Here is a 72,089-nt window from a genome sequence, read left to right as displayed (position 1 = left end):
GTCATGGAAAAGCTGAAGAGGTAACTATAATTTCCTCCGGCTCCGAGCCTTTGCCAAGACAGAAAATTCGAAGAGTAACCCGGAAAGTAAGATTTTCACATCCTTTAGCTTATCACGATCCTCAATTTCTTTTGAAGCGACAGATTCATAAGACCCGGAGGCAGACCCGGACCAGCAAAGATGCGGAACTCTCCTCCGGCTTACCCAATGCACCAAGAAAGCGTCGGAACGAGGTCACCTCCGATTTACATCCCTTTTATCCTTTGGCGGGTCTCACTCGTCAACCACTCAATTCTTCTGACTCAAATTATCAGGAAACTTCACCTTCCTCCGGCGAGTCAATGCAGTCCAATTTGCCGGCTTTTAAAACCGCTCCAGAGTAATGATAACCTGCTTAACCTGTATTCATTTCAATTTGTTGTATTTGTACTGACCTTTTGATCTTATGCAGCAGACAAGCAAAGCCCAGCAAAAGGGCGAAGAAGAACAAGCCGGCCGAAGAGCCGATCTTAAATGAGCCAGAACTTGGAACGGTCGCACCTGAAGCCTCCACTCATGAGCCGCCACCTGAGCCAGCCCATGATATACCAACGCCCACTGCTGACTCGCTTGTCGAGCAAGCCGTCAATGGTTCTGGAAACCCGGAATTCCCTAGCCCGGCCAAGACGGATGACCCTCAAGATCTTGATGTCGAAATCACCAAGACCGGCTTTGTTGAGCCGGGAAGGCCAACCGTGCTAGCCAAGTGCTCTGCCAAGGAGGAACTTCTAGAACGCCGCAGAGCTAAGCTTGATGTCGCTGGTTATACTCACATGAGTATCGGAGAAATCTTTTCTGGCTATATGAGCCAAGTGCACAGCAGCCGTGACATAGAAATTGACATGGTGAAGCAGATGCACCAGAAGTTTGAGGTACATTCCTTTCTCTGTACTTATTTATCCTTACTATGCCAGCCCCCAAGTCTATCGCTTATGATGAAATATGTTGTAGACTTAGAAACAAACTGATAATATTAGTAATATGTCTGGACAAGATATATAAGAAATCCGGCTTACGCTGTAGCTCCTAAGGGCCGGCTTAAGTAGCATGTTTGAACCGGTCCTTATCATGCTTGAATCAAATAAAATACTCTGTAACAGCAATATGCATTAGCCCCCAAGTGCCAAGTATCTTTGCTTGCAAAGTGCTTGGGACTTACTAACATGAACTGCCATTTTAAGCAAAATTCTTTAGTATACATTAGCCCCCAAGTGCCAAGTGTTATTCCTTGCAAAAGACTTGGGACTTAATATTGCCTCATGAAAATCCTGATTTTGACTCGGTATTTGTACAGGCCACCACTAGTCAACTTGAATCAGAAGTGTCTGATTTGAAGAACCGCCTGGAAGCACAAGAGACTGAAACCCAAAGAGCCAACTCCAAATTTGAATTCAGTGTTTCTGAACAAGAAAAACTGAAAAAAAGGCTTTGAAGTGGAGAAGAAGGCCTGGGCTGACGAAAAAATCGCTTTGACCAATCGGGCTGAGAAAACAGAGGCGGCTCTTGCAGAAGTGACCGCCGAATTATCCGGCTTAAAACGCCATATATCTCAGATGGTCTCGGCAGTCTTTGGTAAGTCGCCTTGCAAGTGTTAAATATTTGAATCTTTCTAATAAGCATAATATTGTCATGAACTCACCTGACATTGTAATGCAGGCCCCAGGAGTTCCAATCTGAACCAAAGCATGCTGATAAAGCTGAAGGCGGTTTATACGCTGGTGGAACAACTCTACACCGGGTCTCAGCGTGCCTTAGCCGCAGTGGCCCTGTCAAACGAAGTCCCCACAATCCTGGCGGATGTACTGAAACGGCTTGCTGTGCTGCCCCATCGGTTTAATGAATTAAGGCGATCTTCTGCGAGAGCCGGAGCCGTAGCTGCATTAAGCTGGGCCAAGGCGTGGCTACCGGAGCTAGACCCGGCCGACATCGCCATTGGATATCCAAGCTTGAAGGAGGATGGCACATCATTCGAACAGAAGGACTTCGCCGCTTGTGTGAAGGAAATACGCCCTGTGGCCACTCTGATTGGTAATGACACGGATCTTACCAAGTACCAACCGGGTTATGAAGCAGAAAATCAGAGAATTCCAATGCCACATTATGAAGTGACCAGCCTGATCCCTCCAATTCGTAAGCATACCTTCGCCCCTAAAGTTGACCCGGTCGGATTAATTGATGATGAAGCTGAATTTGGAGCTTTGAGTGGCATTGACTGGTCATCATCAACCTTCCAGGACAGGGAACAAGATGGAGGAGCGGAAAGGGATGATCCTGAAGCTGCAGGCCAACAAAACAATTGATCCGTCGGGCGGCTCATATGTGTGTTTTGCTGAAAAAATAAAGTTAATCATTTGGACCCGGGGAGTCATGTAATAGGGTAGAAATAACTTGATTTTGCCGTGCCATCATGCACATGTTTGGTGCTCAACACTATTAAGACGCCATGTTATATTCACTCGTGTTCTACTTATCATCTGTTTTCCTTATGCTTAAGAAAGTTTTTGAACTGCACTGCATATAGAAATAAATCACAAGGCCCTTTGCGGTTTACCGCAAGGTGGGTCATATATCTTACAAAAAACCCGGGATATGAAAAAGAGTCATAGATAAACTTGTGATGAATTATAACTTTGAAACACCACTATCATATCATACCTGTGATCCTTTGATTTGTATTGTCGGTTTATGTGACCCAAACAGTAAGGGTGGTAACCCAATCCTGTAGAAACCGCACTTCCACACATATGATGATTTTTATACGCTGGCGACTTATTAGCCAAGGTTAAGCCGGGTTAAATAGAAGCCACTCATTAGACGCTTCAAATATGATAAAAAGGTCTCAAGACAAACCCAAAGAATTGTTTGCAAAAAACTTTAGACAAAATAGATAGTATTTTGAGGCTTCTGATTCGAATACGATCAGTAGACCGTTCCAAAGGGGTTAAGCTAGGATTCGAATATGATCATGTAGCCCCCAGTGGCTTTGGCGTTGCGCCGATCAAGAGGGTACCGACAGCTATGTTCTCTTTGGTTCGAATACGACCTATGTTTGAACAGGAAGCCCCCAAATGACCTTGAGAGTTTTTAACGATGTTGATTCGAATATGATCAACGTCGGACCCAAAAGGGGTTGAGCTATGATTCGGATACGATCAAGAAGCCCCCTAGTGAGTTTGGCAGTGTGCCGATCAAAAGGGTATTGACAGTTATGTTCTCTTTGGTTCGAATACGACCTATGTTTGAATAGGAAGCCCCCTAGGGATCATGAGGTTTAACGGCTAGATTCGAATACGATCATGAGCCGAACCGAGAGGGTTAAGCTAAATTCGAATACGGTCAGCCCCCAATTGGTCATTTTATAATTAGAATGACAAAAACATATAATTACTGAGGATGAAAAGGACAGAGGTCCTGCTTTATTACTTATCATAATATATACATCGTCAAAATATGTACATCATGAGAGCCGGTGGCTCAAGTGTAGTAAGGCCGAAGATGAGCAATGTTCCACGGCCGGTGGGTCTCCTCCTCTGACTTACGTGAGTCTTTGTGCTCTCGAACATCGATAAGGTAGTATGACCCGTTGTTCAGATTCTTGCTGACCACAAAGGGTCCTTCCCAAGGTGGGGATAGCTTGTGCACATCAGACTGATCCTGGATGAGCCGGAGCACCAAGTCACCTTCTTGAAAGGTTCTGGACTTAACCCGGCGGTTGTGATAACGGCACAGGTCCTGTTGGTAAATCGCGGAGCGGGCTGCTGCTAAGTCGCGCTTCTCATCTAACAGGTCAAGTGCATCCTGACGGGCTTGTTCATTATTAGCTTCAACGTAAGCCGCCACGCAGGGCGAGTCATGACGGATGTCACTAGGTAGAACCGCCTCTGCACCATAAACCATGAAGAAAGGCGTGTAACCTGTAGACTTGTTGGGGGTAGTATTGATGCTCCATATCACAGAAGGTAACTCTTCTACCCAACAACCCGGCGTCCGCTGCAAAGGAACCATAAGCCGGGGCCTAATGCCTTTCAAGATTTCCTGATTGGCTCTTTCAGCCTGCCCATTGGATTGGGGGTGAGCTACTGATGAAACATCAAGCCGGATATGCTCACGTTGACAGAACTCCTCCATGGCACCCTTGGACAGATTAGTACCATTATCAGTTATAATACTGTGTGGAAAACCAAAGCCAAAGATCACCTTTTTCATGAATTGAACCGCTGTGGCTGCATCACACTTACTGACTGGCTCTGCCTCAACCCACTTTGTGAATTTGTCAACCGCCACCAAGAGGTGGGTCTTTTTATCTTTGGACCTTTTGAAAGGCCCAACCATGTCAAGTCCCCAGACTACAAACGGACAAGTAATTGGAATCATCCTCAATTCTTGAGCCGGTACATGAGCCCGTCATGAGAATTTCTGACAACCGTCACATTTACTGACCAGATCTTCTGCGTCAGCATGAGCTACCAGCCAATAAAATCCATGACGACAAGCCTTGGCCACAAGGGATTTTGAACCGGCATGATGGCCACAATCTCCTTCATGAATCTCATGAAGAATTTCTTGACCCTCCTCAGGAGAGACACAACATTGAAATGCCCCAGTGACACTGCGATGATGTAACTCCCCATTGGCAATCGTCATTTACTTAGACCGCCGGGTTATCTGCCTAGCCAAGGTTTCGTCCTCAGGCAACTCTCCCCGGGTCATGTAAGCCAAATATGGCACTGTCCATTCTGGGATGACGTGAAGAGCCGCCACCAATTGTGCTTCCGGGTCAGGAACAGCCAAGTCTTCCTCTGTAGGCAATTTGACAGAAGGGTTATGCAGAACATCCAAAAAAGTGTTAGGTGGCACCGGCTTACGCTGAGATCCCAACCGGCTTAAAGCATCGGCCGCCTCATTTTTCCTGCGATCAATGTGCTCCACCTGGTAACCTTTGAAGTGTCCAGCAATGGCATCAACTTCACGGCGATAAGCCGCCATGAGAGGATCCTTGGAATCCCACTTGCCTGATACTTGTTGAGCCACCAAATCTGAATCGCCAAAGCACCTTACCCGGCTTAAGTTCATCTCCTTAGCCATCTGAAGACCATGGAGCAAGGCCTCATACTCAGCTGCATTGTTAGTACAGGGAAACATCAACCGGAGTACATAACAAAATTTGTCACCTCGAGGGGAAGCTAAGACAACTCCAGCCCCCGAGCCTTCCAATTGCCTGGACCCATCAAAATGAATAGTCCAATATGTGTTGTCCGGCTTTTCTTCAGGCATCTGCAGCTCCGTCCAGTCGTTGATGAAGTCCACCAGTGCTTGAGACTTAATAGCCGTGCGTGGCACATACTTTAAACCATGAGGCCCAAGTTCAATGGCCCACTTGGTGACTCGTCCTGTGGCTTCTCTATTTTGAATGATATCTCCCAAAGGAGCAGAACTGACCACAGTGATGGGGTGACCCTGGAAGTATTACTTAAGCTTCCGACTTGCCATGAACACCCCATAAAAAAGTTTCTACCAATGTGGATATCTTTGCTTGGACTCAATAAGCACCTCACTGATATAATAAATCGGCCGTTGAACCGGATGTTCCTTGCCAGCCTCCTTGCGCTCCACCACAATGGCCACACTGACGGCACGTGTGTTAGCAGCCACATACAGCAATAAGGGCTCCTTATCAATAGGAGCAGCAAGGACCGGCGGCTCAGATAACTGTCTCTTCAAATCTTCAAAGGCAGCGTTAGCAGCATCACTCCAGACAAAGTCGTCCGTCTTCTTCATCATCTGATACAGCGGTATGGCCTTCTCACCTAACCGGCTTATGAACGGCTTAAGCAGCAATACGACCCGCCAGACGCTGAACATCATTGATACACGCCGGTTTAGCCAAAGAGGTAATTGCCTTGATTTTCTCCGGGTTAGCCTCAATGCCTCTGTTAGAGACCAGAAAAACCCAATAGCTTGCCAGCTGGCACTCCAAAAACGCACTTGGCCGGGTTAAGCATCATCTTGTAGACCCGGAGATTATCAAAGGTTTCCTTCAGATCATCTATCAAAGTCTCCTTCTCTCTGGACTTCACCACAATGTCATCCACATAAGCATGAACATTGCGCCCAATCTGACTGTGGAGACAGTTCTGCACACATCGCTGATAAGTCGCCTGGGCACTTTTAAGTCCAAAGGGCATAGACACATAACATAAGGCTCCAAACGAAGTGATGAAAGCCGTCTTCTCCTGGTCCTTAACTGCCATTTTGATCTGATGATATCCAGAATAAGCATCCAAAAAGCTCAAACGCTCACAACCCGCCGTAGCATCAATGATTTGATCAATACGAGGAAGAGCAAAAGGATCAGCCGGACAAGCCTTGTTTAAGTCCGTGTAATCCACACACATACGCCAGGTGCCGTTCTTTTTGAGTACAAGCACCGGGTTAGCCAACCACTCTGGGTGAAAAACTTCAACAATAAACCCGGCCGCCAAAAGCCGGGCCACCTCCTCACCAATAGCTTTACGCCTCTCCTCATTAAACCGCCGAAGAAACTGCTTGACAGGTTTAAATTTTGGATCAATATTAAGAGTGTGCTCAGCGAGTTCTCTCGGTACACCCGGCATGTCAGAAGGTTTCCATGCAAAGATGTCCCGGTTCTCACGGATGAACTCGATGAGTGCGCTTTCCTATTTGGGATCCAGATTGGCACTGATACTGAACTGCTTAGATGAGTCGCCTGGAACAAAATCAACAAGCTTGGTGTCATCGGCCGACTTAAATTTCATCACCGGCTCGTGTTCCGTGGTTGGCTTCTTCAAAGACGTCATGTCTGCCGGGTCAACATTGTCCTTGTAGAACTTCAACTCCTTTGTTGCACAAACAGACGCAGCATAAGCAGCATCGCCTTCCTCACATTCCAAGGCTATCTTCCGACTCCCATGCACTGTGATGGTGCCCTTGTGACCCGGCATCTTGAGCTGTAGGTAAACATAACACGGCCGTGCCATGAACTTTGCATAAGCCGGCCGTCCAAACAGTGCGTGATATGGGCTCTGGATTTTGACCACCTCAAAAGTTAACTTCTCAGCCCTGGAATCATGCTCATCCCCAAAGGCTACTTCCAGCTCAATCTTAACCACTGGGTACGCCGACTTACCGGGCACTACTCCATGAAAAACAGTGTTGGACATCTTGAGATTTTTATCAGTCAATCCCATGCGACGAAAGGTCTCATAATAGAGGATGTTGATGCTGCTGCCTCCATCCATGAGCACCTTTGTGAACTTGTACCCACCAACTTGAGGCGCCACCACTAAGGCCAAGTGTCAACCCGGGGAGGGTGATCCTCTCTACTCCACAAAATAGGTTGCTCAGACCGTCTCAGATAACGAGGGACCGCCGGTTCAACAGCGTTCACCGCCCTCTTATGAAGTTTCTGGTCCCTTTTGCATAAACTAGTGGTAAACACATGATACTGCCCACTATTCAGCTGCTTTGGGTTACTCTGGTACCCGGATTGTTGCTGCTGCTGACCTCCTTGGCCAGAGTGCTAGTTATAACCACCTTGGTTACCTTGAGGGCCCTGGAAGTTGGAATTTGAACAGCCACCCGGGCCATGAAAGTCGCCGCCACCTGAACCGCCGCCTGGTCCATGACTACCATAAAACATGTCAGAATTCTTGAAAGCCCTCATGATCGTACAGTCCTTCCATAGGTGCGTGGCCGGCTTCTCCCTGGTGCCGTGTCTTGGACAGGGCTCATTTAGCAACTGCTCAAGGGTGGGTCCTGACCCGCCAGACCGAGGAGGTGGCCTCCCCTTACGTCGTTGATTGTTGCCCTGCGCATTAGCCACAAACTCCAAGCTACCGTCAGCCTTACGTTTATTATTACCTCCTTGATACGCCGGGTTATGCTGAGGACCCTTAGCGTTGCCGTTCTTCTTCCCCTTCCCTGCCTTCTCTTCATCAGACGCGGGATCCTTGGTACTGTCAGAGTCGGCGTATTTGACTAGAGCCTCCATCAGCTGGCCCATGTCATTACAATCGCGTTTGAGCCGCCCCAGCTTCTGCTTCAGAGGTTCAAAATGGCAATTTTTCTCCAACATTAAGACTGCAGAGCCGGCATCCATCTTATCAGATGTATGTATTATTTCCTTCACCCGGCGCACCCAATTGGGTCGTGGACTCACCTTCCTCTTGTTTGCAATTAGTCAAGTCCACAATCGACATGGGCTGCTTGCATGTGTCCTTGAAGTTCTGAATAAACCGGGCCTTTAACTCGGCCCGGGAACCAATGGAATTAGGTGGCAGTCCCTTTAACCAAGTGCGGGCCGTTCCATCCAGCATCATAGTGAAGTACTTGGCCATTGCCGCGTCACTGACCTCCAGCAATTCCATGGCCATCTCATAACTTTCAATCCACGCTCCGGGCTGTAAGTCAGCCGTGTAGTTAGGTACCTTTCGCGGCCCCCTAAAATCCTTGGGCAGACGCTCATTACGCAGTGCTGGTACTAAGCAAGGGACACCTCCCGTTCTCGTGGTCGCGCCTGCCTCAATAGAAGTCGTCGGATAAACTGGAAAAGACTGGTAAGCCTCCCGCTGAGCCGCCTGCTCAATCGCCTGCTGAGCCGCCCGCTCAGCCTCTTGGCGTATCTTGTCTTGATCAACCAAGTTAGGGGCTCCATCACGTGCCGGGTCACGCCCACACGGCTGGTCACGGCGCTGGGCGTTGCTTGAAACCGCTGCCGAGTCCATATGCCTGCTATAACTCGGGCTCCGGCTTGGGCGAGGAGTCGAATGAATCATGTCTCGACTATAAGAATATGCCTCCTGCTGTGCGAGAGCCGTCTGAAGAAGTTCTCTGACCCTTCGTGTTTCGATTGTCGTCGGAGAGTCGCCCTCCACCGGGAGAGCCGCCAATCGTGTCGCCGCAGCGATCATGTTTTCCAATGGGTTAGAATAATGACCCGGTGGTGTTGGCACATACTGAGGTGGAGCAATGTTCACTCGAGGAGGTTCCATCACCCGTGGTTGAACCGGCGTTCCAGCTCCGGGCGTCGCAGCCGGGTTTACCTCCGGCGGATTACCGGGGCCTGCACCGGGTGTGCGGAAGAGGTTTCTAGGATCATAAATCGAAGGCAGAGGGGATTGGGACTTCTGGTGCCTTCTCCTCATGACCTCATTTGATGCATTTAAATCCATCATAAGCTGGAACGCTTCTGATTGAAGCTGCTGAGCTCGAGCATCCAAAGTCGCCCGTTCTGTGGCCAGTCTGGTGTCCTCAGCTGCTAGGTTTTCCTTGGCTTGTGCTATTTCTTCACGTAACTGCGCCACTTCTGCGTCATGTTCAGCCTGATCCGCCGGATTAACCGCGGCGGTTAACAGGGTTGTCAGCCTATTCGTGAGATCTATCAGCACCTGAGCCGGCGGGCGCACAGGGCCTCATGCCCCGGCTGCCGTTGATCCGGTGGTTATTGTCGCCGCAGCTGTAGAGTTTTGACCGGGTTGAGTGCCAGCCATGAAGATCCCTACTCTGCTCGGCGGCTCAAAGGGGTTCGGAATACTACTGCCATCGGAACAGCCCCCAAGCCCGCCGTCTTGCAATTGATACAACGAATCCGTCTCACCCATGGACGACTCACCCTCAGAATAGATGGCTGTCTCACCGTCAGACATGCATCCTTCAGGAAGTTCCCCTCCATGGATGCATCCCATGAAGGCACGCTTCATGGCGGGCGGAGCCCGGGCGGGTCTCGCACGCTGCGCCATCTCGATGATGTCGGTGCAGATGTCTAGCTCAGGGCTCGGCTCGCCGATCTGGCCGATGAAGACGTGAATTCCGCCGAAGGGGACCCGGTACCCGTACTCAATTGAGCTGGCGTCGGGGCCCCAGCCTGCGTCGTCGATATAGAGCTTTCCGCGACGACTCTTGGTCATCCGTCCCACAGCGTATCCCTTGAGCCCTTCAAAGCTGCCCTTCAAGAACTCAAATCCACCGTGCGCTGGCCCCACGGTGGGTGCCAACTGTCGTGGAATTATCACAGCAGATGTCCTAGCGAAAGGACTTAATTGTGGAGCCATCGCAACTAGGGAGCAAGAAGGGGTTAATCGGGACAAAATACACGGGGTTTATACTGGTTCGGTCCCTTACGGTGAAGGTAAAAGCCTACGATCCAGTTTTGAGTGGGATTTCTTATGTCTCGATAACCAGGGAGCGAATCCGCTTGACCTAGCTCTCAATTTGATGTTACTTGCCCTGAACCGCCGCCGGGTCGTCCCTTTATATACAGAGGTTGACGCCCAGCGGCTCATAGAGTCCCGGCCGGCTCATAAACAGTGTCCGGCTCGGTTTCTCTCTATTCCTGCCTTATAGTACAAGTTACACATATATGGCGGTTTATCTCTACGGGCCTTAAGTCGCCCTTTGGGCCTTGGGCCCTTAACTAATCCGTCATCTCCAGGAGTGGTCTTGGGCTTCATGAATCATCTTAAGTATGACGCGGCGCCTCCTGGCGGGTCATACTAATAATTATATCCCCAACAATTATGCTGTGGTGTTCCAGGTGGCATGAGTTTGTGAAAATATTCCCCATTGTTTTAATTGAAGACCAAACTCGTAACTCAAATATTCGTATCCGCGATCAGATCGTAGAAACTTTATTTTCTTGTTACGATGATTTTCCACTTCACTCTGAAATTCTTTGAACTTTTCAAATGTTTCAAACTTATGTTTCATCAAGTAGATATACCCATATCTTCTCAAATCATCTGTGAAGGTCAGAAAATAATGATACCCGCCGCGAGCCTCAACACTCATCGGACCGCATACATCAGTATATATTATTTCCAACAAGTCAGTTGCTTGCTCCATTGTTCCGGAGAACGGAGTCTTAGTCATCTTGCCCATGAGGCATGGTCCACAAGCATCAAGTGATTCATAATAAAGTGATTCCAAAAGCCCATCAGCATGGAGTTTCTTCATGCACTTTACACCAATATGACCTAAATGGCAGTGGCACAAATAAGTTGCACTATCATTATTAACTTTGCATCTTTTGGCTTCAATATTATGAATATGTGTATCACTACGATCGAGATTCAATAAACCATTTATATTGAGTGTATGACCATAGAAGGTTTTATTCATGTAAATAGAACAACAATTATTCTTTGACTTAAATGAATAACCGTATTGCAATAAACATGATCCAATCATATTCATGCTCAATGCAAACACCAAATAACATTTATTTTAGGTTCAACACTAATCCCGAAGGTAAAGGGAGTGTGCGATGGTGACCTTATCAACCTTGGAATCACTTCCAACACACATCATCGCCTCGCCCTAACTAGTCTCTGTTTATTTTGCAACTCCCGTTTCGAGTTACTACTCTTAGCAACTGAACCAGTATCAAATACCGAGGGGTTGCTATAAACATTAGTAAAGTACACATCAATAACATGTATATCCAATATACCTTTATTCACTATGCCATCCTTCTTATCCGCCAACTATCTAGGGCAGTTCCACTTCCAGTGACCATTTCCTTTGTAGTAGAAGCACTTAGGGTCAGGCTTGGGTCTAGCTTTGGGCTTCTTCATGGGAGTAGCAACTTGCTTGCCATTCTTCTTGAAGTTCCCTTTCTTTCCTTGCCCTTTTACTTGAAACTAGTGGTCTTGTCAACCATCATCAATTGATGCTTTTTCTTGATTTCTACCTTCGCCGATTTCAGCATCGCGAAGAGCTTGGGAATCGTTTCCGTTATCCCTTGCATATTATAGTTCATCACGAAGTTCTAGTAACTTGGTGACAGTGACTAGAGAACTCTGTCAATCACTATCTTATCAGGAAGATTTGAAGGAAATATGCCCTAGAGGCAATAATAAAGTTATTATTTATTTCCTTATTTCATGATAAATGTTTATTATTCATGCTAGAATTGTTTTAACCGGAAACTTAGTACATGTCTGAATACATAGACAAAACAAAGTGTCCCTAGTATGCCTCTACTTGACTAGCTCGTTTATCAAAGATGGTTATGTTTCCTAACCATAGACATGTGTTGTCATTTGATGAACGGGATCACATCATTAGGAGAATGATGTGATGGACAAGACCCATTCGTTAGCTTAGCATTATGATCGTTACAGTTTCATTGCTACTGCTTTCTTCATGACTTATACATGTTCCTCAGACTATGATATTATGCAACTCCCGAATACCGGAGGAACACCTTGTGTGCTATCAAACGCCACAACGTAACTAGGTGATTATAAAGATGCTCTACAGGTGTCTCCGATGGTGTTTGTTGAGTTGGCATAGATCGAGATTAGCATTTGTCACTCCGTGTATCGAAGAGGTATCTCTGGGCCCTCTCGCTAATGCACATCACTATAAGCCTTGCAAGCATTGTTACTAATGAGTTAGTTGTTGGATGATGCATTACGGAACGAGTAAAGAGACTTGCCGGTAACGAGATTGAACTAGGTATGAGGATACCGACGATCGAATCTCGGGCAAGTAACATACCGATGACAAAGGGAACAATGTATGTTGTTATGCGGTTTGACCGATAAAGATCTTTGTAGAATATGTAGGAGCCAATATGAGCATCCAGGTGCCGCTATTGGTTATTGACCGGAGATGTGTATCTCGGTCATGTCTACATAGTTCTCGAACCCGTAGGGTCCGCACGCTTAACATTCGATGACGATTAGTATTATGAGTTATGTGATTTGCTGAACGAAGTTTGTTCGGAGTCCCGGATGAGATCGGGGACATGACGAGGAGTCTCGAAATGGTCGAGAGGTAAAGATCGATATATTGGAAGGCTATATTCGGACATCGGAAAGGTTCCGAGTGATTCGGGTATTTTTCGGAGTACCGGAGAGTTACGCGAATTCGTCGGGAGAAGTATTGGGCCATACGGGAATAGAGGAGGCAGGCCAAAGGGAAGGAGGCGCCCCCGCCCCCATGTGTCCGAATTGGACTAGGGGAAAGGGGGCGCCCCCCCCCCCCTTGCCCTTTCCTACTCCCTCGCTCTTTCCCTCTTTCTTCTCTCCTACTTCGGAAAGGAAAAGGGGAATCCTACTAGGACATGGGAGTCCTAGTTGGACTCCCCACACTTGGCGCGCCCCCTCTAGGGCCGGCCTCCTCCTCCTCCCTCCTTTATATACGTGGGCAGGGGACACCCCAAACACACAACAGACAACAGTTTTAGCCATGTGCGGTGCCCCCCTTGAAAGTGCAACTATCCCTGGGTGGTTTTGGTAATTCCTAACAACATATAGCTCATTGAGCTAATGCTATTTCAAGATAAACATTTCAGGAAAGCTCAGTGATTGGCATGGCATGGATGAGAAAAGTGAACCCCTCAAAATGCTAAGGACAAAGGATTGGCTCAAGCTCAAAGCTCAGGACTCTACATTTTCATTTTAAGTGATCCAAGATCACATTGAGTCCATAGGAAAAGCCAATACTATCAAGAGGGGGTGAGGTGTTGCTTAATGAGTTTCTTGCTCAAAGTGCTTAGTGATATGCTCCAAAAACCCTCAACTACTTTCTCACATCCACATATGTCCCAAACCAAAAGCCAAACTCGGCCCCTCCGAAACTTTCTATCCGGCGCCACCGAGTTCAGTTGACATAGCCACTGCCAGAAACCCTAGTCTTTTCGGTCTCACCGATAGGGATCTCGGTCTCACCGAGATGGGCTTGTAATCTCTCTGTTTCCCTTCGTAACATTTCGGTCAAACTGAGATGAGCGATCGGTCCCACCGAGATTGCAATGCAAACTCCCTGTTTCCCTTTCGTAACGTTTTGGTCCAACCGAGATGACTGAATCGGTCCCACCGAGTTTGCCTGACCAACTCTCTGTTTGTCCATTACCAAAATCGGTCTCACCGAGTTTGTGTAATCGGTCTCACCGAGATTACGTTATGCCCTATCCCTAACGAAATCGGTCTCACTGAGTTGACGTGTCGGTACCACCGAAATGCCTAACGGTCACATTATGAACTAAATCGGTCTGACCGAGTTTCACGATTCGGTCCCACCGAGTTTGGTAAATTGTGTGTAATGGTTAGATTTTGTGTGGAGGCTATATATACCCCTCCACCCACTCTTCATTCGTGGAGAGAGCCATCAGAACATGCCTACACTTCCAACATACATTTTCTGAGAGAGAACCAGCTACATTGTGTTGAGGTCAAGATATTCCATTCCAACCACATAAATCTTGATCTCTAGCCTTCCCCAAGTTGCTTTCCACTCAAATCATCTTTCCACCAAATCCAATCCTATGAGAGAGAGTTGAGTGTTGGGGAGACTATCATTTGAAGCACAAGAGCAAGGAGTTCATCATCAACACACCATTTGTTACCTCTTGGAGAGTGGTGTCTCCTAGATTGGCTAGGTGTCACTTGGGAGCCTCCGTCAAGATTGTGGAGTTGAACCAAGGAGTTTGTAAGGGCAAGGAGATCGCCTACTTCGTGAAGATCTACCCGAGTGAGGCAAGTCCTTCGTGGGCGACGGCCATGGTGGGATAGACAAGGTTGCTTCTTCGTGGACCCTTCGTGGGTGGAGCCCTCCGTGGACTCGCGCAACCGTTACCCTTCGTGGGTTGAAGTCTCCATCAACGTGGATGTACGATAGCACCACCTATCGGAACCACGGATAAAAATCTCCGTGTCAACATTGCGTTTGCTCCCTCAAACTCCTCCCTTTACCTTCATATGCAATTGTTTTACTTTCCGCTGCTACACTCTTAGAATTGCATGTGTAGGTTGATTGCTTGACTTGTGCTAAGTTGCTAAAATCTGCCAAGAACTAAAATTGGGAAAAGGCTAGATTTTTATTTGGTCAAGTAGTCTAATCACCCCCCTCTAGACATACTTTCGATCCTACAAGTGGTATCAGAGCTTTGGTCTCCATTTGCTTTGATTTCCATAGCTTTTGGTGGTCATAGCCTTGGTTTCACAACCTAGGAGAGTATGGCGTCTAGCGAGGGAAATTACCACCGTAGAGGTCCTTACTTTGATGGTACAAATTTTGCTAGTTGGAAGCATAAGATGAAAATGCATATTCTTGGACATAACCCGGCCGTTTGGGCTATTGTGTGTATTGGCTTGCAAGGTGAATTCTTTGATGGGAGAGAACCAAACCGTGAAGCTACCGCGGAAGAGTTGAAGATGCTGCAATACAATGCTCAAGCTTGTGATATTCTCTTCAACGGATTGTGCCCCGAAGAATTCAACAAAATCAGCCGTCTTGAGAATGCAAAGGAAATTTGGGATACTTTGATTGATATGCACGAAGGTACCGACTCCGTCAAGGAATCCAAATTGGATGTGCTTCAAAGTCAACTTGACAAGTTCAAAATGAAGGATGGTGAAGGCGTCGCTGAAATGTACTCTAGGCTTGCTCTCATCACAAATGAGATTGCCGGCTTAGGAAGTGAAGAGATGACCGATAAATTCATCATCAAGAAGATCCTAAGAGCCTTGGATGGAAAATATGATACCGTGTGCACATTGATCCAAATGATGCCCAATTACAAAGATCTCAAGCCAACGGAAGTCATTGGAAGAATTGTTGCTCATGAGATGTCACTCAAGGATAAGGAAGAGCTCCACAACAAGTCAAGCGGTGCTTACAAAGCCTCATGTGAAGCTCCCACATCATCAAGTGAGAAACAAACCTTCAATGAAGAATTGAGCCTAATGGTGAAGAACTTCAACAAGTTCTACAAAAGTAGAAGCAAGGAAAGAAGTTCCAAGTCAAGGTCCTACAATGACAAAAGATCTTCTAGTCGTGAGCGTAATTGCTACAATTGTGGAAGACCCGGACACTATTCCAATGAGTGTACGGCTCCCTACAAAAGAAGAGAAGATTCTCCCAAAAGAAGGAGTAGAAGAGAAGAATCACCACCAAGAGAAAGAAGGAGTAGAGATGATCGTTATGAACGAAGACCCTCTCGGAGAAGCAAGGATTCGGAAAGGAAGGATAAGTCATCAAGGAGCTACACAAAAAGAAGACATCAAGCTCATGTTGGTGAATGGGTATCCGGCTCCGACTCCGACAATCACTCCGAAAGAAGTTATCACTCCGACTCCGAATATACTCAAGATGAAGGTGTTGCCGGACTAGCACTTGTGACAACCAACTCCTACGACATATTTGACTCACCAAATGAAGGAATTGGGAGATGCTTCATGGCTAAAGGTCCAAAGGTAACACACCCCGAGTATGTTGATTTCAATAGTGATGAAGATGATTTGCTAGGAGATGATGATTTACTTGTTGACAACTCTAGTTATGAAAACTATGATGAATTTGCTATTAATCATGCTAATCAAGATAAAACGAATGATGATGATAAGAAGGAGATTGAGCGTCTAACTAAAGAACTAAACACTCTTAAGTTAGCTCATGAAACTACCTTGGAAGATCATCGAGAACTTTTAAAGACTCATGAGAAGCTACGCTTTGAAAAGCTCAACCTTGAGCAAGAGCATGAGTTTTTAAAGGCAATCAATGATGATCTTCGCAAGAAAAGTTCTTCTTACATTGCCAAGCGTTTACTCTTGTCTACTTACATGCCACAAGTTAAATCTAACAACAAGAACAAGAAAGATTCTTCATCTAGTAGTAACAACAATCATGCTAAATCCAATGTTGTTGCTTCTAGTAGTTCTCTTGATTCCACTAATGATTCTCTTAGCCAAGTTACACTTGAGCAAGAAAATAGCTTATTGAAGGGAATTATAGAGAAAGGTGTTTACAAGAGCCTTGCCGGAAGTAAGCAATTTGAGGAAATTGTACGCAAGCAAGGAAGGCACCGGAAGAATCAAGGTGTTGGTTTTGAACGAAAGTTCAATGCCAATGGAGTTGAGTGGGAAGAAGATCAATACCCCAAGACGAAGTTTGTTCCTCAACAAGAGAAGTATGATCCTACTTCTTTCCAAGGAACACAAGCTCAAGATGATCTTCCACCACAAGACCACAAGCAAAAAGGCAAGGACAAGCTTCAAGAGGAGATTGATGCATTTGAAGAAGCACCTAAGGCCTTGGTCAAGTGGGTTCCCAAGACTACATCAAGTTCTACTTCATCAAGTACGACTACAACTCCAAGGATTCCCATCAAGATGGTGTGGATCCCGAAGAAGAAGAACTAGAGAGTTCTTGAGGGTGACTCCGCCAACATACTTCACTCATATCATTTTGGCGAGGACGAGTGCAAACAACTTCCAAATCTTGCACTAGTTCATGGAGTCACAAACCCTCTTGTTGGTAAGACAAGGGACAAGGTAACCTAATGCTTTCATGGACATCATCTTTTGTGTACTTCACTCTATGTCTATGGATATCCTTGTTTGTTCCTTGTGGGACTAACCCGTGTAGGTATTGAAAGTGCAACTCACTCCAATGGATTGCTCCGAATGATCTACATCAACATTGAGGATCCACATCTTCAACACCTACATGAAGTCATCATCGACAAAACCCAAGGTTAGTTCATCCCACTTAGGGGGGATATCACATCTAGGGGGAGCTTTACGCTAGGAATTGAGCTAAAGCAACTCTACTGGTGTGAGCACAACTATGCTTTATGTAAAAGTGGTAACCCCACTTGTGCTTAAATGATGAGTATGACCTACGATCAAATGTTCTCATTTGACTCCTAAGTCAATATACTCATATATAGATGACCTAGTCATCGCCAATTGCTTGATAGATGCTAGAGTGTTTGTGCATGCTTTGTCACATACTTCATTTGCTATTTTAATTGTGTGACCATGTTGGATGTATATTTTTCTCATTCGAGGACATCCATTTGTTGCTTTGATTGTTTGGATTTTTCTCTTTTTCCAAATGGATGGACAAGAATGCCTAAGAACTCCCTCTAGCTACCTATGCTTTCCTCGTCTCAAACTCTATTCATGCTACATCACAAAGTTTGATCAAGTCAGGTTCGAACCACTCTGTGTGAGGAGCACTCGGATTCCCCGATACATCATAGACTTAAACTTCCAAAACCTCTTTGTGCATTTCGGTCTGACCGATTCATCCTTTTCGGTCCTACCGAGATCACTTAGTTGATCTAGGTTTTTCAATCTCGGTGCAACCGATTAGAATCTTTCGGTCACATCGAGTTGCAGTAACTGCCTGCAGTTTTGCATCTCGGTGCCACCGGGTTGTTCCACTCGGTCACACCGATAGGGTCAGGTTATATATACTGACGGGTCAAATTTTGGAAAAAATTTCGAAACCCTTCACCCACGCGTAACCTGCTCTGCCTCTTCGGGTCTCCGGATCATCTTCTCGCCACCAGCGACCTCTCGCCGCTGGTCTCCACCACCGTCAACGGCAATCTACTCCGCCGTTGCCGCCGTAGCGAACAATCGCCGCTCTAGGGTAAGTGTTCAACCCGTTGTGCTGTCTCTTTCACTCCGATTCCTAGCACAAGGACAATGCCATGCTTCTTGCCATGATTGAGATTGATCCATCCAGCTAAAACTTCCTTAGGTCTAGATTGATTCGAAATTTTAGGGATAGCTCTCCGCAGAACTCATCTTGGACTGACCAAACTGTAGAAATCGGTCTCACCGATTCGGCCTTGGCCATTGCACATGCGCTTTTCGGTCTGACTGAAACGTGCAAATCGGTGTGACCGAGTTCAAGATTCTATGAAACCCTAGCAATCTCGGTGCCACCGAACGGTGACTCGGCCCTACCGAGTTCACTAGTTTAGGTTCCAAGTGTTGCTTCGGTATCACCGAGTTTGTCAATTCGGTAGCTCCGAGATCACTTCTGTAGAGAACTAAAACTAAGCTTTTTGACTCAATTATTTTGCAAAACCTCTGTACTTTGTGATGCTCATCTACTCTACCTCATCTACAACCTATTCACAGGGTCTATTGACAGTTTGCCTGAAAATGTCTGATCAAAGTGACAGTCAGAACAAGTCAGAGGAACAAGTTCAGTTGAGTGAGGGCACTAGTCCCTCCAGCAGCTATGATGAGGGCAGCAGGAGCACACCCAGTAACTTGCCAAAGGCAGCTACCAGGACAAGGAAGAAGAAAACCTCAGATTCTGAAGATGAGGATTATGTGGCTGTTAAGGATGAGGCCACTTCAAGAAAGAAGTGCTGAAGAAGGAGTATAGCACTACTGCTGCAACAAAGCTTGGAATGAAAACAAAGGCTCCAGCAAGAAGAGTTCCAATGTCAAAAGCCAGAGCCTCAACTGCTGAAGCTTCCAAGCCAAAGAAAGTTGCCATAGGTGAAACTATGAAGTTCACCATTGAATCATATGATGGTGAAGCAGCAGGTGATGGTAAAAAGAAGAAGAGGGCAAGAACCACTACTGCCAAATTTCATGGCAAGCCATCAATGATGAGAGATTCTGAAGAAGAAGAAGAACAAGAAGAAGAACAAGAGGATGCTGCACCAGCACCCAAAGCTCAGAAGCTCATGGGAGATGCAATCAGATCAGGGGTTGCTCCATCTAAGCCCAAAGCTGCTCCCAAGGCTGCTGCTCCATCTCAAAAGCCTAAACCCAAGAGGAACACCAGAGGTATTCCTGCTGAGGAGAAGAACAAGGCCCCAGTGCCTGAAGCTGCTGAAGAAGAGGAAGATGACTCACTTGTTTTGAGAAAGCTGAAGCCCAAGATCCCTGACCACAATGATGCACATCCTGTTGCAGAAAACATGAAAATCAGGAAGGATTCGGGACTGAGATTATGGAGACAGTCTGATCCATATGCTGTCAGGAGGAGAACTGCTGTGGATTACAGGTTTCACACTAAGGAACAGCAAGACTTTTATGAGACAATTTTGCTTGACAAGAAGCCCATAGTGTGTGACATGAGATGGGTTGACTGGGAGTACATCAAGGAGAATGAAGATCACTATCCAGGTGTATATGACAGCTTCAAAGCATGTGGAGTTGATACATTTGTTGCCCAGAAGCTCACCAAGTGGAATGATGAGCTGATCATGCAGTTTTACTCCACTGCCCACTTCTACCCAGATGGGAAGATCATTTGGATGTCTGAAGGTACAAGGTACCAATCTACTATTGAAGAATGGGCTCAGTTGATCAATGCCCCGGAAGAAAATGAGGATGACTTGGATGTTTATGCTGAGAAGAAGAAAGACCATAACACTATGGCACACATGTATAGAGAGATCCCAGATGATGCTTTGGAGACTCATAAGTTTGGATCTGTCCACTTCTTGTTGTCTGGTCTGCCTACCATCAACTGGATCCTAAGGCACACATTGCTACCCAAGTCAGGTGATCACAAGATGATCAGAGGACATGCTATCAATTTGCTACATTTGTTTGATGTGCCTCAAAAGTTCAAAGTCATGAGTCTGATTGTGGAGACAATTAAAAGGACAACAACTGATCAGAAGAGAAGTTGTGGGTATGCCCCACAAATCTAGGAGCTCATCAACTCCAAAATGGGCACAGGCAAATATCTATTGGATAAGGAGCACCTGCCCATCTACCCTGAATTTGAAGACAACACTATTGTCATGAATGAGAATGAACCATCATCAGCTCAAGCACATGAGAAGAGAGAGAAGGCAAGGGCAGAGAAAGCTGAAAGATGCCAACTGCTGAAGAGGCATCTCAAGTATTCTTGAAGAGCAAGCAAGACCAGCTTGCATATCTGATCCAATCCACTTTGAGGATTGAGAAGGGCTTGGCCACCCTGACTCAAAACTAGGAGAATTTGGAGAGGATCATTGAGCAGAAATTCTATGATCTTGATGTCAAGGTAACTGAGATCCAAACTGTAGTTGAGCAGCTTCAGGAGGAAGCAGAGGAGAAGAAGGGCAAGTCTACTACAGATGCTTTTGCTAGAGTGCCCAGAGGACAGAGATCTGCTGCAGTGCCAGTCACAGATACTCGAGCTACAGCATCAGCACCAGCAGCTATAGCTCCAGTGCCACCTCCAGCAGCCACTCCACCAGCTCCAGCTACATCAACAGATGCCTTCATCCTTGGAGTTCTCTCTACACCACCTCCCGAAGACCAAGCCTGAGAGTCGTTTAGCACTATGCATTTTTGAACTTTTTGGTAACTTGTTGCCAAAGGGGGAGAAAAATGTATAGATCATAGGCTTAGAGAGAAGAGGGAGTGTTGCTTTTTATCTCTCTTGCTATTTTGGTTGAACTTCTTGATTGTGTGCTTGTGTGAGATATTTTATGTGCTTGTGAGATACTTGTTTGATCATGTGTTTGATCATATGCTAACCTTAATGCTTGTTGGATGATATTATCTCTTATATCCTTATATGATCATTCACTTGCTTGGTGATGAGTGCATGCTTTTAACTTCTATCATTTTGAGCGCTCCACCAAGATGTATGTGGCATGGAAGAGTAACCGATGATCCTAATTGATTGTGCATTTGCATTCAAAAGCAAATTTTAAATAATGCACAAATTTAGGGGGAGCTCTTGCTTATCACATACTTCTCAAAGCGACGATGTTTTTCAATCTTATTATCATTTGTCGAAGCTTTGATCTATATGTTGTCATCAATTACCAAAAAGGGGGAGATTGAAAGTGCAACTATCCCTGGGTGGTTTTGGTAATTCCTAACAACATATAGCTCATTGAGCTAATGCTATTTCAAGATAAACATTTCAGGAAAGCTCAATGATTGGCATGGCATGGATGAGAAAAGTGGACCCCTCAAAATGCTAAGGACAAAGGATTGGCTCAAGCTCAAAGCTCAGGACTCTACATTTTTCATTTTAAGTGATCCAAGATCACATTGAGTCCATAGGAAAAGCCAATACTATCAAGAGGGGGTGAGGTGTTGCTTAATGAGTTTCTTGCTCAAAGTGCTTAGTGATATGCTCCAAAAACCCTCAACTACTTTCTCACATCCACATATGTCCCAAACCAAAAGTCAAACTCGGCCCCACCGAAACTTTCTATCCGGCGCCACCGAGTTCAGTTGACATAGCCACTGCCAGAAACCCTAGTCTTTTCGGTCTCACCGATAGGGATCTCGGTCTCACCGAGATGGGATTGTAATCTCTCTGTTTCCCTTCGTAACGTTTCGGTCAAACCGAGATGAGCGATCGGTCCCACCGAGATTGCAATGCAAACTCTCTGTTTCCCTTTCGTAATGTTTCGGTCCAACCGAGATGAGCGAATCGGTCCCATCGAGTTTGCCTGACCAACTCTCTGTTTGTCTATTACCAAAATCGGTCTCACCGAGTTTGTGTAATCGGTCTCACCGAGATTACGTTATGCCCTAACCCTAACGAAATCGGTCTCACCGAGTTGACGTGTCGGTCCCACCGAAAATCGGTCTGACCGAGTTTCACGATTCGGTCCCACCGAGTTTGGTAAATTGTGTGTAATGGTTAGATTTTGTGTGGAGGCTATATATACCCCTCCACCCACTCTTCATTCGTGGAGAGAGCCATCAGAACATGCCTACACTTCCAACATACATTTTCTGAGAGAGAACCACCTACACTTGTGTTGAGGTCAAGATATTCCATTCCAACCACATAAATCTTGATCTCTAGCCTTCCCCAAGTTGCTTTCCACTCAAATCATCTTTCCACCAAATCCAATCCTATGAGAGAGAGTTGAGTGTTGGGGAGACTATCATTTGAAGCACAAGAGCAAGGAGTTCATCATCAACACACCATTTGTTACCTCTTGGAGAGTGGTGTCTCCTAGATTGGCTAGGTGTCACTTGGGAGCCTCCGTCAAGATTGTGGAGTTGAACCAAGGAGTTTGTAAGGGCAAGGAGATCGCCTACTTCGTGAAGATCTACCCGAGTGAGGCAAGTCCTTCGTGGGCGACGGCCATGGTGGGATAGACAAGGTTGCTTCTTCGTGGACCCTTCGTGGGTGGAGCCCTCCGTGGACTCGCGCAACCGTTACCCTTCGTGGGTTGAAGTCTCCATCAACGTGGATGTACGATAGCACCACCTATCGGAACCACGGATAAAAATCTCCGTGTCAACATTGCGTTTGCTCCCTCAAACTCCTCCCTTTACCTTCATATGCAATTGTTTTACATTCCGCTGCTACACTCTTAGAATTGCATGTGTAACTTGATTGCTTGACTTGTGCTAAGTTGCTAAAATCTGCTAAGAACTAAAATTGGGAAAAGGCTAGATTTTTATTTGGTCAAGTAGTCTAATCACCCCCCTCTAGACATACTTTTGATCCTACACCCCTCCACCATAATCCACCTCGGTCATATCGTCGTAGTGCTTAGGCGAAGCCCTGCGCCGGTAGCTTCATCATCACCGTCATCACGTCTTCGTGCTTACAAAGCTCTCCCTCGACACTCAGCTGGATCGAGAGTTCGTGGGACGCCACCAAGCTGAACGTGTGTAGATCGTGTAGGTGTCGTACTTTCGGTACTAGGATCGGTCGGATCATGAAGACGTACTTTCGGTACATCAACCGCGTTGTCATAACGCTTCTGCTTTCGGTCTACGAGGGTACGTAGACAATAATCTCCCCTCTCGTTGCTATGCATCACCATGATAGATCTTGCGTGTGCATAGGAATTTTTTTGAAATTACTTTGTTCCCCGACAAGATTAACTCCCACTTGATTCAAGTGATTGTAGTACTCAGACATTCTGAGCACATGCTCACTCATTGAGCTATTCTCCTCCATCTTGTAGGCAAAGTACTGTCAGAGGTCTCATACCTCTTGACACGGGCATGAGTGTGAAATACCAATTTCAACTCTTGGAACATCTTATATGCTCTGTGGCGTTCAAAACATTTTTGAAGTCCCGGTTCTAAGCCGTAAAGCATGGTGCACTAAACTATCAAGTAGTCATCATACCGAGCTTGTCAAACGTTCATAACGTGTGCATATGCTCCTGCAATAATTCTGTCACCTAGCGGTGCATCAAGGACATAATTCTTCTGTGCGGCAATGAGGATAATCCTCATATCACGGACCTATTCTGCATCATTGCTACTATACACTTTCGACTTATTTTTCTCTAGGAACATATAAAAAATAAACGGGGAGCTACATCGCGAGCTATTGATCTAAAATATAGTTATGCAAATACTATCAGGACTAAGTTCATGATAAATTAAAGTTCAATTAATCATATTACTTAAGAACTCCCACTTAGATAGACATCCCTCTAGTCATCTAAGTGATCACGTGATCCAAATCAACTAAACCATGTCCGATCATCACGTGAGATGGAGTAGTTTTCAATGGTGAACATCACTATGTTGATCATATCTACTATATGATTCACACTCGACCTTTTGGTCTCAGTGTTCCGAGGCCATATATGGATATGCTAGGCTCGTCAAGTTTAACCCAAGTATTCTGCGTGTGCAAAACTGGCTTGCACCTGTTGTATGTGAACGTAGAGCTTATCACACCCGATCATCACGTGGTGTCTCGGCACGACGAACTGTCGCGACGGTGCATACTCAGGGAGAACACTTGTACCTTGAAATTTAGTGAGAGATCATCTTATAATGCTACCGCTGAACTAAGCAAAATAAGATGCATAAAGGATAAACATCACATGCAATCAATATAAGTGATATGATATGGGCATCATCATTTTGTGCCTTTGATCTCCATCTCCAAAGCACCGTCATGATCACCATCGTCACCAGCTTGACACGTTGATCTCCATCGAAGCATCGTTGTCGTCTCGCCAATTATTGCTTCTACGACTATCGCTACCGCTTAGTGATAAAGTAAAGCAATTACATGGCGATTGCATTTCATACAATAAAGCGACAACCATGTGGCTCCTGCCAGTTGCCGATAACTCTGTTACAAAACATGATCATCTCATACAATAAAATTTAGCATCATGTCTTGACCATATCACATCACAACATGCCCTGCAAAAACAAGTTAGACGTCCTCTACTTTGTTGTTGCAAGTTTTTACGTGGCTGCTACGGGCTGAGCAAGAACCGTTCTTACCTACGCATCAAAACCACAACGATTTTTCGTTAAGTGTGCTGTTTTAACCTTCAACAAGGACCGGGCGTAGCCACACTCGATTCAACTAAAGTTCGAAAACTGACACCCGCCAGCCACGTGTGTGCGAAACACGTCGGTAGAACCAGTCTCGCGTAAGCGTACGCGTAATGTCGGTCCGGGCCGCTTCATCCAACAATACCGCCGAATCAAAGTATGACATGCTGGTAAGCAGTATGACGATTATCTCCCAAAACTCTTTGTGTTCTACTCATGCATATTGAAGAAAATATGCCCTAGAGGCAATAATAAAGTTATTATTTATTTCCTTATATCATGATAAATGTTTATTATTCATGCCAGAATTGTATTAACCAGAAACATGATACATGTGTGAATACATAGACAAACAGAGTGTCACTAGTATGCCTCTACTTGACTAGCTCATTGATCAAAGATGGTTATGTTTCCTAGCCATAGACAAAGAGTTGTCATTTGATTAACGGGATCACATCATTAGGAGAATGAAGTGATTGACTTAACCCATTCAGTTAGCTTAGCACTTGATCGTTTAGTATGTTGCTATTGCTTTCTTCATGACTTATAAATGTTCCTATGACTATGAGATTATGCAACTCCCGTTTACCGGAGGAACACTTTGTGTGCTACCAAACGTTACAACGTAACTGGGAGATTATAAAGGTGCTCTACAGGTGTCTCCGAATGTACTTGTTGGGTTGGCGTATTTCGAGATTAGGATTTGTCACTCCGATTGTCGGAGAGGTATCTCTGGGCCCACTCGGTAATGCACATCACTTAAGCCTTGCAAGCATTGCAACTAATGAGTTAGTTGCGGGATGATGTATTACGGAACGAGTAAAGAGACTTGCCGGTAATGAGATTGAACTAGGTATTGAGATACCGACGATCGAATCTAGGGCAAGTAACATACTGATGACAAAGGGAAGAACGTATGTTGTTATGCGGTTTGACCGATAAAGATCTTCGTAGAATATGTAGGAGCCAATATGAGCATCCAGGTTCTGCTATTGGTTATTGACCGGAGACGTGTCTCGGTCATGTCTACATAGTTCTCAAACCCGTAGGGTCCGCACGCTTAAAGTTCGATGACGGTTATATTATGAGTTTATGTGTTTTGATGTACCGAAGGTAGTTCCGAGTCTCGGATGTGATCACGGACATGACGAGGAGTCTCGAAATGGTCGAGACGTAAAGATCGATATATTCGACGACTATATTTGGATACCGGAATGGTTCCGGGTGAGATCGGGATAATACCAGAGCACCGGGAGGTTATCGGAACCCCTAGGGAGGTATATGGGACTTAATGGGCTTTAGTGGAAAGGAGGGGAAAGGAGGAAGGGAGGGTGCGCCCCCCCAAGCCCAATCCGAATTGGGAGGGCCCCCCCTTTCCTTCCTCCCTCCTTCCTCTTCCTTCCTTCTCCCTCTCCAAATAGGAAAAGGAGGAGTCCTACTCCCGGTGGGAGGAGGACTCCCCCCTTGGGCGCGCCTCCTCCCCTTGGCCGGCCCTCTCCTCCCCCCTTTATATACGGAGGAGAGGGGCACCCCATAGACACAACAATTGATCTCTTGGATCTTTTAGCCGTGTGCGGTGCCCCTCTCCACCATAGTCCACCTCGATAATATCGTAGCAGTGCTTAGGTGAAGCCCTGCGTCGGTAGAACATCATCATCATCACCACGCCGTCGTGCTGACGGAACTCTCCCTCAAAGCTCGGCTGGATCGGAGTTCGAGGGACGTCATCGAGTTGAATGTGTGCAGAACTTGGAGGTGCCGTGTGTTCGGTACTTGATCGGTCGGATCGTCAAGACGTACGACTACATCAACCGCGTTGTGCTAACGCTTCCGCTTTCGGTCTATGAGGGTACGTGGACACACTCTCCCCTCTCGTCGCTATGCATCACCATGATCCTGTGTGTGCGTAGGAATTTTTTTGAAATTACTACGTTCCCCAACAGTGGTATCAGAGCCAGGTTTTATGCGTTGATGTTATATGCACGAGTAGAACACAAGTGAGTTGTGGGCGATACAAGTCATACTGCTTACCAGCATGTCATACTTTGGTTTGGCAGTATTGTTGGATGAAGCGGCCCGGACCGACATTACGCGTACGCTTACGCGAGACTGGTTCTACTGACGTGCTTTGCACACAGGTGGCTGGCGGGTGTCAGTTTCTCCAACTTTAGTTGAACCGAGTATGGCTACGCCCGGTCCTTGAGAAGGTTAAAACAGCACTAACTTGACGAACTATCGTTGTGGTTTTGATGCGTAGGTAAGAACGGTTCTTGCTCAGCCCGTAGCAGCCACGTAAAACTTGCAACAACAAAGTAAAGGACGTCTAACTTGTTTTTGCAGGGCATGTTGTGATGTGATATGGTCAAGGCATGATGCTAAATTTTATTGTATGAGATGATCATGTTTTGTAACCGAGTTGTCGGCAACTGGCAGGAGCCATCTGGTTGTCGCTTTATTGTATGCAATGCAATCGCCCTGTAATTGCTTTACTTTATCACTAAGCGGTAGCGATAGTCGTAGAAGCAATAGTTGGCGAGACGACAACGATGCTACGATGGATATCAAGGTGTCGCGCCAGTGACAATGGTGATCATGACGGTGCTTCGGAGATGGAGATCACAAGCACAAGATGATGATGGCCATATCATATCACTTATATTGATTGCATGTGATGTTTATCTTTTATGCATCTTATTTTGCTTTGATTGACGGTAGCATTATAAGATGATTTCTCACTAAATTTCAAGATAAAAGTGTTCTCCCTGAGTATGCACCGTTGCCAAAGTTCGTCGTGCCCAGACACCACGTGATGATCGGGTGTGATAAGCTCTACGTCCATCTACAACGGGTGTAATCCAGTTTTGCACACGCAGAATACTCAGGTTAAACTTGAAGAGCCTAGCATATGCAGATATGGCCTCGGAACACTGAGACCGAAAGGTCGAGCATGAATCATATAGTAGATATGATCAACATAGTGATGTTCACCATTGAAAACTACTCCATTTCACGTGATGATCGGTTATGGTTTAGTTGATTTGGATCACGTGATCACTTAGATGATTAGAGGGATGTCTATCTAAGTGGGAGTTCTTAAGTAATTTGATTAATTGAACTTAAATTTATCATGAACTTAGTACCTGATAGTATTTTGCATGTCTATGTTTGTTGTAGATAGATGGCTCGTGTTGTTGTTCCGTTGAATTTTAATGCGTTCCTTGAGAAAGCAAAGTTGAAAGATGATGGTAGCAATTACACGGACTGGGTCCGTAACTTGAGGATTATCCTCATTGCTGCACAGAAGAATTACGTCCTGGAAGCACCGCTAGGTGCCAAACCTGCTGCAGGAGCAACACCAGATGTTATGAACATCTGGCAGAGCAAAGCTGATGACTACTCGATAGTTCAGTGTGCAATGCTTTACGGCTTAGAACCGGGACTTCAACGACGTTTTGAACATCATGGAGCATATGAGATGTTCCAGGAGTTGAAGTTAATATTTCAAGCAAATGCCCGGATTGAGAGATATGAAGTCTCCAATAAGTTCTACAGCTGCAAGATGGAGGAGAATAGTTCTGTCAGTGAGCATATACTCAGAATGTCTGGGTATAACAATCACTTGATTCAACTTGGAGTTAATCTTCCGGATGATAGCGTCATTGACAGAATTCTTCAATCACTGCCACCAAGCTACAAGAGCTTCGTGATGAACTATAACATGCAAGGGATGGATAAGACGATTCCCGAGCTCTTCGCAATGCTAAAGGCTGCGGAGGTAGAAATCAAGAAGGAGCATCAAGTGTTGATGGTCAATAAGACCACCAGTTTCAAGAAAAAGGGCAAAGGGAAGAAGAAGGGGAACTTTAAGAAGAACAGCAAACAAGTTGCTGCTCAAGAGAAGAAACCCAAGTCTGGACCTAAGCCTAAGACTGAGTGCTTCTACTGCAAGCAGGCTGGTCACTGGAAGCGGAACTGCCCCAAGTATTGGGCGGATAAGAAGGATGGCAAGGTGAACAAAGGTATATGTGATATACATGTTATTGATGTGTACCTTACCAGAGCTCGCAGTAGCACCTGGGTATTTGATACTGGTTCTGTTGCTAATATTTGCAACTCAAAACAGGGACTACGGACTAAGCGAACACTGGCTAAGGACGAGGTGACGATGCGCGTGGGTAATGGTTCCAAAGTCGATGTGATCGCCGTCGGCACGCTACCTCTACATCTACCTTCGGGATTAGTTTTAGACCTAAATAATTGTTATTTGGTGCCAGCGTTGAGCATGAACATTATATCTGGATCTTGTTTGATGCGAGACGGTTATTCATTTAAATCTGAGAATAATGGTTGTTCTATTTATATGAGTAATATCTTTTATGGTCATGCACCCTTGAAGAGTGGTCTATTTTTTATGAATCTCGATAGTAGTGATACACATATTCATAATGTTGAAGCCAAAAGATGCAGAGTTGATAATGATAGTGCAACTTATTTGTGGCACTACCGTTTGGGTCATATTGGTGTAAAGCGCATGAAGAAACTCCATACTCATGGACTTTTGGTATCACTTGATTATGAATCACTTGGTACTTGCGAGCCATGCCTCATGGGCAAGATGACTAAATCGCCGTTCTCCGGAACTATGGAGCGAGCAACTGATTTATTAGAGATCATACATATTGATGTATGTGGTCCAATGAATATTGAGGCTTGCGGCGGGTATCGTTATTTTCTCACCTTCACAGATGATTTAAGAAGATATGGGTATATCTACTTAATGAAACATAAGTCTGAAACATTTGAAAAGTTCAAAGAATTTCAGAGTGAATTGAAAATCATCGTAACAAGAAAATAAAATTTCTACGATCTGATCGTGGAGGAGAATATTTGAGTTACGAGTTTGGTCTACATTTGAAACAATGCGGAATAGTTTCGCAACTCACGCCACCCGGAACACCACAGCGTAATGGTGTGTCCGAACGTCGTAATCGTACTTTACTAGATATGGTGTGATCTATGATGTCTCTTACTGATTTACTACTATCATTTTCGGGTTATGCTTTAGAGACGGCCGCATTCACGTTAAATAGGGCACCATCAAAATCCGTTGAGATGACACCTTATGAACTGTGGTTTGGAAAGAAACCAAAGTTGTCGTTTCTTAAAGTTTGGGGCTACAATGCTTATGTGAAAAAGCTTCAACCTGATAAGCTCGAACCCAAATCGGAGAAATGTGTCTTCATGGGATACCCAAAGGAAACTGTTGGGTACCACCTTCTATCACAGATCCGAAGGTAAGACATTCGTTGCTAAGAATGGATCCTTTCTATAGAAGGAGTTTCTCTCAAAAGAAGTGAGTGGGAGGAAAGTAGAACTTGATGAGGTAACAGTACCTACTCCCTTATTGGAAAATAGTCCATCACAGAAACCGGTTCCTGTGACGCCTACACCAATTAGTGAGGAAGTTAATGATGATGATCATGAAACTTCAGATCAAGTTGTTACTGAACCTCGTAGGTCAACCAGAGTAAGATCCGCACCAGAGTGGTACGGTAATCCTGTTCTGGAGGTTATGTTACTAGACCATGACGAACCTACGAACTATGAAGAAGCGATGGTGAGCCCAGATTCCGCAAAATGGCTTGAGGCCATGAAATCTGATATGGGATCCATGTATGAGAACAAAGTATGGACTTTGGTTGACTTGCCCGATGATCGACAAGCTATCGAGAATAAATGGATCTTCAAGAAGAAGACTGTCGTGGTATTCTCACGGGGGGGTGTGAGTCGACAGATGCCACAAGGGCTTTGTATGAGGGTAAGACTGCTGCTGATAGGACCGGGAGCGGGTATGCGAGTAGCACGCGCTAGTTTACCCAGGTTCGGGGCTCTCCGGAGAGATAATACCCCTACTCCTGCATGTCTGAGTATATATATCTGGGGTGTACATCGAGCAGTACAAAGTGCTCCTAGAGCTGTATCTGGTGGCAGTGCCATGGGCATCTGGCTCCATATATGCATGCACAAGGCATGCTTTAGTGGCCGGCCATGAGCATGGCCGCATGTGTGTGCTTGGGCATGCTTGCCCGTGGGGATGGATGGATGGCTAGCTAGCTCTCTTGCTAGCTAGCTTGCTTGTGTGTGTGCGTGAGTCCATCCATGGATGGATGGATGTGTGTCTCCTTTTATAGGAGAGGGTAGCTTAGTATGTAAGCTAGCTAGTGGGCATGGGTAAGGCATGGTGCATGTCATGCTTGTCCCCTGGGTCACTTCATAAATAGTGCCAGGGGACAATTGACACTATACATGATGGCGGGGGTGACACGTGAATAGTGCTCGGGTACGGCCGTCTCGTCGGTGTCTTGTCGATGTCGGGTCGGGCTGCAGTCGACAGCCGGCTGGTTGGCGCAGTCGGCAGTCGGCAGCCGGCCGGGCAGAGCAGTCGGACGGGGAGCCGGCAGGAGCAGCCGGGCAGTCGGACTGAGGGGCTTTGCTAGCCCCGATGTCTTGAAATATTGTCTTGCCGTCTTCGGGATACCCGTGTCCAATTACTCCGACAGTAGCCCCCAAGCCTCCGGGCAACTTGGCAAAGTTGGGCGGAGGTTTTTTCGCGAGTGTTCATGGAAATGATCATGCAAAGGGACAAAGTTAGTCCACGCAGATATATCAAATGATTGCTTTTAGCATTGCAAGTTTTATGCGGAGGGTGCCGACTCGGTTTCGTCCAAGCCCCCTTCAATCTTTTTTATGTTCCCTCCACTCTTTGGCTTGCTCTCGCTTGCCGGACAGCCGCTCTGCGGTCTGTGGCTGAGAGTGGGCCGCGGAGTGGAGTGTACAATACTCAGATTCTGGGAGCGAATTCAACCGAGTAGATACTCGTAAAGAAAACGGCCGGGTCGCCCGAACCGCTTTTCTTCCCGGACGTTTTTCGCGTAGGTGGCCTCCAGCGTTCACTCTTGCTAGCCGGACAGCCGCTCTGCGGTCTGTGACTAAGAGTGGGCCTTTGGTACCGCGCACGCTACTAAGCCGTCTGTGGGAACAAACGTCTCAGTCCAAGCGGCCAGCCCCTGGGCCAACTCTGGCTGGCGCCGGGGCGAATAGTGATGCAACTGTAATGAAATGCGGAGATAGCCCCCGAGCATCGCTCGGGGTTATCCGTGCTCTCGCGGTGAAAAAATATGCGGGTGAGGAGCTCACATTAATTTTCGTGTAGCCGAGGCGGAGTTTGCCGAAGAGAGCCGGCGCACCCGCTGGGTGTAGCCTTTGAGCCCCCGGTCGCTCGAAGGAGGGTCCCGACCGGTCAGGCTCGACCGGCCAGGCGGCGAGGCGTCTTGCAGCGCCCTTTTTCTTCTTCTGCCGGCTGCTGGCAGCCGGACGAAACTCTTCTCTTGTCTCCGTGGGGGCGCGCCAGCGCACCCACTGGGTGTAGCCCCCGAGATTCGGGCCGACTGCTGAGCAGTCGGGCCGGATCTCCCTGCAACGACTTTGTCTTCTTTCCTCGCGGGGGCGCGTCAGCGCACCCGCTGGGTGTAGCCCCCGAGATTCGGGCCGACTGCTGAGCAGTCGGGCCGGATCTCCCAGCGACTACTTTGTCTTCTCTCCTCGCGGGGGCGCGTCAGCGCACCCGCTGGGTGTAGCCCCCGAGATTCGGGCCGACTGCTGAGCAGTCGGGCCGGATCTCCCGGCGACTACTTTGTCTTCTCTCCTCGCGGGGCGCGTCAGCGCACCCGCTGGGTGTAGCCCCCGAGATTCGGGCCGACTGCTGAGCAGTCGGGCCGGATCTCCCGGCGACTACTTTGTCTTCTCTCCTCGCGGGGGCGCGTCAGCGCACCCGCTGGGTGTAGCCATCGGAGCAGGAGGCAGACCAGCCGGCTTGGCATTGCCGACAGCGTGGGTCACGACTGACCGTCTGAATGGCGAAGCAGGCGGACGAACCATCCGGACGGGTGTTTCTTTTCTTCTCTTTGTCCCAGCCGACTTCTTTCTCTCTCTTTTTTTTGGGGCAGTCGGGCCTTTTCTTCTAGCCGGCCTCACACTTCTTTTTCTTTCTATCTTTTCCTTCTCTCTAGCCGGCCAGGGGAACTCGCGGGACACAACCGGCGTGGGCGCGGTGAGAGGCGGAGCAGTCGGCGCGCGGCGGCATCCCGGCGGGCGGAGCTGGCGAGGCGCGGGAGCTGAAGCCGGCAAGGGGCGCAGCAGCGGCCGGGAGCTGGTGCTGCGGCGCGAGGTGGAGGAGGAGGCCGGAGCCGGCCGGGCCCGGCACAGCCGGCGCGGGAGCGGAGCCGCAGTCGGCCGGGGCGGCGGTGGCCGGCTACAGCGGCGAGGCGGACGACCTCCCACTCGAGGCGGCGCGCGGGGAAGCCGGCACGGGGAGGAACCGGCGCAGGGCGGCCCAGCCGGCGCCGGGTTGCGCGCGTGCGCCGGATGCGGAGGCCGGCTCCCGGCGACTCGGCGGACCGGCGCGGGAGTGGCGCAGACGGGGGACACCGGGCGCGCCGCGAAGAGGAGCCGCGGGCCGGCCGGGTTGCCGGGACGAACAGGCGGAGCCGGCGCCCGTGGGGAGGTGGAGCGGCACATCGGGGGTGGCCGGACGGCGCGAGGCGGCGCAGCCGGCTTTCAGCAAGGCGGAGGGAGGCCGCAGGCGGCACGGGAGCCGCGCACGCGGGGATGACCTCGAGCGAGCCGGCAGCGTGCTAGGGCGGCCAGGGCCGCAGGCGGAGCAGGCAACCATGGGCGAAGTCGGCCGGGCGCAGCCGGGTGGGCGTGGGCGGGCTCCGTGCTCGGCGAGGCGGCGGCCGGCTGGACGGGCGCGGCGGCTGCGGGAGGCGAGCCGGGCGCGGCGAGGCCGGCCGGAGCCTTGGGCGCGCGGGAGGCCGGAGCGAGGAGGAGGAGCGCGGCCGTCGGGGCGGCCGGAGCCGGAGGGCGACGGGGCCTGCGCCGTGGGCGGGAACGGCTCGGGCACGAGGTTGGACTGCTGCGGTGCGAGGTTGGAGGCGGAGGCGCTCAGGCCAGGCAGAGGAGGAGGAGCATGGGGCGGCGAGTGCTGGAGGAGAGCAGCGCAGCAGCACAGGCGTCCGGGCCACGGGCGGAGGAGAGGCCCTTGTATGCGCGGGTGGAGGGGCCCGGAGGCAAACTGGAGCGGCTACGCGCACACGCAGGCGAAACAAAGCAGAGGCGAGAGAGCGTATGGTAGCATCCGACTCGCATCTGGTCAATACATAGAATGTATATGGCCATAGTCTGGCTTGTGTCTGAGTGTTATCTGATGATGTAAAAGGCATGTATGGCCATAGCCTGGGATGCGTATTTGACTTGCATCCGAGGGATTTTTGGGTAGTGTATGGGGAACAAAAAAGGCAGGCGAGCAGCGGCGCACGGGGGCGTGGCGAAGGCACTTGATGCCCAGACCAACGGCGAGGACGCGCCGTCCCGCGCGGCCGCCCCGGGGGCTTGTTGATGTCGGGGCCCCGAGCGCTACCGGAGAAACGGCGGCGACGCCGCGCCGGTGACGACGAAGATGGCGAGGCCGACGGCGAGGACGCGCCGCCCCTCGCGGCCACTCCGGGGGTGTGTCGATGTCGAGCCCCCCGACCGCTACTGGAGAGACGGCGCGACGCCGCGGCGGTGAAGACGAAAATGGCGAGGCCGACGGCGAGGACGCGCCGCCCCTCGCGGCCATTCCGAGGGTGTGTCGATATCGAGCCCCCGACCGCTATCGGAGGGACGGCGCGACGCCGCGGTGGTGATGACGAAGGCGGTCCCGCCCGGACAGCGAAACCAGCAGCAGCGTGGTAGCACAGTAGTAGTACCACCCCACGGTGGGCGCCAACTGTCGTGGTATTCTCACGGGGGGGTGTGAGTCGACAGATGCCACAAGGGCTTTGTGTGAGGGTAAGACTGCTGCTGATAGGACCGGGAGCGGGTATGCGAGTAGCATGCGCTAGTTTACCCAGGTTCGGGGCTCTCCGGAGAGATAATACCCCTACTCCTGCATGTCTGAGTATATATATCTGGGGTGTACATCGGGCAGTGCAAAGTGCTCCTAGAGCTGTATCTGGGGGCAGTGCCATGGGCATCTGGCTCCATATATGCATGCACAAGGCATGCTTTAGTGGTCGGCCATGAGCATGGCCGCATGTGTGTGCTTGGGCATGCTTGCCCGTGGGGATGGATGGATGGATGGCTAGCTAGCTCTCTTGCTAGCTAGCTTGCTTGTGTGTGTGCGTGAGTCCATCCATGGATGGATGGATGTGTGTCTCCTTTTATAGGAGAGGGTAGCTTAGTATGTAAGCTAGCTAGTGGGCATGGGTAAGGCATGGTGCATGTCATGCTTGTCCCCTGGGTCACTTCATAAATAGTGCCAGGGGACAATTGACACTATACATGATGGCGGGGGTGACACGTGAATAGTGCTCGGGTATGGCCGTCTCGTCGGTGTCTTGTCGATGTCGGGTCGGGCTGCAGTCGACAGCCGGCTGGTTGGCGCAGTCGGCAGTCGGCCGGGCAGAGCAGTCGGACGGGGAGCCGGCAGGAGCAGCCGGGCAGTCGGACTGAGGGGCTTTGCTAGCCCCGATGTCTTGAAATATTGTCTTGCCGTCTTCGGGATACCCGTGTCCAATTACTCCGACAAAGACTGACGCTGACGGTAATGTTACTGTCTATAAAGCTCAACTTGTTGCAAAAGGTTTTCGACAAGTTCAAGGGATTGACTACGATGAGACCTTCTCACCCGTAGCAATGCTTAAGTCTGTCCGAATCATGTTAGCAATTGCCGCATTTTATGATTATGAAATTTGGCAAATGGATGTCAAAACTGCAATCCTGAATGGATTTCTGGAAGAAGAGTTGTATATGATGCAACCGGAAGGTTTTGTCGATCCAAAGGGAGCTAACAAAGTCTGCAAGCTCCAGCGATCCATTTATGGACTGGTGCAAGCCTCTCGGAGTTGGAATAAACGTTTTGATAGTGTGATTAAAGCATATGGTTTTATACAGACTTTTGGAGAAGTCTGTATTTACAAAAAAGTGAGTGGGAGCTCTGTAGCATTTCTGATATTGTATGTGGATGACATATTGTTGATTGGAAATGATATAGAATTTCTGGATAGCATAAAAGTATATTTGAATAAGAGTTTTTCAATGAAGGACCTCAGTGAGGCTGCTTATATATTGGGCATCAAGATCTATAGAGATAGATCGAGACGCTTAATTGGACTTTCACAAAGCACATACCTTGACAAAATTTTGAAGAAGTTCAAAATGGATCAAGCAAAGAAAGGGTTCTTGCCTATGTTACAAGGTGTGAAGTTGAGTAAGACTCAATGCCCGACCACTGCAGAAGATAGAGAGAAAATGAAAGATGTTCCCTATGCTTCAGCCATAGGCTCTATCATGTATGCAATGCTATGTACCAGACCTGATGTGTGCCTTGCTATTAGTTTAGCAGGGAGGTAACAAAGTAATCCAGGAGTGGATCACTGGACAGCGGTCAAGAACATCCTGAAATACCTGAAAAGGACTAAGGATGTGTTTCTCGTTTATGGAGGTGACAAAGAGCTCGTCGTAAATGATTACGTTGATGCAAGCTTTGACACTGATCCGGACGATTCTAAATCGCAAACCGGATACATGTTTTTATTGAACGGTGGAGCTGTCAGTTGGTGCAGTTCTAAACAAAGCGTCGTAGCGGGATCTACATGTGAAGCGGAGTACATAGCTGCTTCGGAAGCGGCAAATGAAGGAGTCTGGCTGAAGGAGTTCATCCGATCTCGGTGTCATACCTAGCGCATCGGGTCCAATGAAAATCTTTTGTGACAATACTGGTGCAATTGCTTTGGCAAAGGAATCCAGATTTCACAAGGGAACCAAGCACATCAAGAGACGCTTCAACTCCATCCGGGATCAAGTCCAGGTGGGAGACATAGAGATTTGCAAGATACATACGGATCTGAATGTTGCAGACCCGTTGACTAAGCCTCTTCCACGAGCAAAACATGATCAGCACCAAGGCTCCATGGGTGTTAGAATCATTACTATGTAATCTAGATTATTGACTCTAGTGCAAGTGGGAGACTGAAGGAAATATGCCCTAGAGGCAATAATAAAGTTATTATTTATTTCCTTATATCATGATAAATGTTTATTATTCATGCTAGAATTGTATTAACCAGAAACATGATACATGTGTGAATACATAGACAAACAGAGTGTCACTAGTATGCCTCTACTTGACTAGCTCATTGATCAAAGATGGTTATGTTTCCTAGCCATAGACAAAGAGTTGTCTCCTAATGATGTGATTGACTTGACCCATTCGGTTAGCTTAGCACTTGATCGTTTAGTATGTTGCTATTGCTTTCTTCATGACTTATACATGTTCCTGTGACTATGAGATTATGCAACTCCCGTTTACCGGAGGAACACTTTGTGTGCTACCAAACGTCATAACGTAACTGGGTGATTATAAAGGTGCTCTACAGGTGTCTCCGAAGGTACTTGTTGGGTTGGCGTATTTCGAGATTAGGATTTGCCACTCCGATTGTCGGAGAGGTATCTCTGGGCCCACTCGGTAATGCACATCACTTAAGCCTTGCAAGCATTGCAACTAATGAGTTAGTTGCGGAATGATGTATTACGGAACGAGTAAAGAGACTTGCCGGCAACGAGATTGAACTAGGTATTGAGATACCGACGATCGAATCTAGGGCAAGTAACATACCGATGACAAAGGGAACAACGTATGTTGTTATGCGGTTTGACCGATAAAGATCTTCGTAGAATATGTAGGAGCCAATATGAGCATCCAGGTTCCGCTATTGGTTATTGACCGGAGACGTGTCTCGGTCATGTCTACATAGTTCTCGAACCCGTAGGGTCCGCACGCTTAAAGTTCGATGACGGTTATATTATGAGTTTATGTGTTTTGATGTACCGAAGGTAGTTCGGAGTCCCGGATGTGATCACGGACATGACGAGGAGTCTCGAAATGGTCGAGACGTAAAGATCGACATATTGTACGACTATATTTGGATACCGGAATGGTTCCGGGTGAGATCGGGATAATACCGGAGCACCGGGAGGTTATCGGAACCCCCGGGAGGTATATGGGCCTTAATGGGCTTTAGTGGAAAGGAGGGGAAAGGAGCAAGGGAGGGCCCCCCAAGCCCAATCCGAATTGGGAGGGGGGCCGGCCCCCCTTTCCTTCCTCCCTCCTTCCTCTTCTTTCCTTCTCCCTCTCCAAATAGGAAAAGGAGGAGTCCTACTCCCGGTGGGAGTAGGACTCCCCCCTTGGGCGCGCCTCCTCCCCTTGGCCGGCCCTCTCCTCCCCCCTTTATATACGGAGGAGAGGGGCACCCCATAGACACAACAATTGATCTCTTGGATCTTTTAGCCGTGTGCGGTGCACCTCTCCACCATAGTCCACCTCGATAAATATCGTAGCGGTGCTTAGGCGAAGCCCTGCGTCGGTAGAACATCATCATCGTCACCACGCCGTCGTGCTGACGGAACTCTCCCTCAAAGCTCGGCTGGATCGGAGTTCGAGGGACGTCATCGAGTTGAACGTGTGCAGAACTCGGAGGTGTCGTGCATTCGGGACTTGATCGGTCGGATCGTGAAGACGTACGACTACATCAACTGCGTTGTGCTAACGCTTCCGCTTTCGGTCTACGAGGGTACGTGGACACACTCTCCCCTCTCGTTGCTATGCATCACCATGATCCTGTGTGTGCGTAGGAATTTTTTTGAAATTACTACGTTCCCCAACACATATAACATCTACGCATAGACCTGGCTCTGATGCCACTGTTGGGGAACGCAGTAATTTCAAAAAAATTCCTACGCACACGCAAGATCCATCTAGGTGATGCATAGCAATGAGAGGGGAGATTGTTGTCTACGTACCCTCGTAGACCGAAAGAGGAAGCGTTAAGTAACGCGGTTGATGTAGTCGAATATCTTCGCGATCCAACCGATCAAGTACCGAACGCACGACACCTCCACGATCTGCACACGTTCAGCTCGGTGACGTCCCTCGAACTCTAGATCCAGCTGAGGCCGAGGGAGAGTTCCGTCAGCACGACAGCGTGGTGACGGTGATGATGAAGTTACCGGCGCAGGGCTTCACCTAAGCACTACGACGATATGACCGAGGTGGAAATCTGTGGAGGGGGGCACCGCACATGGCTAAGACAATGTCAACTTGTGTGTTTATGGGGTGCCCCCTCCCCCGTATATAAAGGAGTGGAGGAGGGGGGAGGGCCGGCCCTCTATGGCGCGCCCTGGAGGAGTCCTACTCCCACCAGGAGTAGGATCCCCCCCTTCCCTAGTTGGACTAGGAGAGGAAGGAAGGGGGAGGAAGGAGGAAGGAAAGGGGGGCTGGCCCCCCACCCAGTTCGGATTGGGATTGGGGGGGCGCCCCCTCCTAGGCTCCCTTCTCCTCTCTCCCACTATGGCCCAGTAAGGCCCATATACTTCCCGGGGGGTTCCGGTAACCTCCCGGTACTCCGGTAAATGACCGAACACACCCGGAACCATTCCGATGTCCAAACATAGTCATCCAATATATCGATCTTTATGTCTCGACCATTTCGAGACCCCTCGTCATGTCCGTGATCATATCCGGGACTCCGAACTACCTTCGGCACATCAAAACACATAAACTCATAATATCGATCGTCACCGAACGTTAAGCGTGCGGACCCTATGGGTTCGAGAACTATGTAGACATGACCGAGACACATCTCCGGTCAGTAACCAATAGCGGAACCTGGATGCTCATATTGGCTCCTACATATTCTACGAAGATCCTTATCGGTCAAACCGCATAACAACATACGTTGTTCCCTTTGTCATCGGTATGTTATTTGCCTAAGATTCGATCGTCGGTATCCTCATACCTAGTTCAATCTCGTTACCGGCAAGTCTCTTTACTCGTTCCGTAGTGCATCATCCCGCAACTAACTCATTAGTCACATTGCTTGCAAGGCTTATAGTGATGTGCATTACCGAGAGGGCCCAGAAATACCTCTCCGATACACGGAGTGACAAATCCTAATCTCGATCTATGCCAACCCAACAAACACCATTGGAGACACCTGTAGAGCATCTTTATAATCACCCAGTTACGTTGTGACGTTTGATAGCACACAAGGTGTTCCTCCGGTATTCGGGAGTTGCATAATCTCATAGTTAGAGGAACATGTATAAGTCATGAAGAAAGCAGTAGCAATGAAACTGTAACGATCATAATGCTAAGCTAACGAATGGGTCTTGTCCATCACATCATTCTCCTAATGATGTGATCCCGTTCATCAAATGACAACACATGTATATGGTTAGGAAACATAACCATCTTTGATAAACGAGCTAGTCAAGTAGAGGCATACTAGGGACACTTTGTTTTGTCTATGTATTCACACATGTACTACGTTTCCGGTTAATACAATTCTAGCATGAATAATAAACATTTATCATGAAATAAGGAAATAAATAATAACTTTATTATTGCCTATAAGGCATGTTTCCTTCACTATTAACCTAGTGCCCAGTGCCAGTTTATGTTTTTTGCCTATTTCTTTGTTTCGCAGAAAAACCATACCAAAGGAAGTCCAAACACGATGAAACTTTACGGTAATTTTTCCTTGACCTGAAGAGAGACCCTAGAAGGTTCGGGGGAGTAAAAAACCATAATTGAGAGAGGCACAAGCTCAGGAGGCGTGTCCCCGAGGGGGGGGCGTCCAGTGAGCTTGTGGGTCCCACGTGGCTTTGTTCAGCTAATTCTAGCGCTATAAATTTCCTAAAATCCAAAACCCACCAGAGCGAGACCAGAGACAAATTTTCCACCGCCGCAAGCCTCTATTTTTCATTTGGAGGCCTTTGCTGGTACTCTGCCGAAGGGGAAAACCATTGGGGAGACAATTTTCATCGACATTGCTGCCTCCATGATGTTGTGTGAGTAGTCCTCACAGGACCTACGGGTCCATAGTAGTAGCTAGATGACTCTCTCTCTCTCTCTCTCTGATCTTTGATACAATGATCTCCTCAGAAATCTATTCGATGTAATTCTTGTGGTATGTTTATTAGAATCCGATGAATTGTGGGTTTACCATCAGATTATTCATTGAAAGTAATTGAGTCTTCTCTGATTTATTATGTGTGTCTATTTATCTATTTTGGGCATCTAGATTGATTTATCTTCAGTGAGAAAGGTGCTGATAGTAGGTTCAATCTTGCGGTGTCCTTACCATGTGACAGGAGGAGTCGCAAGGAACGTATTGTATTATTGCTACTAAGGTTAAAACGACATGGTTTAAACATATTTTTTGGTCTTACTTTGTCTACATTATGTCTCGTGCTTCAAGCATTATTCTGTTTGTTATGAACTTAATACCTTAAGATGCATGCTGGATAGCGGTCGATGAGAAGAGTAATAGTAGTAGATGCAGATGGATTTTAGTTTATTTATCTCGGACGTAATGCATATATATTGATCTTGCCATGAAGAATCATCATAACTACACGCTATTCTATCAATTTGCCCAACAATAATTTGTTTACCCATCATACTATAATTATGAGAGATGCCACTAGTGAATCTATAATCCTCGGGTCCATTCACTTCATACTTACTAAAACCCTAAAATATTTCCTCATTGTTTTTATTTACTTTTATCTTTATTTCATTTTACATATTTCCCATTATCAGATTTAATCTTTGTAATCAAGGTTGTCAGAATCACGATTCTATTATACGATTGTATGACTTTACGATCCAAACTAACTCCTTTGATTCTACGATTTTAGTTCTTAGAATCTACATTTCTACGGTCGTGATAGTGAAGATTCCACGATTTGCGATCCTACCATCGAAGCTCCGATCTGATTCAAAATGGCGATTCTGACAACCTTGCTTGTAATTGGCGAGAACGAAGGGATCGACAACCCCTTTGCTGTCGTTGGGTGCAAGCGTTGGTTTGTGCATGTGTGCATGTACCGTTTTATCTTGTCTGAGTGACGTCTTCTATTGGTTCGATAAACTTTGATTCTTTACTTAAGGAAATACTTTTCGCTACTACACTGCTTCGTCCTTACTCTTCAGGAAATCCCAACACCTATCATAAATAGCAATGGGCAACTAGTTTCGAAGATCAGGTCTTGATGTGTGGTAGGGAGTTTTATTTCGGTGAAGATATGAAGGGAACAAAGCAAAGTGGTAGATCTACTGGCAAACTACAGCAGCCACAGAGAGGGTACTATTGCGGTGTGGCTTAACCATAGTCCTCATGTATTGAGGAACTTGTGCTTCTCGATTGTAACTCATTAAACTTTAAATAAACTCCATTTTTTCTGGAAAAAAGAACAATTCTTTGTACTCGAATTTAACCGAATTTAGCACTTCTGACCAATTCCTTAAACCTGAACAAAGAGGAAAAATACTTTAAACCCTTAAGCCCCCAATTCGTCGTCATGGCCTCCGCCTCTGTTTCCCTCTCCTCCCTCGCTTCCTCCGCCGCCGCCGCCGCCGCGATCTCCTCCTCCCCCGGCTGCCCTCCTTCCAAACCCTTTCACGATCCAAAACCTCTTCACCTTTCCGTCAGACTATTCCCCCGTTTCGCCAAACCTCAATCGCTCTCCTGCTCTGGGCCGCACGCCCCTCGCGCCGCCACCGGCGACGGATCGGGTGCCGGGAACCGTGGGGATGACTCGGGAGGAAACGGCGGAAAAGATGGAGGTGGCAACGATGGCGACGGCGGCGGCGAAGACGACTACGAGGAGGCCGAGTTCGGGCCGCTGCTCGGCTTCAGCGAGGTGGCGCGCCTCGCGGCCGCCCGCGGCGTCACGCTCCCGGCCGACATGATTGAAGCGGCCAAGGACGCCGGCATCCGGGAAGTGATTTTGCTCCGATACTTCGATTTGCAGGTATACCGAATTGCACACTTCTTTTCCTGAGGCGTAAATCCGGCCGTTTCCTCACCTCTTTCCATCCCCGCAGGCCGCACCGTGGCCACTCGCCGCGATGATCCGGGCCTTGTCAGTGCTCCGCAACAGAATGCTCGCCGATCCGTCATTTCTCTTCAAAGTTGGCATCGAGGTATGCGCGATTCATCGTTGACTATTTTTGTATCAGAACTCAGAGCTGGTGTTTTTATATTTCAGTCCTATGCTATTTTGAAGTTGAGGTTCGAATGCAGGTTGTGATCGACTCCTGCTGTGCAACGCTTGCGGAGGTGCAGAAGAGGGGGGAGGATTTTTGGGCAGAGTTTGAGTTATATGCTGCTGACATTTTGATCGGGATTGTTGTTGATATCGCCCTAGTTGGGATGTTGGCTCCGTACGTGAGATTGGGAAAGGCGTCTGCTTCAACTGGGCTGTTAGGGAGGTTCAACCGGATGGCTGGAGCTTTGCCAAGCAGGTGAAATCATATTTTTCACTATAAGTTGCCACTGCAGTGGATAGATAATATGAGAAGTAAAATAAGGTGCCCAGTTTGTAGTTTCATTTGTCATGACCATCAGATTCTATCCAAGAAATGGAATGAGATAGTGTGGATGGATTCTGTAGTATTCTTCTCAATTCAATTTTTTTTCCAGTCCGACATGCTGATTTTATGGCCTCTTACCTGCAGTGTTTTTGAAGCTGAAAGGCCAGGCTGCAGATTTACAGTCCAACAAAGAATTGGGACATACTTTTATAAGGTAATGAATGAATCTTACATCAAAAGTATTCACTCTGAATGTAGCATCATTATCTGATATTCTGTTTTGAATTGGTGGAGCACCATTACGTTGTTTGAATCGGGTTGTTTTAAATTTTATCCCAGGGTGTTTTGTATGGCTCAGTTGGATTTGTCTGTGGTATTATCGGGCAGGGAATTTGCAATATGATAATGAATGCCAAGAGGTAATGCTTGTGCCTTTCGTGCTTTTGATACATAATCATTTTTTCTCCCATTATACTATCCTTTTGTAAGGTCTTTCTGCAGGATTTCTTTGTTGTTTGTTCACCACCTCAGTATTGCCAATGAATATTATTCTCAAATTATGTTTCTCTTATCTTGACTTGTGTGATTTTGCTTGGTTCTGTTCATTTTTCAGGAGTGTCAAAAAAACAGATGAAGATATTCCTGTTCCACCACTTATTAAAAGTGCTGCTCTTTGGGGTATGTATATTGTGTATTTTTTTTTCATTTTACCACTTATTTTACTTTGACCACATGTTCAGTAACTGCAAATGTGGGTTTGATGTCCACTAAAGAGATATCTAACAGCTGAGACAGATAGACATATGATATGAGCATATACTTTAATGTTTAACGTCAGTTTCGCTTAGTTTCACTAAAATTTCTTGAACATTTCTCTAACTATGTTAATTCAGACATTCTCCGACAGTTAATTTATAAATTGATTTCTTTACTTTCTACTCCTGATTTATGTCATTTCTTACTATTTATGTCATTTTTTCTGCAGCGGGCTTCCTGATTTATGCCCCAAACTAGTAGTAGCACATCCCATTTCTATGTTCCATTCCTCAACTGACAAGCACTGTTAACATGTAGGCGTGTTCCTTGCTGTATCATCTAATACACGCTATCAGATCATCAATGGTCTGGAACGAGTAGTTGAGGCATCACCAGTTGCAAAGGGTGCCCCTCCTGTTGCACTGGCTTTCACCGTTGGTGTCCGCTTTGCCAATAACATCTATGGTGGTATGCAGTTTATCGACTGGGCTCGATGGAGTGGTGTCCAGTAATGGTGAGTGATCCTGTTTTAGTTGTGCATCTTGTCATCTTCTCACCAATAGTATGTCATGGAAAATCAATTTTATACACCTATTCGTTGAACAGAAAATGCTTCCAGGTGATGTCCTACCATTATCTTGCATCATTTGGAAGGATGTCAAATCATTCCATTTCTTTAAATGATTCTCGCAGACCCTAAGAAAACATTGAATTTTGTGGTATTCTTCAGGGGGGAATTCAAGCAAGAGATCCATACAAGCTTCGTTGGCGATTTTCACCTTTGCTAGAGGCAATCACAGCCCTGTGGTGACATTCGATCACTCGGAGAAGAGCGAAGAAGCAGATGGTATTGCAACCTTGTTGTCAGACATGAGCTGTGAACAGTATCTTTTCAATTATTTCATTCCTGTACCAAGTCAAACACTAGTGTAACGTGTCTAGCGCGTCGTTTAGTTTAATCACATGAGTAATGTGATGTGAGTTGACTATCCAAAATAATGGTGTGGGAAGTAGGAAGGGTACCTGATATATTGGAAAAAACTGAAAAAAAAATATTGTTGGCATTTATTTTGTGGGAAGGAGGGTCCAAATTGTCGGCTGACTTAATAAACGGTTAGACCTCGCTGGCACACTGGATAATGACGGAAGCACATCTGCTGAAACTGCTGAAAATGACGTGACTGAATCATCATACGACTAGTAATCCAATGAAGTAGTCCTAGCATGACAAATCACAAGTGAAGGCGTGTTGCAACTTGCCTAGACCATCCAATCTGAAGTTCTGAACACGCAGTGGGCATATACTCGTACGTCTCGTGTGCTAACAACTCAGGCCGAAACAGAGGCGTGGCATGTACTCCCTTCGTCCCGAAAAACATGTCGCGCCTGTAGTTCATTGCTAATTTTGCAAAAAAGCCCTCGTAGTTTCAAAACTGTCGCAAACAAGTCCCTCCACCCTGTCTTCTTCCTCCGCCGTCGCCCGTGCGTCGCCAGCGGCTGTCGCCGCCAAGCTGCGCGATTTTTCGCCCATCAGGAAGTGCTCCGCCGCCGTCGTGCCTCCGTCGCCACGTACCTTTAACGCCGCCGCTGTCGCCAAGTACCTGATCCGCCACCGCCGCCCTGACCTGCCGCCGCCGCGATCCCCTCCCGCCACGACTACCTGTGGGCGTCGCCGGAATTTCCCACCACGATCCAGTGGAGCAGGAGCTCCCTCTCATCGTCCTCGAGCTACCGCGAGTCCTCGAGCTCCCCGAGTCCACCTTGAGCTGCCTCCCGTGCGCCACCGCGATCCCTCCCGCCGTGATCCCCTACGGGCATCGCCGGAACCAGCCTCCACGATCCGGTGGATAGGAGCTCGCGCGCGTCCTCCTCTATCTCCCGCGAGTCCTCTTCGAGCTCCCATGCGCCGCCGTGCTCCTCCTTCTCCTCTGCCCGCGTGCCCGCACGGCTGTTTCTCCTCTGCTTCTCCCCTGTCGCCGGTGGAGCTGCTGCTGCTGCTGCTGCTCTGCCCGTGTTGATGCTGCTGCTCCTCTGCCCGTGACCGTGTTGCTGATCCAACTGACCGTGCTGCTGCTGCTGCTCCTCTGGCCGTGTTGATGCTGCTGATCCTCTGCCCGTGTTGTTGTTGCTGCTGCTAGTTGCAATCTGAAGAATTGCTACCTGAAAATTCAGAGACAATATCATCAGAGAAGGTATTCCATCAGAGTAAAATTGCTACCTGAAAATTTGTCAAATTGATTTACTGTTAACTGAATCAGTAGCATCACCCAACATCCATCAGCACATGATGTTGGGTGAACATCAGGCATGCTACGGTGAGGTAATTCTGTACTGTAGTGGGTTAGAGAGATTCAGTTAAACTGTAGGTACAGATCTTTTAACTTAAGACATTCTTCCTAAGATCAGCCTTAAAACTTCAGCAGTGTTAAAACAGAGTCATCTCTCTTTCTTTTGCTTGTTGGTTGGTTGCAGACAGATTGTTGCTTTAGTTTGACTTCAGAAATCAAAATCTAGGAGGAAATCAAGAGGAGCTGGAGACTTTTGGCAGAACATGGACACCCGCACAAGGGCTTGTAACTAGTCAAGCTGTTTTCCATATAGGATGGTCAATCTCCAAAAAAAATTGATTTTCTGAGTAACAACATACAGTATATCCCCACTTGCCGATGGAACCCAAATGATGCTGAATTGCTTGCTGACTATGGTGATTATCAATTGCGAAAATCGAATCACAATCTGAAGAGTCAGTCAGGTGTTTGTACTGAAGGAGTAGGCTGAAGATGATTACAGTTTGTAGAAATGGTCCCATGGCACCATTTCTTGTTTGGGTACCGTGGCAACCAAACTAGAAATGGTGCCATGGCACCTATTTCTTGTTTGACTTGCATACTCATTTTGTGTGTGTATATTCTTGTTATGGTACCATGGTGTACTCATCTTTTGTCATTGATGGCAGGAACACATAAATATGAATTTGAACTTGATGCCTCAAGAGGAAGAACATGAAACCATTGATTTGAACTTGATGCCTCAAGAGGAAGACGATGAAGGTATTAATTTGAATTGGATCCCTGAAAAGGAGGAACCTCAAGTGGCAGAGAATGTGGCTATGGATTTGAACTTGATGCCTCAAGAGGAAGACGATGAAGATATGAATTGGATGCCTCAAGAAGATGAAGGGAAAGAGGATGAAGCTCAAGATGAAGAGGATGAAGTTATGAATTGGATACTTCAAGAGAAGAGAAGAGAATTGTCAGATAAGGAGAGGCATGGTGTTTACTTTGCCTTGCTGGTAATCGAGCTCAAAGATGGGTCTGTTCAACCAGACGACAAGCTGCTAGTCTCAAACCTGTTGGACATAAGTGTACGATCTGTTGAAAGAATCTGGGAAGAGGCTAAAAAGCAAATTGCCGATGGCAAAGAAGTAGATGTCTCAAGCAAGAAGCTAGGAAGATCAGGCCGAAAGAGAAAGGAGCTGGATCTAGAGAGGACCTCAACAATCCCACTGAATAAAAGAAGAACAATTCGATCTCTGGCACGGTCTCTAGGTGTGGCCCGATCGACCCTACATAAGAGGTTCCAGTTGAATGAGCTCAACCGCATCACAAGCACCGTGAAGCCTCACCTCAAGCTAGAGAACAAGCTTGCGAGATTGAAATTTTGTATGTCCATGGTCGATGACAATTCGATCTCAACTTCTCGGGCTATGTTAAAACCAATGACGAATATGGTTCACATCGATGAGAAGTGGTTCGACATGACGAGAGTGAAGAATAGTTACTATGTACTTCCAGGAGAACCTGAACCGAAGCGCACCGTGTCAAACACTCACAGCATTGGGAAGGTAATGTTCCTAACAGCTGTTGCCAGGCCTCGATATAACAATGAGGGGGAGCTAACATTCGATGGGAAGATCGGCATTTGGGCATTCGTCGAAGAGACTGAGGCGAAGCGGACAAGTCAGAACAGAACAAAGGGAACAAAAGTGTTGACATCAGTGAAAGTAACCAGGCCTGTGTGCAGAGATTATCTAATCAATAAGGTTATCCCGGCAATTCAGGATAAGTGGCCTGACGATGATGAGGGAGCAACAATATTCATCCAACAGGATAACGCAAAGCCTCATGTCCTTCCCAATGATGTAGCTTTTCGAGAAGCTGTGGAACAAACTGATCTTGACATCCGATTGCTACAACAGCCCCCAAATAGCCCTGAGTTAAATTGTTTGGACCTCTGCTTCCATAACTCTCTCCAGTCTCTAACCGACTGCAGGTCACCTACAAACATCCAGGAACTGGTACAGGGTGTGGAAGAGGAATTCGAGAACTACGATCCCGACAAGTTGCACAGAAGCTTTATCACATTAGAAGCAGTTATGTTTGAAGTTATGAAAGACAAAGGAGGAAATCAATATAAGTTGCCCCACCTGCACAAGGATCGCGTTCAGAATGCTGGAATGGAAATAACCGGTGTATATTGCGACAGTCGGGTAGTTGTTGATACTAGGGCCCTTATAGAAGAAATGGAAATTGCAATAGGAAAAGAAAATGAAAGGAAAGAATTAGCTAGAGAAGGGAAAAGAAAGAAAAGTAAAGGGAAGGGAAGGGAAGAAGTGGCCAGAGAAAGAATGTAGTCAAGAGGGGGCAAAGAGGCCCTTATGTCATGTAGTCAGGCGCTCCTTGTGTATGTCTTGTGTAATCTTGTGTCAAGAGGGGACAAAGATGCCCTTATGTCATGCCCTTGTGTATGCCTTGTCTAATCCTTGTATATAAACTCCTCGTTGGAATTTATTGGAATATGAGGTTTGCATGGTTTGTATGGTGGCTCCAGTAATAAAACTGTAGATATCTACTGATGATGATATCTCCTTGTTCTGTTCTGACAGTAGCTAGGTACTGTAGATATGATAGCTGAAGTTTCAGAACAAAGGAGAAGGAAAAAGTAGGAGTAGTCACTATAATTTCAGTTAACTGAAAACAGCAACTCCGCAAGTTGAGGTTTAATTTACAGGAGTATCTTGAACTTTAAAAGTGCAGTCCTAACTTGAATATTTAAAATGCTATTGGAACCGTACTAATTTCAGAGTTCATAGTTCATGACTGAATTTAGAGACAGTATAAATCTTACAGAAAACAAAATTGTTCAGAGATCGAATGCTTGCAAACTGTTCAGTTATCTGTGCAAATTGTTCGGTTAACTGTGCAAATACTCCAAACTCTAAACTAGCAGAACTAGTCCAAATATTCCAACCAGAAAATGAACAGAATTAATTTGGATTTTATTTGAATTTCTTGAGAGCATCTTTACTTTTGGGGTTTTGGGCTAGGGTTCTTCTTGCAAGCAAAATGTTCTTCTTGCAAGCAAAATAGGACAACAAAATTCATTGAACTATTATCAAGCTTTCTTATGATAAAAAAAACTGAAGATTTCTGTAATCTTTAGCAATCTCGATGACCCATGCCACTTAACTGAAGAAACAATACACATCAGTTACAAACTGCAACAGACCAAGAGCACATGATAGATAAATCATCATTCCACGGATGAAGATGGCAATTGATACCTGTGCTATGGAGCCGAGAACCATGGTGAGATCATTGAGCACCTCTTATCTGAAGAAGCAACACCAGCACTTATCTGAAGAACCATGGTGAGAATCATCATTCCAGGGCTTCTTCCATGCCACTTATCTGAAGAAGCAACACCAGCACTTACAGGACAAAGAAAAGAGACAGAGCACAAGGGAACAGAGACAGAACCATGGTGGTCAGCAAGCAAGCACACACGCACCTCTCCTGCATCCATCCCAATGCACTGGGTGTCAATGGCGCCCGCGAGCTCCATCCCCCTCGTTCCCGATCCCCACTCTCCCTCTGCCCGAGCGCGTCGCCCCTGCAGCCTCCCGTCGCCCGCCTCCGTTCGGCTCCCTCGCTGCGGCCTTGCCGGATGTCGGCGACCTCGAGCGCCGCCCTCCTCCCTTCCGCGCCGTGCCTCCCCGTGCTACCACCGGAGGGGCCAACTCCGGCGGCCCCGGCGCCCGCGCCAAGCTGCCGTCAGGTCCCGCGTCGCCATCCAAGACCCCGCCGGCCTCCCCTGCTTCTATTGCGCGGGAACGACGCATCGAGCGCCCGCCTACAGCCAATCCGCCAAGGCCCTGCTCTGCCGTCCGCCACTCCGTCGACCCTGCCTCCATGGCCTTGCTGCCGCTGCCATCCCTCAACTCCTTCTCCAGCGAGCCCCGTGGTCGGTCTGCATCGCCCTTGCCGGACTCCATCCTTGCTCCGCCGCCACCATGCTCGACCCCAAGACATGAGGTTGTTGGTGGTGGTCCGGATCAAGCGCCTCCGGGCTCGCCGACGCCGGTTCTGACACAGCCGGAGCAGAGCGCGGCGGTAGATGGGGAAATCGAACATTTTTATGACGAAGGGGGAGCTTGGGGAGGCAGGCGAGTGGCAGCTGCGGCGGTGGAGCAGGAGGCAGCTGCAGCAAGGGAGCGGGGAGCGGGGGAGCTGCGGCGGCGGGGACAGGGCAGCTGCGGCGGCGTGGAGGAGCGAAGCTACGGCGGCGGGGAGCGGCGGAGCTGGGGATTCTGTCGGAGGAGCAAGACGAGGAGCGCGGGTTCGGTCGGGAGAAACTGGAGGGCTTTTTTGCAAAACTGCCCTCGCGACATGTTTTTCGAGACGGAGGGAGTACTAGCAGCACAAGATGGTCCTGACCATGGCGGCTATCACTCTCCTGCCGCTGCTGATGACGCTTCTGGCCGCACCAGCCACGGCGGAGCTGCGGCCTGATCGACTTCTCCTACCCGTTCGGCGTAGGCCCCGGGTGCTCGCTGCCGGGGTTCAACCTCACCTGCGACGCCAACACGTACAGTAAGCGCCTCCTGCTCGGCAGCCCCAGCGTCACGGTGGACTACACGATCTTGGCGAGCGGCTTCATTTCCTCGCTCGCCGTCAACATCGTGCGCACGGTGCGCATGAGACCCGCGCCGGCGCCGGGACGGTCTCCGCCTCGGCCTCGTGGGACGGCCCCGGCAGGCCGTTCGCCATCTCCGGCGCGTCCAACATGCGTCGCTGTTCGTCCTCGGCTGCGGCGTCACGGCCACGCTGCTCGACCGTGGAGCCGCGGTGGGGAACTGCTCCGTGGCCTGCGCCGGGGAGGAGGTCATGCGGAGGCTGCCGAACGGGCTCTGCGTCGGCGTGGGCTGCTGCCGCATCGACGTAGGCGTGCACCTCCGGGCGTTCACCCTCAACTTGTCGCGCACCGGCGACGGTGTCAGCCGGGACAAACTGACCTTCTTCGTCACCGGCCAGGACAGGTACACGTTCCGACCCAGCGATCTGGACCGTGACATTCACCTCGACATGGTTCCTCCGGCTCGGCTGGACTGGGCCATCCCCAGCCAGCCGGACTGCCGGCACGCCATGGACGACAGGGTGACATATGCCTGTGTCAGTAACCAGAGCGAGTGCCGGGACTCGCCGATCGGAGGCTACGCCTGCCACTGCTCCAGGGGCTTCTCCGGCAACCCCTATGCCGTCGATGGCTGCGTGCCGGACCAAGGTGACCCCCTCCGTCTCTGTCATGACACCTGAATGCCAGTTGATAGCTATTTCATGTACACGTTTGCTCTGATCATCTTTTTCATTTTCTGTCCAACAGTTTATGGCTCCACCCAGCCGAAGGCGAACTGTCCGACGATGTGCGGGAACGTGAGCGTTCCATTCCCCTTCGGCACAGAGCTGGGCTGCTTTGCGAGGATCCATCTTTACCTGACATGTAACCCAGGGCGCTCTCCTGCCATCCTCCAAATGACCCAGCACTCCCTAGTCACCGACATTTCCATCGACGAGGGTGTGTTGAGGATTCAGAAGCGGTCCGACCCGGGCAATTTCTTGGGGGATCGAGACACCACGCTCTACTCGTTCTCCGGAGAATCGGGGATGGTGAAGTGGGCTGTCGATGACCCGATGTGCAGGGAGGCGATGCTGAACAACAAGGAGTACAGATGCTTGAGCGCTCATAGCCACTGCGTGGATGTCACCGACGACAGAACAAGCAAGCATGTGGGATACAGGTGCAAATGCTCTTCCGGTTTCCAAGGAAATCCTTACCTCGAAGGTGGATGCACAGGCAAGTTCTTGATTTTTTTTCACGAATACGCAAAGCTTGCGTATCTTTCCTTGATAGAAGAAAAGAGAATGAGTACAACAGAGGGTACAATACATGGCATGAACGCAAGAGGGCATGATCATGGAACCCAGAGCAGAGAGACAAGGGATGCTCAGGCCACATTCGGTTTGAATGAGGATTCCGGAGGAAAGGTTTCTATAGATGCATTCGGTTTGTATAAATTCCTTAGGAATACCATTCATTTTCTTGTTTTTGAAAGAAACTACACATCCACTCAAAGCTTATTTTTTGGGTAGGAATGAGGCAATTCAATCCCTTAGAATGATGGCAAGTGTCATCCTATTATATTCCTGTACTACTTATAATTTCTATGTTTTGGTTTTCTCCAAACCGAATGAGCCCTTTCGTTTCATTCCCAGGGAATTAGTACTGATCGCATGAATTCTTTTCTTATGTTTACTTTCTGATGCTGCTTCGTGCCATTTGCAGATATCAACGAGTGCTTGCAGCCAGATAAATACACTTGCAATGGAATCTGTCAGAATAGCCTCGGAAGTTTTACTTGCTTTAGTTGCCCGCGCGGGACAGATTTTGACATAATTGCAAGGAAGTGCAAAACATCAAATGTTATCTTAGGTACGACATTTTGATTTTCAGCAAATTCAGCTAGTTACACTTTGCAAGATCATCCGAGTCCACTCCTTCTGAAAGTGAATGATTGCTAACACGGTGGTAAACCAATGCAATGTGACGCAGGTGTTACCATTGGACTGAGCTCTGGCGCGAGGATTCTGTTTCTTGCCGTGATTACGATCATTATCATCCATAGATGGAAGAAAGGCGTCCAGAAACAGCTCAAGAAGAGGTACTTTCGCAAGAACAAGGGCATCCTCCTTGAACAGCTCGTCTCCTCTGACCCAAGTGCCAGTGACAGCACCAAGATATTCTCCCTGGAAGAGCTAGAGAAGGCGACCAACAACTTTGACCACTCGCGCGTGGTCGGCCGTGGCGGCCACGGGACGGTCTACAAGGGCATCCTGATGGACCAGCGCGTTGTCGCCATCAAGAGGGCAAAGCTGGTGGCGAGCGCCGAGATCGACCAGTTCATCAACGAGGTTGCCATCCTGTCGCAGATCAACCATCGGAACGTCGTGAAGCTCCATGGATGCTGCCTGGAGTCCGAGGTCCCTCTGCTCGTCTACGAGTTCATCTCCAGCGGCACGCTCTACGACCTCTTGAACGGGGCGCAAGATGGTAGGCTTTTGCCGATGCCTTGGGAGGAGCGCCTAAGGATCGCCACCGAGATCGCGGGCGCGCTCACGTACCTGCACTCGGCAGCTTCAATGTCGATACTTCATCGAGACATCAAGTCCATGAACGTGCTCCTGAACGACAGCCATACGGCAAAGGTTTCAGATTTTGGTGCGTCGAGGTCGATACCAATTGACCAGACACATCTGGTCACTGCCGTGCAGGGCACCTTTGGCTACTTGGATCCGGAGTACTACCACACGGGCCGATTAACCGAGAAGAGCGATGTTTACAGTTTCGGAGTGATTCTTGTCGAGCTGCTGATGAGGAAGAAGCCGCTCATCGAGAACGAGAATGGCGAGAAGCAGAACCTGTCCAACTACTTCCTGTGGGCTATGGGGGAGAGGCCTCTAGAGGAGATAGTGGATAAGCAGGTTCTGCAGGAACAAGATATGGAGGCGATCAAGCACGTGGCTTTCTTGGCGCGAGAGTGCTTGAACCTGAGAGGGCAAAAGAGACCTAGCATGAAGGACGTGGAGATGAGGTTACAATTCCTGAGGGCACGGAAGGTTGCTCCAGGAAAGGATGAAGTGGTTCGATCTCACCGTGATGTAGGAGGAGGAGATTGGCATGGAGGCGTTGTTCCGGCGGCTGGTCACGATGGCACACGCCAGTACAGTCTAGAGCAAGAGTACGCGTCATCCTTGCGCATACCACGATAATTTGTACTCTCTCCGTCCCATGTCAATTGACGCTGAAAAGGATGTATCTAGACAACTACTCACTTCAAACAAATGTTGGTGGTGACGGGTGCTTGCACTTGCACCGTAGTTTCGTCCCCACGGACGTGTTACGGGCGTTTTACTGAATCTTCATCTAACTAATCTCCCCAATTTCAACCGGGGTGGGCCCTTGCCTCCCCTAATCTCCAAATCTATTGGTTCACTTTACTTAGTTCGTAAAATCCTTAAGTAAATCCCCGTGCGTCTAGCATTACTCAGTTCCGTCTCTATCCTACTCTTAAACAAGTGGTTATCGGATGTTGTTGTTGAGATGTAGATACATATGTGTATTTCTTGTACAACAAGCCCTCCTCCTTCCATGTATAGTTGAGGACGTGACTATCCTTTGTACTTATATATACGTGCATATTGCACCCGATCAATATATCGTGAGTTGCATAACCTTCTACATGGTATCAGCCTTCCTCCGATCCTCTACCCTAGCCGCGTCGCCGTCGCTTCCCAGCCGCCGCCGCTAGTTCCCTCGCACGCCCGCGCCGCCGACTACTCGCCGCCGCCGTGCCACCTTCCCCACCGCTTCCGCTCCCGCCCCCGCGATCACCTCACGCCTCTCCCACCCCTAGCCACTACAAACCCTAACCCGCCCGGGCCGCCCCTAACCCTAGCTCCTGCCATGTCAGGATCCAACCTCTCCGACCGGTCCGCCGCTTCTACTCCTCCGATCGTGAAGCCGCCGAATCCCTTCGACTCTTCCGCCGGCTCCACCGCCGCCACTCTTCCCGATCTTGCCTACATCCGTGATGTTCCCATCGAACGTCGCGTTCGGTCATCCTCTCCCACAACGAGGCGAATTTTTATGCTTGGAAGACATACTTCAATCTCCTCTTTCGTGAGTATAACCTGCAGGACCACATCGACGGCACAGCCAACCTCTTCGTCCTGAACCGTGACGCCGACTGGCTAGCGATCGATGCCACCATCATCAGGTGGCTCTTCCTCACCGTGTCCAAGGACATCTTCCACACCGTCGTTCGCGACAAGGATGATGCATGCACGGTGTGGAACAAGATCGTCGGCCTCTTCACCGACAACAAGCTCCAACGGATCGTCTTCCTGCAGCAGGAGTTCTTCGGGTGCCATCAAAACGACTCCTCCGTCGACGCCTTCTGCATGCGTCTCAAGACCCTCTCCGACGAGCTCAATGACATCGGCTTCAAGGTGGGCGACGAGTTGCTCCTCTCCACCCTCACCGCCGGCCTCAATGAGGATCTCGGCAACGCCGCCTCCAACCTCACCCTCATGGCGAATCCTACCTACGAGCGGGCGGTGGCTTATCTTCGTCTCGAGGAACGCCGGTTGAAGCATCTTCGCTCCCGTGCCGTTCATACCGCCTTCGCCGCTGGCTACTCGCGCGGTGGCCCCGCGCCCTCAGGCGCGCCTCCCGGCTTCCCAGCGCAGTACCAGGCGCCCCGGCCACCGGCGCCTTCCGCGCCGCAAGGCGCCTACGGCGCCCCCTACCAGCAGCGGCCACCGGCTCCTCCTGCGGCTCTTCCTCAACAACTGCCCCAGCAGCAGCCCCAGCAGCAGCAGCGCCAGAGGCGCCGCGGCCGTGGCAAAGGCCAGACGCAGCAGCAACAGCCGCGCCCCGGGCCTGTCCAGCAGCAGCCCACGCCGCCTTGGGGGGTGGCCACAACCCCTGGACAGGGTTTGTGCACGCCTACACCATGCCCGTGCCCCGCCCACCCGCTCCAAGCCTCCTTGGGCCCGGTCCCTCCAGCCATCAGGCCTTCTTCGCCGGTCCGCAACCCGGTTCGGTCGCTCCACCGGCCTACTACTCTCCTGCTCCGGTTGGCTATGGCGGGCCAACCACCAACACAGGCGTGACCGGCTCCTCCGGCTATCCCGCGCCGGTCTCTTATGATCCGGCCCTACTTGCTGCTCTTCATTAGCAGCCTCCGGTCGGGACTTATTCCGGCGGTGGCGATTGGTTTATGGACACCGGTGCATCTTCGCACATGGCCGCTTACCCGGGTAACCTCTCTTCCGCGTCTCCTATTCACACTTCTTCTCGTATCATTGTCGGTAATGGTGCTGGTCTCCCTATCACTCATATTGGTTCTACCAGTTTTCCTTCGAACTCTAGACCACTTTATCTCAATAATGTTCTTGTGTCTCCTGAACTCATTCAGAATTTAGTCTGTGTTCGTAAACTTTCTCGAGATAACTCTGTAACTGTGGAATTTGACGAAGTTGGTTTTTCTGTTAAGGATGCCCTCACCCGGATGGTTCTTCACCGCTGTGACAGTCCCGGCGATACATACTCCGTCCAGCCTCCATCATCTTCACATGCTGGACCAGTTGCACTCTCCGCCGGCGTTGATCTTTGGCACGCCCGTCTCGGTCATCCTAGCTCCACCGCTCTTCGTCACATTATTAGGGATTTTTTTTACATGTAATAAAAAGGATGCGCACTCTTGTCACGCATGCCGTCTGGGCAAACATGTTCGCCTTCCCTTTAGTGCTTCATCCACGGTTGCGTCGTTACCCTTTGAGTTAATCCATAGTGATGTCTGGACCTCTCCTGTTGCTAGTAATACTGGATTCTCATATTATCTTGTTATTTTGGATGACTACTCTCACTTTGTGTGGACCTTTCCATTACGTAAGAAGTCCGAAGTTGCTGCCACTCTTACGGCCTTCTACTCTTACGTATCTACGCAATTTGGTCGTCCCATTCTAGCTTTGCAAACTGACAACGGAAAAGAATTCGACAACACCACCATCCGCAACTTCTCTCCACACATGGCACTGTTTTTCGTCTTACCTGTCCATATACTTCACAGCAGAATGGTCGGGCGGAACGCATTCTTCGCACTCTTAACGATTGCGTCCGTACCCTCCTCTTCCACACATACATGCCACCTCGTTTCTGGCCCCACGCTCTCGCTACTGCCACCCTACTCATTAACCTTCGTCCCTGTCGCACCCGGTGGAACTTTACACCTCACCACCTCCTCTTCGGGTCTCCTCCTTCATACGACGGTCTTCGTATTTTCGGTTGTCTTTGTTATCCTAGTATTGCCGCCACCTCTCCTCATAAACTTGCCCCTCGTTCCCTTCCGTGTGTCTTCCTCGGTTACCTGGCTAACACCAAGGGCTATAGATGCTATGATCCGGTTTCCCACCGTGTCATCACATCCCGACACGTTTATTTCGACGAGTTGTGTTTTCCTTTTAAACAGGAACAGCAGGCGGCTTCTTCATCGGCGCCCGGCCCCTCTTTGGCCGACCTTGTCCGCCCTGGCTTTGCCCCACGGCGTAGGGCGCCCCCTGGACGCACGGCACTCCGGCTCCTGCCCGCTGCTTCGCCAGGCTCACCGACCTACGAGCCGGCCTCCACGTCGGCCTCCATGCCGGCCTCCCCGGCTGCTTCATCGCCGGGCCCCGCGCCGGCCTCTGCGCCGGCCTCTCCAGCTGCTTCATCGCCGGGCGCCGCGCCGGCTTCTGAGCCGGCCTCTCCGGCCTCTTCTTCGCGGGCTTCAGCGCCAGCCTCGCCGGTCTTGCCGGCTGTTGTGCCAGCTCGCCCGCCGGGATCGCCCGCTTCTTCCCCGACTTCTTCGCAGCCGGGCGTGTCGCCGGCTTCTTCGCCGCCGGGTTTGGCGCCGGCCCCGGTGTCTGCTGTTGTGCCACCACCCGCTGGCCCTGTCACTCGGTCGCGCCTGGGTGTCCATCGGCCGAGCACTCGCTACCCTCCGGATGAGTACACCTGCGTGGCTTCGACGTCTTCCTCGTCACGGTCACCCCTGCCGACCTCCGCCCGTTCCGCGCTTCGTGATCCCATGTGGTTCGCCGAGATGAAGGAGGAATTTGACGCATTGCAATGCAATCACACTTGGCAGCTCGTTCCCCGTCCCCCTCGGGCCAACATCATCACCGGGAAGTGGGTGTTCAAGCACAAGTTTCATCCGGATGGTACTCTTGACCGACACAAGGCCCGTTGGGTCGTTCGGGGTTTTCGTCAACGAGCAGGCGTTGACTTCACAGACACTTTCGCCCCGGTTGTCAAACCCGGGACGATTCGGACTGTCCTTCAGCTAGCGGTCTCTCGCTCCTGGCCCGTGCACCAGATGGATGTTTCGAATGCTTTTCTTCATGGGCATCTTGAGGAACAGGTGTTCTGTCAGCAGCCGACTGGGTTCGTGGATGAGTCTTCTCCGGATCATGTGTGCTTGCTTTCTCGATCTCTGTACGGGCTCAAGCAAGCTCCTCGCGCGTGGTACCAGCGCATCGCAGCATTTCTTACTCACCTTGGCTTCCGCTCCACTCGCTCTGATGCTTCACTATTTGTCTACCACCAGGGTGATGCTACTGCTTTTCTGCTGCTTTATGTCGACGACATCATCTTGACAGCATGCTCGACTCCCCTTCTTCGACAGCTCACGGATCGTCTTCGTGCTGAGTTTGCCATTAAGGACTTAGGTCCTCTGCACTATTTCCTCGGGATCGAGGTTATTCGTCGAGCAGATGGCTTCTTTCTTCATCAGCGGAAGTATGCTCATGAGCTTCTGGACCGTGCCGGGATGCTTAATTGCAAACCGGCTGCCACACCTGTCGATACGAAGGCCAAGCTCTCTGCCACAGATGGTTCTCCTGCTTCAGATGCTCCATTCTACAGGTCGATTGTTGGTGCTCTTCAGTACCTCACTCTTACTCATCCGGAGCTCCAGTACGTTGTTCAGCAGGTGTGCCTTCATATGCATGCTCCCCGTGATGCTCACTGGACCGCAGTCAAGCGCATTCTGCGCTATATCCGTGGCACCTTGGATCTTGGGCTGTCACTTCAGGCTTCATCATCTATGGATCTGACGGCTTATTCTGACGCCGATTGGGCCGGCTGCCCTGGCACGCGCCGCTCGACCTCTGGTTATTGCGTCTATCTTGGACCATCACTTATCTCCTGGTCGTCCAAGCGACAGCCCGTTGTCTCCCGCTCCAGTGCTGAAGAGGAGTACCGCGCCGTTGCCAACGTCGTCGCTGAGTGTTCCTGGCTTCGTCAGCTTCTGCATGAGCTCTTGTCTCCGGTTGACAAGGCCACGATTGTCTACTGTGACAATGTTTCTGCGGTCTACCTCTCTGCCAACCCGGTTCATCATCGACGCGCCAAGCACATTGAGATTGATATCCATTTTGTTCGCGAACAGGTAGCTCTTGGTCATGTACGCGTGCTGCATGTCCCTACGTCTCAACAATTTGCTGACATCATGACAAATGGCTTGTCTACCGCGTCTTTCGAGGAGTTCCCATCCAGTCTTTGCGTCGACCATGGTGCCGCTTCGACTGCGGGGGGGTGTTGAGATGTAGATACATATGTGTATTTCTTGTACAACAAGCCCTCCTCCTTCCATGTATAGTTGAGGACGTGGCTACCCTTTGTACTTATATATACGTGCATATTGCACGCGATCAATATATCGTGAGTTGCATAACCTTCTACAGTTGTGATAGAATTTCAATTAAGAACTTGCAGTACCAGGGAGAATGCTACTGATTACGAGATGTTGTGGATGTCTGCTATATCCTAGCAACCTTGAGAACACCCCCAAAAAAAAGCAACCTTGAGAACATCTCTCGAGGCCTTTGATTTCATATTCATACAACGATACAAACAATACATTCCAATAAAGTTGTTAGTAGGATATTACCTCTCTCTAAGGGCCTAAATCTGGACCCACGTAGATCTGATACGCATATGTTGCCTCATGTTTGTAGGATCAATACATCGACAATGCTACATTTGATTACGAGAGTGGATGTCCGGTATGGTTATGTGGACTTTTTATGGGATTTAGCCCAATACACTTATATAGTTATATTAGTTGATGCAAGAATTTCATTTGGCACATCGACACACCGCGTTTGTGGTTAGGGTTAACTATAACTATAATTTGGTAATTAAATATTATGTAAAGTTTGATTAATGGTTAGCGATAATCATAATAAAGGAGAGAATTGGATCTAACAAAGAAGCGTTTATTGGACAACATGAACCACGATGTCAGGAGAGAGATGTCAGCGAGGTTGAATAACCTTACAAAGTACTCCCTTCGGTTTTTTTGGGTCTGCATATAAAATTTATTTAAAGTCAAACTTCATCAAATTTGACCAACTATATAAGAAAAAATATCAATATTTACAATATTAAATCAATATCATTAGATGCATCATGAAATTAATTTTCATACTATATTACTTGTGTATTGTAAATGTTGATATTTTCCATAATAAATTTGGTCAAACTTTACATGGTTTGACTCCAAACAAATTTCATACGCAGAGTAAAAAGAAACGGGGGAAGCATCTAAAGGATGAGAGAAACAGTAAAGTAGCTTTGTCGGAAAAGCAACTTATGAACGATCAGACGACAACGGTGACTTGAGGAAGCGAAAACAGAGCATCAACAATCGAAGTGCTGCATTCTTCAGTATCTTCAGATAGCAGGGCCTGGCACCTACTGCTATCGCCCAGTCTATGCACGGTGGCCCTTGTAAGGGCATTTTTACCCCTTAGTTGGTTTTGGTGATTAATGACAATGCTTTTGCGGACTAATCATATGCATCGAATATTTCAGATATATTGACTAGGCACAAGATGATTTGGTTCCCCTCGAAGGCTATAGAAGACGGCGTTTCTTTTCATTTCTTTTCGGTGGTATTGAGTCGTAGGGAAGCCGTACTATTAAGAGGGGGTCCACGTTGGAAAGGTTGGGTGGATTCATCACGTACACATCTTCCTTTGCACCTCCTTTCCTCTAGCCTTTGGAGCATCCTATGTTTTCCTTGTCTATGCAAATATTGCTCTTGCTTTCCGAACTAGGGCGTGCGGTAGTACTGCTCCTTAGAGCGGTAGTACCGCAAGGGCCCACGGTAGTACCGCTTCTAGTAAGCGGTAGTACCGTGGTCTCTGACTTAATTCCGCAAGTACGCGGCAGTAAGGGGCGGATGTAATTTTTTACATCCGCGCCTCGCGCGGTAGTACCGCTGCTGGCTTACGGTACTACCGCGCGAGGCGTGAGGGCGTGAGGAGAATACGGTGGCCCTAGTGGCTTCGAGGGCAGCAGCGGTACTACCGCGCGAGGCGGCATCTCGCATTGTGTGAGGGCGTGAGGAGAATACGGTGGCCCTAGTGGCTTCTTGGGGAGTATTGTGCCTCCACACCGCTCCAACGGAGACGTACTTCCTTTCAAAGGGAAGGAACTTCGGTAACACATCCTCGTCTTCACCGGCTCCACTCTTGGTTATCTCGTGCCTTTACTTGTGCAAGCTTATTTGTGCTTTATCTCTTGCTTGCATGTGTGCTTATTGTTGTTGCATCATATAGGTTGCTCACCTAGTTGCATATCTAGACAACCTACTTTGATGCAAAGTTTAAATTGGTAAAGAAAAGCTAAAAATTGTTAGTTGCCTATTCACCCCCCCCCCTCTAGTCAACTATGCCGATCCTTTCAATTGGTATCAGAGCCTCGTCTCTTTATTAAGGACTTTACCGTCCGAAGAGTATGGTTGACGTCGTAGACGGTGTCGAGGAGCACTCCGGTGTGAATCCGGTCTCGTCTACGTGAGATGGGGGATCCGCGGTCTCTCGTGAGGAATTCAATGTGGCGTTGGACACATTGAAAACCTCCATGACGACCGAGGTCGAAAGCATGTTTAATAAATTCTTAGAAGGGCTTAAACTTTCCACCGCACCGTTGAAAGTGGGTGATCCCGCCAACAAGGTGACGGATGCTACCTCCGACAAGGGGGAAGCTACTAGCGAGAAAGCTCCTTCTTCTAGTGGTAAAAATGGCACCGGCATCTTTGCCCATGTGGAACCTCCACTTGTCTATGGTGGACCGCTTCCTTCCACTCATTTGAATCATGCCGGCCCAGCCCCTAAGATTGAGAAGAATGTAGAATTTGATTCTTGGGTCTATCGTTTTAAGTGTCATTTAAATCATGTGAACACTAATCTTTGGAGAATCATTGAAAAAGGTTTCTATCCGCATGACCGAAGTAACTTCACTCCTAGAGAAGTCGTGGATCATCAATTCAATGAGAATGCTCTCTTCATCATCCAAGAAGCAATCCCACCCGAAGATCTTCCTCATCTCCGGCCCTACACCGTGGCCAAAGATGCTTGGTTCCAAGTGGTTTCCCTCTATCGGGGAAGCGCAAGCATTCAATGCTTCAACTATGAAGTGGTGCAAGATGAAGCCGATGAGTTTGCTATGAAAGAAGATGAAGAACCTCGTGAGCTTTATCGGAGAGTGACCAAACTCGCGGTCTCTCTCCGAGATCATGGAAGTAAGGACACGGATGACAATTGGATCAAGCGCAAATTCCTCAAGGCAATGATGCCCTACCACAAAGCCATGTCCTCCGTCATTCGTCAAAGGCCAGACTTCCACACCTTGTCCTCAAGTGAAGTGTTGGATGAGTTCGTTACTATGAGCATCTTGGACAAGACCGCCGACAATGCGGTTCTTCGCTCTCAAAGAGTAAAGAAGCCCAACCTTGCTCTAAAGGCCAAGGTTAGTATGGAGGAAGAGGATGAAGAGGAAGAAGAGGAGAGCAACCTCGAAGATACGAAGTATGCCTATCATGAACACATGGCTCTTGCTTCAAGGCAATTTTGGAGCAAGAAGAACTCAAGGCCAAACTTCAACAAGAACAATTCAAGTGGCGCAAGGGCAAGCAACGAGTGAGGACTTGCTTCAATTGTGGCAATGTGAGCCACTTTGTTGCGGAGTGCCCTTACGAGAAGAGGGAAGACAATGGTGGCAAGCTCATCCGAAAGGACAAGGCCAAGTCGTTCCCCAACAAGAGCAACTTCACCAAGAAGACTCCTCCCAAGGCATTGGTGGTACAAGAAGAGTACAATGAGGATGATGACGATGATGAAGATGGTGAGTCGGTTGCCATGGCCTCCGTTGCCATTGCGATGACTCCACGGATGTCTCTCTTCGACTCACCCAATGAGAACATCACCGCCAAGTGCCTCATGGCTAAAGCCACCAACAAGGTAACCCCCAACATCAAAACTACCATCATTAATCATCCTTCTTCGACGGATAGCATTGATGAACATGAGGGGACAAATGTGGAGGAGAATGAGTTTGAGACCTTTATGGGTAAACTCAAGGGTAAATCCAAGAAGCACTTCGTTGCTCTCTTGGAACAACTTGGTGAAGCCAATGACATGATCGAGGCTCACAAAGATACCATCTCTAAGATGGAGGGGCATAGTCGTGACTATGCCGATGAGATTTCGGATCTTTCCAATGCTCTCGGCGAAGAGCACGGTCTTCGTTTGGCTCTTGAGGAGTCACACAACGATGATCATGCTAAGTTAAAGAAAGATCTTGATCATGCTCTTGTTGTGTCTCGTGTGCTAAACTCCGAGAAGGCAAACCTTGGGTGTGATCTTGCTAGACTCAAAGAGGAGTTTGACATTCTCGACAAGGCTCACAAAGTCTTGAAGGGTGCTCATGCTAGCCTCAAGGAGTCTCATGATCAACTCCAAGTGAAGCTAACTAAGGAGAAAGCCACCTTTCCTCATATGGTGTTAATTGATAATGCAAATGCTACTAACCCTTGTTGTGAGCATGTGCATCTTGTTGAGGAGAATGCTAAGTTGAAGGAGCAACTTGAGAAAGGCCTTGTGTCATGCATACAAGGTGAGAAGATCCTCAACGACCTTTTGAGCAATCAAAAGGAAGTTGTGGCCAAGGAGGGGATTGGGTTCGCACCCAAACCCAAGAACAAGAAGAAGAATGACAAGACCAAACAACCTCCTCCTCTCAAGCAAACTTTTGTGAAGGAGGGAGAGGGTGCTTCCAAGGAGAAGAAGAACAATGCGAAGGGTGGCGTTGTCAAGAAGGGCAATGCCACCCCTTCCAACAAAGCCGACGACTTTAATCCTTCTTATGTGTTATGCCGTGCTAGTGATGGGCATGTTTATGCCAAATTTGTTGGTTCTCCTCATGAGTATATTGAATGGTCTATTTGGGTTCCTAAGACCCTTGTTAATAACATCAAAGGACGCATTACAAAATGGGTACCTAAAACCAAGCATTGATCTCTTGTAGGTGTTTGCTTCCGGTGAGGGATCATGGTTGCTCGATAGTGGAGCTACAAATCATATGACTGGAAGCAAGGACTTGGTGGTGGACGTGCACAAGATTCCATCTATGCCCACCAATGTCGAGTGGGGTGATGCCTCATCTTCTAAGGTATTGGGACTCGGCAAAGTTGTCATTTCTCATGATCTCACGATCGAGAAGGTCATGCTTGTTGAGTCCCTTGCATACAATTTACTTTCTGTTCGTCAACTTGCAATCATGGGCTTTGCCACTTTCTTTGATATTGATACCGTGGCCCTCTTGTGGAGCAAGACTCTTAAAGTAGCCTTTGTTGGGCATGTCGAGAACGGTCTCTATGTGATTAACTTTTCGGAGCGACCCACTAAGACCGCGACATGCCTAATGGCTAAAGTTGACGTGGGATGGCTTTGGCATCGCCGTTTAGCCCATGTCAATATGAGATCTTTGCAAAGTCTTCTCAAGGGGGATCATGTCCTTGGACTAACGAATGTTAGTTTTGCTAAAGATCGTGCTTGCAGTGCTTGTATCGAAGGAAAGTTACATGAGAAGGCTCACCCTCCCACGACTATCATTTACTCGAAGAGGCCTTTGGAGCTCCTTCACTTCGATCTCTTTGGGCCTCCATCCTTTGATAGTCTTGGGGGTAGGAAGTATTTCTTGGTGATTGTGAATGACTATTCAAGATACACTTGGGTGTATTTCTTCAAGAGGAAGAGCGAGACCCAACAAACCGTCATTGACTTTGCAAATGAAGCCCAACGTCAACACAATGCAAAGGTCTTGACAATAAGAAGTGACAACGGCACCGAGTTCAAGAACTACACCTTGGATGAGTTTCTTAATGATGAGGGGATCAAGTATCAATATTCCGCACCTTACACCACTCAACAAAACGGTGTTGCGGAGAGGAAGAACCGGACGTTGATGGATGCGGCAAGGACCATGATGGCGGAGTTCAAGTCTCCATACAACTTTTGGGCCGAAGCCATCAACACCGCGTGTCATGCATCCAATCGGCTCTACCTCCGCAAGGGCTTGAACAAGACTCCATATGAGATACTCACCGGTAACAAGCCCAACCTCAAGTGCTTTCGGGTGTTCGGGTGTAAGTGTTTTATTCTCAAGAAAGGTGTTCGGTTGTCTAAATTTGAAGCTAGAGCTTATGAGGGCATATTTGTTGGTTATGCTACAAACTCTCATGCTTACCGTGTCCTCAATAAATCCACGGGACTTATTGAGGAGACGTGTAACGTGGAGTTTGATGAGAATAACGGCTCCCAAGTGGAGCAAAGTGGCACTTGTGATTTAGGTGATGAAATTCCTCCTCAAGCCATAAGAAGAATGGGTGTTGGTTTTATCCTACCCATTGAGGAACCCCTTGTGGCCGAAGGAGAAGGACAATGCTCCACTCAAGTGGAGCCATCACCAACCCAAGGCCCACACGCTTCCGAAGAACAAAGTGAAGGCCCTCAACCTCATGAACAAGACCAAGGGCAAGATCATGCTCAAGACGGTGGTGACACACCAAGTGATGCCCAAGGTCAAGTTCTCTCCTCCGAGCAAGTTCAAGATCAAGAACAAGCTCAAGACGACGCTCAAGATGATCAAGTGATCGCTCCTCAACTCACCACCGAGGAGAAATTGGAGCGTCGTGCCGCCAAGATTGCATCCAAGCTCTCCACCAAGGGTCATCTCATGAAGAATGTGCTTGGAAGCACTCAAAAGGGGGTAAGCACTCATAGAAAATTGGCAAACTATTGTGAACATCACGCGTTTGTCTCTTGTGTTGAACCCCAAAAGGTATATGAAGCACTCGAAGATTCGGATTGGCTTAATGCCATGCATGAAGAACTCAACAACTTCGAGTACAACAAGGTGTGGAGATTAGTGCCGAGGCCAACGGGGAACCACAATGTCATTGGAACCAAGTGGATTTTCAAGAACAAGCAAGATTCTCATGGGACCATCATTCGCAACAAGGCACGATTGGTGGCACAAGGCTACTCCCAAGTCGAGGGTATCGACTACGGTGAAACCTTTGCTCCCGTTGCTCGCCTTGAATCTATTCGTTTGTTGATTGCTTATGCTTCTCATCACAACTTTAAGTTGCAACAAATGGATGTGAAGAGTGCTTTTCTTAATGGTCCTATTAATGAGTTGGTTTATGTCAAGCAACCCCCCGGGTTCGAGGATCCCTACTTTCCCGATCATGTGTATCAACTCGATAAGGCACTCTATGGCCTTAAACAAGCCCACGTGCGTGGTATGACCACCTTACCGAGTTGTTACAAGATCGTGGGTTTGAAGTTGGGCTAATCGACCCCACTCTTTTTACTAAGAAGGTCAAAGGGGAGTTGTTTGTGTGCCAACTATATGTTGATGACATTATCTTTGGTTCCCCTCACAAAGCTTTCAATGAGAATTTGCCGCACTCATGACCTCAAAGTTCAAGATGTCTTCCATGGGAGAGTTGAAGTTCTTTCTCGGTTTCGAAGTAAAGCAAAGAAGAGAAGGAAACTTCATCAACCAAGCCAAATACACTCAAGACATGCTCAAGAGATTCAATCTAAGTGATGTCAAGCCGGCGTCCACTCCAATGCCCACCAAGTGCCAACTTGACATCGATCCCAATGGTAAAGCGGTGGATCAAAAGGTATATCGCTCCATGATTGGTTCCTTGCTTTACCTTTGTGCATCTAGATCGGATACCATGTTGAGTGTGGGAATTTGTGCACGGTTTCAAGCCGCACCTAAGGAAAGCCACTTTGTGGCGGTCAAGCGAATCTTTTGATATTTGGCTCATACCCCAAACTTTGGCTTATGGTACCCAAGAGGAGCAAACTTCAAGCTTGTAGGGTATTCGGACTCCGATTGGGCGGGAGACAAAGTGGATAGGAAGTCCACTTCCGGAGGGTGCCAATTCCTTGGTTACTCTTTGGTAAGTTGGTCTTCTAAAAAGCAAAGTTGTGTGTCTCTCTCGTCCACCGAAGCAGAGTATGTGGCGGCTGGTAGTTGTTGTGCACAACTCTTATGGATGAGGCAAACTTTAAAGGATTACGGTGTCATTTGTGACAAAGTGCCTCTTTTGTGTGATAATGAAAGTGCCATCAAGATTTCTCTCAACCCCGTGCAACACTTCAAGACGAAGCATATTGAGATTCGGTATCGCTTCATCCGAGATCACATTAGGCGAGGGGAGATCGAGCTCAACTACGTCAACACCCATGATAACCTTGCAGATATTTTCACGAAGCCTTTGGATGAAGCAAGATTTCGCGAGTTAAGGCATGAGCTAAATATCATTGCGAGCAATGTTGCTTGAACCCTTGCACACCCCACCACACTCAACTTGTTGTCTAATCTAGGTGTAGGCATGTACATAGGGGGAGTGTTGTTCTCTCAATGAACTCTCCCTTCCCCATTATGCATAAAGTGATCAACTCTTTCACATTAGCCATTTTTTGATGGTACTTGTGCTTCAAAGACGAGTTTTGGTCATGGGCCCAAGGATAATTCTTCGCGGTGCCATACCAATTGACTCAAACATAGGTGGCTCCGGCCACCACCCTCTCCTTGGAGAGTTTGTGTCTCGTTTTTGGTCTGTGTTGTCTCTTGCCTCTCTTCCTTCGTGCCGAGCTTGTGCTTGTGGTGTCCAGTGTGTTAGCTCTTTGGTGTGGTCTCTCGCTTGAAGGTTCCGTGCTTAGGTGTCCTCTCTTTTGGTTGAAACTATCTTTTCTTGAGCTCACGGTACTGCCGCGGCCTGCCACGGTACTACCGCAAGGGGGAGTGCGCGGTACTTCCGCACCCAGCGCGGCAGTAATTTTTTACTGCCGCCTGGGAGAGCGGTACTATGGCCTCGGTGCGGTACTTCCGCCCGGGCGGTACTACCGCAATGACGTGCGGTACTACCGCGTAAGGAGCACACGGTACTTCCGCACCCAGCGCGGCAGTAATTTTCTACTGCCGCCTGGGGGAGCGGTACTAAAGTCACGGTGCGGTACTTCCGCCCGGGGCGGTAGTACCGCGATGATATGCGGTACTACCGTGCGGTCGAGGGCGCTGCTGGGGAACGTAGTAATTTCAAAAAAATTCCTACGCACACTCAAGATCATGGTGATGCATAGCAACGAGAGGGGAGAGTGTTGTCTACGTACCCTCGTAGACCGAAAGCGGAAGCGTTAGCACAACGCGGTTGATGTAGTCGTACGTCTTCACGATCCGACCGATCAAGTACCGAACGCACGGCACCTCCGAGTTCAGCACACGTTCAGCCCGATGACGTCCCTTGAACTCCGATCCAGCCGAGTGTTGAGGGAGAGTTTCGTCAGCACGACGGCGTGGTGATGATGATGATGTTCTACCGACGCAGGGCTTTGCCTAAGCACCGCTACAGTATTATCGAGGTCGACTATGGTGGAGGAGGGCACCGCACACGGCTAAAAGATCAAACGATCAATTGTTGTGTCTATGGGGTGCCCCCTGCCCCCGTATATAAAGGAGCAAGGGGGGAGGCGGCCGGCCAAGGAGGAGGGCGCGCCAAGGGGGGAGTCCTAGGACTCCTCCTTTCCTTGTTGGAGTAGGAGAGAAGGAAAGAGGGGGAGATGGAGAAGGAAAAGGGGGCTGCACCCCTTGTCCAATTCGGACCAGAGGGGGGGGGTGCGCGCCTCCTTCCTTTTGGCCTCTCTCCTCTATTCCCGTATGGCCCAATAAGGCCCAATACTTCTCCGTGGCGAATTCCCGTAACTCTGTACTCCGATAAATACCCGAATCACTCGGAACCTTTCCGAAGTCCGAATATAGTCGTCCAATATATCGATCTTTATGTCTCGGCCATTTCGAGACTCCTCGTCATGTCCCCGATCTCATCCGGGACTCCGAACTACCTTCGGTACATCAAAACACATAAACTCATAATATAACCGTCATCGAACTTTAAGCGTGCGGACCCTACGGGTTCGAGAACTATGTAGACATGACCGAGACACGTCTCCGGTCAATAACCAATAGCGGAACCTGGATGCTCATATTGGCTCCCACATATTCTACGAAGATCTTTATCGGTCAGACCGCATAACAACATACGTTGTTCCCTTTGTCATCGGTATGTTACTTGCCCGAGATTCGATCGTCGGTATCTCAATACCTACTTCAATCTCGTTACCGGCAAGTCTCTTTACTCATTCCGTAATACATCATCCCGCAACAAACTCATTAGTTGCAATGCTTGCAAGGCTTAAGTGATGTGCATTACCGAGAGGGCCCAGAGATACCTCTCCGACAATCGGAGTGACAAATCCTAATCTCGAAATACGCCAACCCAACAAGTACCTTTGGAGACACCTGTAGAGCACCTTTATAATCACCCAGTTACATTGTGACATTTGGTAGCACACAAAGTGTTCCTCCGGTAAACGGGAGTTGCATAATCTCATAGTCATAGGAACATGTATAAGTCATGAAGAAAGCAATAGCAACATACTAAACGATCGAGTGCTAAGCTAACGGAATGGGTCAAGTCAATCACATCATTCTCCTGATGATATGATCCCGTTAATCAAATGACAACTCATGTCTATGGCTAGGAAACAGAACCATCTTTGATCAACGAGCTAGTCAAGTAGAGGCTCACTAGTGACACTCTGTTTGTCTATGTATTCACACATGTACCATGTTTCCGGTTAATACAATTCTAGCATGAATAATAAACATTTATCATGATATAAGGAAATAAATAATAACTTTATTATTGCCTCTACGACATATTTCCTTCAGGCGCGTGGGGGTTAAACACGGGCAGGGGAGTTCTAACTCCCCCATACCCATTCGTCTCTCTCCCCACTCCGTCTCTCTCTCTCTCTCTCTCTCTCTCTCGCTCAAGAACGGCGCCGGAGGTCCTCGCCGGATCTCCGTCTCCGGCCGCTCTCCTCGGATTCCGACTGGTGGGATCGTTCCCCACCACTCCCTCTTGCCATGAAACAAGGTTTCTCCCCAATCCCTCCCTTTTTCTTGTTCGTCTTGTTGTTTTTAGGTTTTGGGGAGATGCAAGTTGTTCTTCAGATTTTAGGCCAAATCTATGCAAGAGTAGGATGTAGGAGAGTAATTTTGTGTAGTGATGGTACTTGCTATAGTTGTCCCGTGATGGATTTGATCGACCGTAGTACCACGTGTTGACACGGTTGTGCTCAAATCTCCATGTCTGTTTCAGATCTGCACCATGCGTTACTACCGCTCTTCAAGTGCGGTACTACCGCACGTCCGGTACTACCGCCCTGCTGGTGCGGTACTATCGTGTCTACGGTACTGCCGCTCCTTAGAGCTGTACTACCGCACGTGGCGCAACACACAATACTACCGTTGTCTCAAATCCCTCTTGTGGCACTTCTCACGTGCCATGTCTACTTGTTTCACCTGCCTTGCTGTGGTCTTTGCATTGATCCTTCTCGCATTTCATGCGTGTTTGTTTTATGATGTGTGTTTTAGGTGGTGGCTCAGGTGCTCCGGCTCGCCGCTCCAATCCAAGCCGTGACACGGGATCCAAGCGTATGCGCAACACAGAGGTAGCAGAGGGCTCCAATGCCCCCCAAAGCAGAACCAAGACCACCGCCACCAAAGAGAAGGAACCCGCCAAGGGTATGGATGAGATACCACTTGCTGAGTTCATCTCTCGGAGGAAGATCAATCCATATGGAAACCCTCGTGCCATCTTTCGAGGGAATGAGCTATTCTGGACCAAGCAGCAGAATCTCATTTATCTGGATGTCATCAAGGCCAAGCAAAACACCTATGTGGAGGTGAAGTGGATCAACATGCATCACATGCGAAAAGAGGCCCACCGGGAATACTTTGGTGAGGCTTTAGACCTAGTGGAGCAATTTGGCATTGAGCATATCATCTCATTCCACAAAGACTATGATCCTGAGATCCTTGCTCAGTTCTGTGCCTCAGTGCATTTTCATCCCAATGAGGAAAGGACCATGACTTGGATGACCAATGGTCGGCAGCTGACTGCTACTTGGAAGGAATCCATGACTTTGCTTGGGGTTCCGGATGAGGGGCTCGCCACACCCCAAGGTGTTCGCCCTCATGCCAATCCCGAGTCTGCCAACAAGAACAAGCTTATGCCCTACTATGTGGAGAAGAGGCTCTCCAATGGCAAGTCATCTTGGGTACTCAAATCCTTTCTTGACATCATGCACCAGATCTTCCGCAACACTCTCTTCCCACGCATTGGGGACAAGGACAAGGTGCATGCCTATCTGGTGGATATGATGCTCCTGTGTGAAGATGCTCGCAACTCTCAGACACTACCACTTGATGTCTCACATATCATGTGGCATGAGCTTCGGTTTGTGGTCTACAACCGCAAGGTCCCCATCTATGGACCTTATTTGTTTCAGTTGATCTCGGCTACTTGGGAGCGGGTCTACCCTCAGGATGAGTTTGAGGCCCCTGGTTGGATCCGGCATGAGCCCATCAACCTCCGTATCAAGCCTCAGTGGGCCAACACTACCTCTCGTGTTGATACTGCG

General features: G+C 48.5%; 1 protein-coding gene and 1 pseudogene across 1 annotated transcript; both read left to right on the top strand.

Moving 5' to 3' along the window:
* The first annotated feature begins 42,489 nt into the window (after positions 1-42,489).
* Positions 42,490-45,360, top strand: LOC123053958 (protein RETICULATA, chloroplastic). Its single transcript, XM_044477584.1, has 8 exons — positions 42,490-42,974; positions 43,048-43,146; positions 43,247-43,467; positions 43,681-43,750; positions 43,876-43,955; positions 44,150-44,214; positions 44,611-44,806; positions 45,023-45,360. Exons 1-7 carry the CDS (start codon positions 42,522-42,524, stop codon positions 44,802-44,804), a joined length of 1,182 nt encoding a protein of 393 aa, XP_044333519.1. The 5' UTR covers positions 42,490-42,521; the 3' UTR covers positions 44,805-44,806; positions 45,023-45,360.
* Positions 45,361-50,483: 5,123 nt separating this feature from the next.
* LOC123055860 (wall-associated receptor kinase 4-like) lies at positions 50,484-54,529 on the top strand (annotated as a pseudogene).
* The last annotated feature ends 17,560 nt before the right edge of the window (positions 54,530-72,089 follow it).

The sequence above is a fragment of the Triticum aestivum genome, chromosome 2D, assembly GCF_018294505.1.
Source record: "Triticum aestivum cultivar Chinese Spring chromosome 2D, IWGSC CS RefSeq v2.1, whole genome shotgun sequence".
Taxonomy (NCBI): domain Eukaryota; kingdom Viridiplantae; phylum Streptophyta; class Magnoliopsida; order Poales; family Poaceae; genus Triticum; species Triticum aestivum.
The sequence above is the reverse complement of the archived record's forward strand: the minus strand, read 5'-3'. Positions and strand labels throughout refer to the sequence as shown.

Coding starts and splice junctions, on each gene's coding strand:
- LOC123053958 (XM_044477584.1), top strand. CDS start 42,522: ATGGCCTCCGCCTCTGTTTCCCTCTCCTCCCTCGCTTCCTCCGCCGCC. Junction 43,147..43,246: donor TCTTCAAAGTTGGCATCGAG/GTATGCGCGATT, acceptor GTTCGAATGCAG/GTTGTGATCGACTCCTGCTG. Junction 43,751..43,875: donor TTGGGACATACTTTTATAAG/GTAATGAATGAA, acceptor ATTTTATCCCAG/GGTGTTTTGTATGGCTCAGT.